Below are 72,089 nucleotides of genomic sequence, written 5' to 3' on the forward strand. Positions count from 1 at the left end.
ACTTACCTTTACTTAATACTTAACTAGGTACGATTTGCAAAGCCGAGATTTGTGGCTGAGCTTTGCTGAAAACGCGTGGGACCTACACATGTGAATTGCAGACAGGTGGAAAGAGAGCACGAGGGAGGCCAGCGTGGAGCCATAGTCTCCCGTCCTTATCCGCGACGAGGCAAAAGTGCAAAAAGAACATCCCTTGCCAGCCGTCGATCTTCCATCCGACGGTAGCATTGTAACGGCATAAGCTCCTGGCTGTCGTCGCTCGTCGATATCGGCCTCAAGTTTTCTTTAAAAGTTTTTCCAATTTCCAATTTCCCCCTGTTTTTTAAAATAAGTCTTTATTTAATACAATGTACAGGTGGAGAATCGCCCCTTTTTGAGATTTCTGGCTGGGCAGATGTCCAGAAAAATCATTAAAAATTTGTAAAAAACTTTGTGCGTGACACGTAGGCGCAAAGCCGAGAAAGCGTAGCCACAAGAAATATTTAGCGTTTTTATATTTTATTTTCGCGGGAAAAATACCTCTCCCTCTCTTCGCTTCCTTCGTCTCTGTATTTGTGCAATTTAGGGTTGCCAGCGGTCTCTCTCTCCCTCTCCCTCTCTCCCCGTGTGCGCTCGCGCGCGATTACTGTTGTGTGAACATCAAACGTAGGGTTTTCCATCTCTCTCTCGCTCTGTCTCTGAACTCTGTGTGTGTGTGTGTGTGTGTGTGTGTGTGTGTGAGCTTCTAGCTGGATCCCTTCGCAAGCCCCAAGTTCAGTCTCTTTTCTGTTCATTGTTTCAGATCGAGGCCAAGGTACCCTAACACAGGCCCAGAAACCCTAATCACAGGCTGAGAGAGCCTAATTACAGGCTGATAAATACTTGGTGCAAGACGAACAACCCTAAGTGCGGGTTGGGGACTGATTAAGGATCTGAAAACCCCTTGCAGAGGTGCCATTCCGGGTAATTGTCTCACCTAGGGTGAAACAGGCTGAGATTGTCTCCCTCCAAATCGCTGAGGTGATGAAGTGTATACAACATAACTGCTGAAGAATTTGACACGGCCAGTTCGAGGTCGCAACCGTTGATCAGAATTAGAGTTCAAAGGGGCTTCATGTCAGGCTTCCTCTAGTTGTTCCAATCTCTCTTCCGGTAGCAAGTATGGACAATACTCTGCGACGATGGCTCTACTGCACTGCTGCCTGAGAGGCTCTGCTGGCACTCCAAAGATTTGCACAGGAGGGGCTCCCACAACTTGGAACAGCTACCCCGTCCTTTTAGAGCTGGTGGAACATGAGTGCTGCTCCAGAAGTCATCAATCCTCAGGTAACTAACTAAAGAAGATCTACCTAGACACCTCACCATCTCCCCCCCCCTCCCCTTCCCCTCCTCCTCCAAAGATTCCTTCCCCTCGCCTTTGCTACAGCTTAGGGTGAGATTGTGGGATGTCAATACTCTGTTCTAGACGGTTCAGACTGTTGCGCCTCCTGTGAGCCAGGACTAGTTAGGACATAGAATGTTCTAAAGTGTAACCTGTTACATATGGTAGAGGATCACGATAGGCCCTATAGGCCTAAACAATGCTCTGTCTCCTGGCTTATTTGCCCATCTTGATGGTTTCAACTAACTTCGTTCCCCAGGCACTTTAACATCATCAAATGATCTATCAATGCTTTTCTATGCATGTCCTTTGAGTATACTTTGTTATTTGACCTCCAGTTATCCATGTAAATAGTTGTGGGCTTGAGAGAAGTAAACATTGTAACATATTGTCGTGTGGTTATGTATATTTTGTGTCGGCGACCTCCAGTATCAGGGTATGGTGTTAGTAATCATGTGTAACGTACATGAATCTCCCCAAGCGCCTCAAGGAATGTATAGAAATGTAGAAGAGTGTACAGTCCTCATGCTACGGTTGCAACCATACCATGTGCATTAGCATATAGTTCTGACTCTTGATGCTATGTATAATTAGGGACCATACCATGTGCACAAGCCCACTGATTGAAAAGGAAAGGGCTTTTAGGATCAGTTATAAGCACACCAAAAAAGGGATTTTTAGAGTGTGACTATAAGGTACTACAAGAGATGTGTTTGACATGATAGCATGGTGAAAGGGTTTTGGACTAGATGACCCTGATTTGCTGTTATTTTAAAATAGCCCATTCGTGAGGAGCATCAAATTAGAGATTATCAAGTGTGTTCAAGGTGAATATGTTTTCTATTGGAGATGGGATCACCCGCAAGGTTGCATATGTTGCTACTACTCTCGAGCATGTTCACTTCATAGTCGGTAATGGGTTGCATGTTGTCATCATGCTGGATATACACTCACATAAATGCACAGGGGAACAAGCTGGTACTTAAGTTTGGTGCTATGCTTTACAATCACATATATTTAGTAGTCTTGATGTATGACAAGCACTTATTTGAAAATTGACCTTTTCCCGTGTGTGCAGAATGGTGTTGAGATTAAACAGTGCTGGAAAGGTATGCCATTGGTCAGAACCAATTGTGCAAAGGGGCCTCTACCTGCCAGGTTGATGAGTGGGGATGTTTCATCATCCGGTGATGAGGTCAATACAAAAGTGAGTGACTGTTGTTCTGCATGGAAATGTTTGCCTTGTAAAAGTAGATTCTGATTGAGAGGTAATCCGATCTTGCTTTTGTTAATGCTGAATGTACAGGTGAGAAAGCCCTACACAATAACAAAGCAGAGAGAAAGATGGACGGAAAATGAGCATCAAAAGTTCCTAGAGGCTTTGAAACTCTATGGACGGGCTTGGCGCCGCATTGAAGGTATTTTTCACCTTCTTTGATTCCTTTTGTGAATTTAAAACGTTGATTAGAACTGCAGAAAGAGGTTCTTTGGCAACTTCATGTCTTTCTAGTGCATGGCTATAAATATATTTATCTAAGTTGTTTAGATGACCTGTGTCCTGTTTACTTGTAAAAAGCAATAATTGGAGCTCAGTGTAGTCATGGTCAAGTCTCTTCTTGTAATTTAGGTTTCATGTACACTTCTTATCTCAGAGGTCTACCTCAAATATTATTGTAGACAGAAAAACTCATGTGATTGATATATTCGCCTGCAGAGCATATTGGTACCAAGACTGCTGTCCAGATTCGAAGTCATGCTCAAAAGTTCTTCTCTAAGGTCCCCAATCCAGACTTTTATGATCAAATGAGCTCTTTCATACGCAACCTAGAAGCCCCATGTACTGCTTGCCTTTGTCTAGGTGAATTTATTATGCTGTTGAGCTAGGGAACTCAGGATTGTGTGCTTAGGACCCCATAGGGGATGGTAAGGGAGTTATACAAGAAGTATGGCTCCATTGATTTGTGATCCATTTTACTTGCTGCCATTATTTATTTAAGCTTGTTCTTGAAAGTTTAATATATAATATACAGTTTTGGAAGATGTTAACTTGTTTGTTACAGAAAAGTCCATTGCCTTCTTAGACAAGGGAGGTATCTTATGAAGTGGTCTTATGATAATATTGGTCATATGAGTGGATTTTCTTATTTCAACATCTCATTCAAGCTAAACAGGTGAAGATGACTAAATCTACTTTTAAAAGACTTAGTTTTTAGTGGCTTGTAGAATGTCAACCTTGGTATTGGGATGCCACAAGTTTCAAGAGTTCATATCCATTCTATAGAGACATGGCGAGGATGAAACATGGAGTATAAAGATTGGAGATTTTAAGTTGGAAAGTGTTCTGGGCACTTTGTCTAGTTTCTCAGATTTTGTCTACTTTGTTTCTCTTGCAAATTTGCCTAGCATTGGCAATTGAAGTGCAAGTGTGAGTGCAAGGGAATGGGGATATCCATCTCTTGTAAATATCCCCATGCCCTTCGCGCTCACACCTGCACTTCAATTGAATCATGGTGGAGATGAACTACAAGTCAAATATTACCATGAGCACTCTCTTCTAGGAGTCTTATCTTAGTTTGATGTTAACCAAGGTGTTGGAGGCAGTTAGGTACTTTCATCTCATGACGATAACTGTTTTGGATGCTGGATGATACAATTATTTTCTGTTTGAGCTTCTTAGTGGTAGGATTTCATTCAATTATTGTAAACATAGTTTTCTTATCTGCTTGTATGATGGAGTGTTCAGTGCACATTTTCTGCACGGATGATGTCAAGATCTTTTCTCTCTTCTTCATGTTCGTGGACTAATGTGGCTTGCAGGTTTATTTAAGAGAGGGCCTTGTGCTGGGGTCTGCTTCCTATGTTCTCTCCTTCGCAAGGTTATGTACTTAAGCTAAGCTACTGATGTGGAAAGGAGCTGAATGCCTGCCTCTGAAAGTATCCAGCTGAGGGTGGCCTAGGTCGGGGACCACCATGGATACCTTGAGGTGGGGGGCCTAGAGGCAATCAAAAGCCTAGGAAGAGCAAAACCCATTGGTGACATTGCTAAGGAAGATGAAGAAGAGGCTGAGGTCAAGATGGAAGTAAGTGAAAAAAAACAGGTGAAACCGATCCCGTCAAGTGGGAAAGACTCCGTTGGACACCCACACGCTTAAAAGCACAACTTTAAAACCACAAATTTGAAATGGACAACTCTAAAACAACTTGAATTTAAATGAACAGAAATGGAAAGATGGACACCAGCACTGGGGCCGGAACGGGCCGACCCCCCCCTCAATATATGATATATTTATTGGGAGTATTTAATGAATACAATGCTCCATGGGTTCCAAGAACCAGAAAATGTCCATGTACATATGAAAACAGTACCAAACAAATAGCTCGAATTTCGATGTAGAAGCTCGAAGCAGATCGACCACTAGTGTGGTCCAATCGCTACGGTCCTGTGCTTTCACTGGACTCCGCGGAGAGCGCTACACTGGTGTTCCGAGACCACGCACAGACAGGCGCTCTCGTACTAACGCCTGGCTCTCCCGATCTCAGCACCTTTGGACCGAGGTTCGCCCATATAGCTTGGACAACCCGGCACCGAACGGGTGTAGGCCGAGCGGGACGAATCTTTTACCAGATTCAAACATATAATACTTTACTCAAATCTGAAAATCACTTACTTGTAGATGGTTGATATGAAACCAATACTTGTAGTATGATGAAGTCTTCCAGGTGATGCGAAGTCCGTTTGATGAAGACTCAGTCGCCTCGTGGTGAACCACCAAGGCAAGTACCACCGCAAGAAATAACAGCCACCTGTTGTGAAAGAAGGAGAACCCACTTGGAGGAGAGGCCTGGCTGCAGTGGAGAGAAGATGGCCCACGTTTGCTGTATGCTGTACACAGGCGCTTGGCTGCAGTACAGTTGCTGCCTGTAGTACAGATGCGCAGCCACCTAGGAGGGAACAGAGATGTGACCTGAAGTGGGGCAGCCGCCTGTGAGGAAGGGCACCTGGCTGAAGTGTGTGCAGTCGGCTGGGAGAGTATAGGAGCCGCCAGCAGTCAGGTGTAGTCGCCTGTATGAGCAGCAGCCTGTAGGAGATGGCGTAGAGGAAGCAGCCGCCTCAAAGAAGCATGTGCAGCCTGTGTGTAGCACACCTGCAATCTGTGCTGACCGCCTGTAGAGAGTTTGGCGCAGGCAGCAGCAGCATAAGCACCCCCAGCAGCAAGCGTAGCAAAACTCCAGCCGTCAGGAAGCTTACGAGGGGTGATGAAGCAACGCCAGGAAGAAGCGATGGGATTTTTACGCTTGAAGGGGTAAACCTTTTTAATAAAATTTAATGTGAAGATACAACTCAAGATTTCCACGCTTGCATGAAAGGGGACTAGTGGGGGTTGGTGACCATGCCCACCCCCACACTCACTTAAAAGTGAGGCTCCCCACCTTGGCCCCTAAGTGGGTGCCCAAAGAGGGTGCCCACTTTTAAATGAGTGTGAACCCCTAACCTTATAAAACAAAGGGGTTAGAATTAAATAACATTAAACAACATGTACCATATACTTACCACCTGTTCACATGCACTGAAACTCGTCAGAATACAGAGCAGACTTCACGACTCACTGGCAGGCGTCCCCGCTCAGTAAGTAACACGTCAGGCAGGTAAACACACAAATACATGTCATGCGAAAACAGTTTCAAGCATGCAAATCATGTGTGCATGTGCAAATAGTAACATGGACATATCTCTCGTTCATGGAACATGTACAAAATATCTGTCGGCACAGAACTGGCACGACATAAAACATAAAAACCTGGTCTTCCTATGGAGTGACAGTCCCATAGGTAAGACACAGTTCCAGGCACGAGTTTCCCTATGGTGTGACAGTCCCATAGGCAAAACACGGCACGAATACTGGCTCTTCCATGGCGTGACAGTCCCATGGATCGAGCACAGTCCAGGTCATACACGGGTGGCACTGATCTGGCTCCCGTCCATACGACACTATCCTGCTAACACACGGGTGGCACCAGTCTGGCTCCCGTCCATGTCAGCAAAATACTGGCCTCTTCACACGAGACACCGGCCTGGCCTCAAGTGAACGAGACGCAAAAACTAGGAATGGACCAAATGGTCGGCCAATTGGTGACATCCCCCCGGGCTTCTAAAGAGTTGACCTCAATTGAAAAGCCTCAAGATATGCCTGCAACAATTGCGGATAATCTGCAAAATAATCCTCATTTACCCATTTGGCATCAATAGGCAAATAATTTTTAAACTTCACAAGGTATCTCCTGGAAAACTTTCCTGCAGGTAGCTTTCTCTCCTTGTGAAAAACAATCTGTTCTGGCTGGAGGATCTCCTCAAGCTCTTCAATCTCTGGCGGATCTTCTGTGACAGGCTCATCAGGATCTGGCCCCACATATTTCCGAAATAGACTCACATGAAAAGCATTGTGAATCTTCCAATGACTAGGTAGAGCAAGTCTGTAGGACACTTCATTGATTTTGTGAATCACCTTGAAGGGTCTATAATAGCGAGGAGAAAGCTTAGGATATGATCCTTCTCGTCCTGGCCTCTTCCGAAGCCTAGCCTTCTCAAATTTCAGCAATACCCAATCACCTTCTTTGACTTCCATGTCCCTTCTATGCTTGTCAGCAGCCATTTTATGCTTATCCTGAGATCTCGCAATGGCTGTCCGCACCTGACCAAAGGCAACATCCAAGTCACGAACATATTCATCAGCTGCAAAAATCTCATCCTTTGTACGAAGGATGGGTGGCAAGACCACTCTGCCATAAATAATCTCAAACGGAGCCTTTCCTGTGGAAGCATGGATTGTATTGTTGTAGGCAAACTCAACAAGTGGAAGATACTTCTCCCATGCACTCTTTTGATCTGCCACATAACACTTCAACAAATCCAACACGGCTGAATTTGCAGCTTCACTTTGGCTATCCGTTTGGGGATGATAAGCTGATGAAAACTCAAGCTTAGTACCCATATTATCAAACAAAGCCCTCCAAAATAGGCTTGTAGTCCTGGGATCTCTATCCCCAACAATGGATTTAGGCATACCATGATGCTTGAAAATATTAGCAAGAAAAAGCTTTACCATATGATCAGCTTTAATGGTTTTCTTGACGGGCAAGAAGTGAGCTTGCTTGCTAAACCTGTCCACAATAGTCCAAATAGCATCATTCCCATGCTGGGATCTAGGCAAATCCATAATAAAATCCATCGTGATACTTTCCCAAGGTTGCGAGGGAATAGGCAATGGCTGAAGCAAACCTGGAGGCTTTTGCCTATCAAATTTCACCTTTTGGCAAGTGATACATGCACGCACATAAGCCTCAATGTCTTTACGCATGCTTGGCCAAAAGAAATACCTCTGAATCATGCGAGTAGTAGACATAATACCTCTATGACCAGCATAAGGTGGAGCGTGACATTCGTCCATAACCTTTGGACGCAAATCCTTCACCACACATAGGCAATTATCCTTCATGAGATAACCCTCATTGATAACATAAGAGGCATGTGAATGACCAGCCATCAAATCAGTCCATATATGGCAAAAATCAGCATGCAAATGATACAAATCTCTCATAGCAGATAGATCTCCATGAGAGGCCACTGAGACTGCAGCAATATAAGGCCTCCTAGATAGTGCATCGGCCACCACATTTTTCTTTCCTGGAGTATGCACAATCTGAAAATGAAACATGGAAAGAAAATTTGCCATTCTCATTTGCTTCTCTGAAAGCTTGGTTTGAGATAGAAAGTATCTCAAGCTTTGATGATCTGTCTTGACTACAAATTCAGTCCCAAGAAGGTAGTGTTTCCAAATCTTTAAGGCGTGAATTACAGCCAAGAGCTCTTTCTCATAGATATCCATATGAAGCTCGGCATCATGCAAACGACGGCTCTCGTATGCAACTGCATGCCCTTCTTGATTTAGGACAGCTCCTATGCAATCACCACAAGCATCACATTCAACCACGAATGACTTGTGCAAGTCAGGAACAATCAATACTGGACCACATATGATCGCATGCTTGAGCTGCAAGAAAGCATCCTGTTCCTTTGAAGTCCATTTGAAAGCAGTTTTCTTCTTCGTGAGATCATGTAGAGGAGTGGCAATCATGGCGAAATGCCTTATGAAACGCCTGTAGTACGAACATAATCCGAGAAAACTACGTACTTGATGTACGTTTTGCAATTCGGGCCAATTCCGAATAGTCTCTATCTTTGCAGGATCCATTGTAACTCCATCCTTGGATACAATATGTCCCAGATAATGAATCTCTGAAAGGAAAAACTCACTTTTCTTGGCATTGACGAAAAGTTTATGCTTCCGCAACTCTTCGAACACTGTGACCAAATGAGTTCTGTGTTCCTGCTCATTCTTGGAGAGAACCAAGATATCATCAAAGAAGACTCCTGTAAACTTGCGATGGGGTCGGAATATCCTATCCATCATACGATTAAAAGTAGCAGGAGCATTGGTGAGACCAAAAGGCATTACCAAGAATTCATATAATCCGAAGGCTGTCCTGAATGCAGTCTTATGGACATCTTGTGGCACCACGCGTATCTGGTGATAACCACTCTTCAAATCAAGTCTGCTAAAGCAAGCCGAACCATCAAGCTTATCCAAGATATCATCAATACGTGGAATAGGAAATCTGTTCTTGATGGTAAGCTTGTTCAAAGCTCTATAGTCTACACACATACGGAATGATCTGTCCTTCTTTTGAACAAGAAGCACAGGAGAGCAGTAAGGTGAGGAACTGGGCTGAACCAAACCTTTCTCTAAAAGCTCGTTAACCTGCTTCATAATTTCTTCTTGTTGTGCAGCACTCACTCGGTATGCGGGTTTGTTAGGTGGAGAACTACCTGGCACAAGATCTATACGATGATCTTTGGGCCTTTGGGGAGGTAATGCACCTGGCAATGAGTCAGCAAAACAGTCTTTGAATGCATTAAGAAAATTCAGCCTATCATTAGACATAGCATCCATATTTTGATGATTTGGCACAAGACTATCACGCACAAAAACCAAGTACGCTGAAAGACTCTTTTTCATTGCTTTATTAATTTGGATGTGTGATACAACTGGGATGGAATCCCCTTCTTTGCCAGCATCAATAAAATGCATGCGGCCTTTATACATAAAAGAAATCATATTAGACTTATAGTCTTTGCGGGGCTCAAGCCTATGGTGCCACGGCTTGCCCAACAATACATCACATCCATTTAGAGGAGCAACTAGGAAATGCTCATTATCAAGATAGCCCTGTATATGGATGCGCAACTTCCCAATCAAAGGGGTAACCTGCACCTCTTTACCAATAAATGCAGCTTCGGCTTCAATCTGAGGTCCCATGTTTTCAACCTCAATTCCCAATGCTGCTGCCATTTGCATAGAGATGAAATTGTCAGTTGCACAGTCATCAAACATGAAGAGTGCGGGCTGATCCTTAACTTGTCCCCAAGCCTTGCAAACCATACGCTCTTTTGCATCATGACCTGTATTACCTTGCACATCAGGAACTGCATGAACATTTGCTTTGGTGTGCTTGTCCTCGTGCTTTGGTTTGCGATCTGGGCATTGCCGAAACATGTGGTCTTTGCTACCACAAGAAAAGCATTTTCCATCCTTAGCATATTGCTCTCTTTGTTCCGGGGTTAAGCCAAATTTGTTCTTCCTTGGGCCCTGTTCTTTAGATGGGTTATTTTCAGCTTTACCACCCTTGTAAGGCTCCCGGAAGTTCTTTTTAAATGGCTGTCCGCCCTTTTGCTGATTTGGGGCAGCCTTGTCCTTCGCCTTGGAACCTCCTTGATCCTGCTTGATCTTGAGCACCAATTGCTCTGTGGCAAGGGCAGAAGCTGTGAGTTGTTGCAACGTATGTTTTGGGTGCAATTCAATACCCGATCTATATGCAGGTTGCAATCCAGAACGAAACTTCCTCTTTCTTTCATCCTCTGTGATTAGCATGAAGGGAGTCACTTCCAGCAACACTTTCCAAAATTTGTTAACATACTGTTGCACACTCTCATTGTCTTTTTGTTCCAGCCTGTCCCACTTTTGAGTGAGAGTTTGCTCTGCATTGGGTGGCAAGAACTGAGCATAAAATCTATCTTTGAATTCCTTCCAAGTAGAGATGGGATCCTTGGTGATCTTTTCGGTGATCCACCAATGGGCAGCAGTGCCTTTCAGAAACATGCTAGCATGGCGCACCTTCGACTTTTCTGTAAAGTCCTCATCGCTAAAAGCAATGTCGAACTGTGCCACAAACGCTAACACCTTAGAGGCATCATGTTCACCATGAAAGACATCAAATTTGACAGATTTATCACCTGCTTTGAACTCCTTGAGCTTCCTGGCATGAGGCTCATGGTCCTCTCTTTTTCTTTTCCCCTTATCCAACGGGGTAGCCCTGTCTGCATGGGCTCCATGGGCCGTCAAAGAAGCTTCATGGGGCACGGTGGCATGTGCTCCACGAACTCGAAGCTCAGATGCATGTGACTTACCTGCATATGGCATTGTCTCTCCATGAGACAACTCAGAAGGCAAAATTTTTCTGGAAGCAGACCTGTCACCATGAGATACATATCTGGCATGCATGTGACTTTCGTGCCCTCCATGAGCACTGGCATACATAAATCTGTCAGGCTTAGTGCCTTGGGGAGAGGATGCATGTCGAGAGGTGACAGTCACCTCTTCCTTTTGCATATAAGATTTCAGCCTCTGGGATGCGGGATCTCCATGCTTCAAACGAGGTGGATTTCTGAAAATCAGCTCCCCGTCATCCCCCTCTTTGATATCACCTTTGCGAAGGAGATAGGCAAGTGCCAACTCCCTTGGTTTCTTGCCCACTTCACGAGCCATTGATTCAAAGGTTACATCAACCATAGCATCAGCCTTCCTGGCTTCAATAGCACTTTGTAGATGAGGATCTTCATGCAAAAACTTCAATTCTTGCTCTTGAGCCTGCAAAAGTTTTCTCATATGTTCCATTTCAGCTTTCATAGCATCAGGGTCTTGTTCAAGCATAACTGTCTTTCCTGGAGACAGTTGACCCTTGGATTCACTATCAAGAACCCTTTCAAGGGGCTTGTGCCTACCACGCAGGGCATCAGACCCACGAGAGGCACTAGAGGGACCCCTCGAATTTGGTACTTCCAAAGGGTTGCCTTGGCTGTCCATTGTGTTCAAAGTTTGCTAAAAGCGGGATGTCCAGTACACAGGTTCGTTTCCCCACTAGGAAGAGGGAAACAACCGTGCTCTGATACCAATGAAACCGATCCCGTCAAGTGGGAAAGACTCCATTGGACACCCACACGCTTAAAAGCACAACTTTAAAGCCACAAATTTGAAATGGACAACTCTAAAACAACTTGAATTTAAATGAACAGAAATGGAAAGATGGACACCAGCACTGGGGCCGGAACGGGCCGACCCCCCCCTCAATATATGATATATTTATTGGGAGTATTTAATGAATACAATGCTCCATGGGTTCCAAGAACCAGAAAATGTCCATGTACATATGAAAACAGTACCAAACAAATAGCTCGAATTTCGATGTAGAAGCTCGAAGCAGATCGACCACTAGTGTGGTCCAATCGCTACGGTCCTGTGCTTTCACTGGACTCCGCAGAGAGCGCTACACTGGTGTTCCGAGACCACGCACAGACAGGCGCTCTCGTACTAACGCCTGGCTCTCCCGATCTCAGCACCTTTGGACCGAGGTTCGCCCATATAGCTTGGACAACCCGGCACCAAACGGGTGTAGGCCGAGCGGGACGAATCTTTTACCAGATTTAAACATATAATACTTTACTCAAATCTGAAAATCACTTACTTGTAGATGGTTGATATGAAACCAATACTTGTAGTATGATGAAGTCTTCCAGGTGATGCGAAGTCCGTTTGATGAAGACTCAGTCGCCTCGTGGTGAACCACCAAGGCAAGTACCACCGCAAGAAATAACAGCCACCTGTTGTGAAAGAAGGAGAACCCACTTGGAGGAGAGGCCTGGCTGCAGTGGAGAGAAGATGGCCCACGTTTGCTGTATGCTGTACACAGGCGCTTGGCTGCAGTACAGTTGCTGCCTGTAGTACAGATGCGCAGCCACCTAGGAGGGAACAGAGATGCGACCTGAAGTGGGGCAGCCGCCTGTGAGGAAGGGCACCTGGCTGAAGTGTGTGCAGTCGGCTGGGAGAGTATAGGAGCCGCCAGCAGTCAGGTGTAGTCGCCTGTATGAGCAGCAGCCTGTAGGAGATGGCGTAGAGGAAGCAGCCGCCTCAAAGAAGCATGCGCAGCCTGTGTGTAGCACACCTGCAATCTGTGCTGACCGCCTGTAGAGAGTTTGGCGCAGGCAACAGCAGCATAAGCACCCCCAGCAGCAAGCGTAGCAAAACTCCAGCCGTCAGGAAGCTTACGAGGGGTGATGAAGCAACGCCAGGAAGAAGCGATGGGATTTTTACGCTTGAAGGGGTAAACCTTTTTAATAAAATTTAATGTGAAGGTACAACTCAAGATTTCCACGCTTGCATGAAAGGGGACTAGTGGGGGTTGGTGACCATGCCCACCCCCACACTCACTTAAAAGTGAGGCTCCCCACCTTGGCCCCTAAGTGGGTGCCCAAAGAGGGTGCCCACTTTTAAATGAGTGTGAACCCCTAACCTTATAAAACAAAGGGGTTAGAATTAAATAACATTAAACAACATGTACCATATACTTACCACCTGTTCACATGCACTGAAACTCGTCAGAATACAGAGCAGACTTCACGACTCACTGGCAGGCGTCCCCGCTCAGTAAGTAACACGTCAGGCAGGTAAACACACAAATACATGTCATGCGTAAACAGTTTCAAGCATGCAAATCATGTGTGCATGTGCAAATAGTAACATGGACATATCTCCCGTTCATGGAACATGTACAAAATATCTGTCGGCACAGAACTGGCACGACATAAAACATAAAAACCTGGTCTTCCTATGGAGTGACAGTCCCATAGGTAAGACACAGTTCCAGGCACGAGTTTCCCTATGGTGTGACAGTCCCATAGGCAAAACACGGCACGAATACTGGCTCTTCCATGGCGTGACAGTCCCATGGATCGAGCACAGTCCAGGTCATACACGGGTGGCACTGATCTGGCTCCCGTCCATACGACACTATCCTGCTAACACACGGGTGGCACCAGTCTGGCTCCCGTCCATGTCAGCAAAATACTGGCCTCTTCACACGAGACACCGGCCTGGCCTCAAGTGAACGAGACGCAAAAACTAGGAATGGACCAAATGGTCGGCCAATTGGTGACACAGGAGGGAGGGGGTTGCTCCAGGAAGTTTCCAAGGTGCTGGTGAAGCCAATGCTTGGTTAATGGGTGGCCGCCCTTATGGGCATCAGTCAGATAGCCAACAATGTGTGCAGTTGGGAAGCTCCGTGGAGCAGCTTGGCACAATGAGGGAAAAATGGGGGCCAGAGGCTGAGTTTTGGTGAGGAGGAGAGCCAAAAAAAAGCACTAAAAGGATGACGGGCTGAATAAGAAAGAAGTGAGGGATGGTGGGTGGAAGGGAGAAAGCGAAAAGGGAAAAGGGAGCGTGTGAACTGATGCTGTCCAGAAACGCATTTCCTTCATAGTGTCATGGGACACTGCTTACTGCATTGCCTGATCTACAATTTCTCTCTTCACGTCCCATTTAGTCCTTTTCTCAGCGTGCACTCTTACATATAATGGGATGTTTGACCTATGCAGTTCTTGGCTGTTCTTCACAAAGTCAGTGATAGCTCAAAGCAAGATTGAGGGGGGTTTGCAGTCATATGATGTTGGAACCTGTGCAGTTCCATGGTTGTTGGTTGTTGTTCTCAGATCTTGACAAAGTCAGTGATAGTACAAAGAAAGATTTAGGGGGTTTGCGGCCATTTTCTCACTATTGGGTCTGCCAGCGCTCTCTTGCAACTCTCAAGGTGGCCATTATATCCCATCCCGATAGACCATTGTGGGTGGGTACTGTGTTATTGGTTTCCATGATGAGCATCACTTGTAGCCTTAACTCTAGGTCCATGCGGTATACTTCTTGTCATATATGAGGCCACAAAGGGGCTTTCACCCTTGTGCACCCTTGTGTAGGAAGTTAGGGTGGTTTCCTTGGTGAACATGGAATCCATCCTTCACATGTCTCAGCAGGAGCGTGATATCTCTAAGCACCTCTACCTTTTGTAGATTAGACCCTTGGCAAGTGGGCCCCTAGGTAAGACCTTGGCGAGATGCCGGTAATTGGCCCGGCCGTGCTGGCGTTCCCGTTTTTAACCTCTCCCCACTGCTGTCTAACTCCAAAAGCATGCCAAACATAAACTAGTTGGCGCAGGGGCTCAGCCAGGTTGGGCTATTTGTCTTTGATGGCAATTTCGTCATGATGGGTTATGTACATGCAAGTGCAGGGGAAGCTACTGCTTTACTATGATTCAGATGATTGGGTGACATCTATCCTAAAGTTTATGCATGTTGAAAGAGCTCAATATGGTGGACGCTCAGACCTCACATTACTTTTTGCATATGTGCTAGGGATTTCAGATATAGAAAATAGCGGAATTAAACATGCACAGCACACACACGAGTCTTAAAACTACTGCTCTGTATTATGTACAAGAATGAAGTGTTACAACCGTACTTCAAGTACAAGAGATGGCTGAGAATGAAGACAGCAGTTTACAGCCCATGATCTGTAGAAAATCTCCTCGGGCTGAGTCTTAGACCTACTGTTCTGTATTATGTACAAGAATGAAGTGTTACAAACTTACTTCAAGTACAAGAGATGGCTGCGAATGAAGACAGCAGTTTACAGCCCATAATCTGCTGTAAATCTCCTTGGCCAGCCCACACACTGTAGAGAGACTAGCGTATTGATTTTGACGATTTTCCAAGGCATGTATATGTATGCATCAATAATGTTGGTTGGCCTTCATATTTGCTGTCGGCTTGCTCCAAAGGACAACCCACAACCATGTTGTCAAGACCTGACTGCCTGCGCAGACTCCCACGAGGCATAGGCTGTTGTCAAGATCTGATTGCTTGCCTGTGCACTTGCCTGGCTGCTAATTAATGCATGTATGCCATGTGGCTGCTATGGTGGCACTACTACAGGAGAGGTGCGTCTTAAGGCAGGGTCTATTAGACCATGGATGCACTGCACATGGTCACCTGGAAATGATACTTTCTGGTCAGATCATGGAGGCTTTGCAGAGACATATATGAGTAACATTGTTATTTAAACAGACACACCATAATCTAGAGAGGGCTACTTGTAGTGTTCGTTTATATACAGGGATCTGCGACATGCCATTAGGTACACAGTTTTGGGATCGGCGGTGTCTCAAATGCCTATAACTATACAGAGCTACTCGGAGCCATTAGATTTCATGATTATGAATCTGGATAGAGTAGATGTTATTATCGGAAAAGAGTGGTTTCATAACCATGATGCCCAGATAGAGTGGAAGGGTCTAAGTTATCTTTTGTCATGGAGGGCGCCTAGATTTGTCTTTAGGGTGATTTTGATGTTCCATCCGCTACTCTTGTAAGCTCAGTTGAACTTCGTAATATAGTAAAGGATTCTAATTATGAAGCGTTTTAATGTGCTAGATACCATGTCATCTGATGCTAATTGTGAGTTTAATTCAGTTAGTCTTGATGTATGGGAGACACAAGCTTTAGAGAACATCAGGGTAGTTTGCCGATGTTTTCTTAGCTGAGTTACCTTAGGTCTTCCACCCAGTCAGTCAGTTGATCATAAGATTGATCTAGTTCTAGGGTCCCAACCTATGAGCATTGTGCCTTATAAGATGAGCCAAATGGAAGAAGATGCGAAGATGAGATTGTTTGACAGTTTAGTCGAATTTCGTAATATAGCAAAGGATTCTAATTATGAAGCATTTCAATGTTCTAGATACCATGTCATCCGATGCTAATTGTGAGTTTAATTCAGTTAGTCTTGATGTATGGGAGAGATAGGCTTTAGAGAACATCAGGGTAGAGTTTGCCGATGTTTTCCCAACTGAGTTACCTTAGGTCTTCCACCAATCGGTTAGATGATCATAAGATTGATCTAGTTCTAGGGTCCCAACCTATGAGCATTGTGCCTTCCAAGATGAGCCAACCGGAAGAAGATGAGAAGATGAGATTGTCTGACAGTTGTCAGAATATGTTCGGATGGGACATATTAGGAGTAAAATCTCCTTGGGAGGCACTAGTACTTTTGAAGCACAAGAAGGACGGAAGTTAAAGAATGTGTGGCAACTAGAAAAAGTTGAATAAAGTTCCGATCAAGAATAGTTATCCCCTTTTCAGAGTGGATGAACTAGGTTGTAGGAAGCTACCTATTTTATGAAGATTGACTTTCATAGTGGTTATCACCTCATATGGATATCTGAAGAAGGCGTCTTTAAGACGAGATTCTGCACTCGGCATACGAAGTTTCTCATATTGCCTTTTGGGCTCACGAATGCTCGTGCAAATTTTCAGCCGATGATGAATGATCTCTTTAAAGGTTATTCGTGGTGGTGTTTCTAGATGATATCTTGATATATAGTCATACTTTGGAGGAGCATGTTGAACCTCTCCAGATCCTCATGAGGATTTTGAGATGAAAGAAGTTGTATGCCAAGTATACGAAGTGTGAGTTTTTCAAACAAGAACTCGTATATCTAGGACATCGGATTTCTTGAGATGGGATGAGTATAGATCTTGAGCGCATATGGAAGGTTTTAGATTAGCTAGTTTCTCACACTATAAGACAACTTTGGGCGTTTCACTGTCTTTCTCAAGAAGTCGGTGAGGGATTATTCATACTTAACCATACCTTTCACGGACCTCCTTCGGGGAAGAGGACGTAAGTCCAACAGCTTGATTTCTTGGAATGTGAAGCTTGATGAGCTCTCGAGCTTAAGGTGTAGGGAGCATATGCATTGGCCTTGATCCTAGTAGACCATTTGTGGTCGAGATAGATTGTCACGTGCATCCTGCACTTGGATGCCACGTAGACATATTTGTACAGAAGGTGCAGGACCTGGGATGGAAAGCTGGTCCCATGTGAGCCCAGTCCGGGACGAGTCAGTCAGGGATCCATCTCAGTCGTCCGAGGTTAGGTGTGCATTGTCGTGCAGCACAGGAGTCCAAGGTCAGGTGTATACTGTCCTGCATATGAAACGGTGCCAGTCCGCACTGTGAGTCTCCCTTTGGAATGATGTCAGTGATTCTGTGTATTTGGTATGGTACCGGATGCCAGATTATTGTGTAGTTAGTTAGGGTTTGCTTTTAGAACAAGGGGCCAGCCCATAGGGCTACCCCAAATCTTAGTTAGGGGAAGCATATAGGCTGTACAACCTGGTTATGGCCATAAGGGCAAGTATGGGGCAGACCATACAGGCTGCCCAGTACCCAAACAGCCTAAAGACTATGACCCAACCCCTAAGGAATCATGCGCGTAAAGCCCAACCAACAAGGGAAGAAAAGCGCAGCTTTTATTGAAATTTTCTAGCATTAAATGCTTATATTCAGTCGTGGGATAGAATTAGAACTGGCCGACTGCTTATCTTGGAGTAGTATTAATAGATGAGCCACAATCCATTTGTTTTCTCTCATATTTCACCAAGAGCCAAGGCAAACAAGGTCTAGACAAGCAAAGGGGTGAAGGACTGCAGGTCAAGGGCAGAGATTTCTCAGCCAAGAAAGGTCAAGATTTCTGTATTTTCTTTTCAGATTCACATCATTTTAATAAAGCAAATACACCATCTGTGGTGGGGACCCTACAGAGGGTATTTGGGACCCAATGCTCTGTCCTCTCTCTCTCTCTCTCTCTCTCTCTCTCTCTCTCTCTCTCTATTTTCTACACATCTTCATTCAGTTTTGTGCGTTAATTCTATCGTGAAAAGTGTGCTGATTTTGAGCATTGAAGTTACCGATTCTTCGAAGCTTCCGCGTGTTACAGTGGTATTAGAGCCTACTTCAAGTGCAAAGATTCAGCAAAGAAACCATAATTTTTTTCTCGTTCGTGTGGTTGGTTTTCAGACGCTGGTGGACTACCCCTTTCGGAGTGACTCCTGTCCCTCGAAGGACGGTTGGTTTTCAGCCTCCGGAAGCCTTCGGACTTCTCCCACACAGATAGTAGATGGTCATATTACGCTCCGGAAAGGAAGTGCGTTTTCTTGCTACGGCGAGCTTCGACGACAAGAGAGACCCAGAACCATGGGACCAGAGTGCATCAAGCAGCCCAGATAGGGCACCAGGCTTGAGTGTCACAGATTTGTTCCAGCAGATGATGCGAGCAATTGCAGACCAGACAACCAAGTTGGACGAGCAGAAGGCGCAGATCTTGGCTCTGGAAGAGCATACCCGTTCTCCAGTGTTGCCTCTCCTTCCGTATCCCAGATTCCAGATCCTCTACACAGGGACCCTCTCGTTGGGTCATGACCGTAGTCGAGCTCTTTGCTTGAGTTGCAGATGCGTGCATTGGAGATCCGACAACGTGAAGACGAAGCCATGCGACGCGTGGAACACGAGTGTTACCTAGGAGCTTTGGACGCTAGATTGACACCGGCGGTGCCCTCGAATCATTTTCCGGAGAATATGAATTTCAGTAAGTATAATGGTAAACTCGATCCCACATCAGAAGCCTGGCTGAACTGTACATGGCTGTAGAAACACCTCGATGAACTGATCTCGAGCCTATGCACTCTCCCCAAGGGCATGAGGAAGGGCTGCACACCTGAGGCTGAGAAAGGACTGCGGTGGACTGTTCTAAGCTATGTAAATATGCTGTAAATGCTTATGTATGATATGTTACCTTCACCAGATGACTGTAGCATGTATGGATAATGCACAGAGGGCAGAGGCACTGCTGTAGGGTTGAATACGCAAGGTAAACTGCTGGAGAACTGCAAACGCAGGACTGAACTGACCTGAATACCTGCTGGTGGAGATCTATGCTCAAACGCAGAGGGTACCTATTGAACTGGGGCCTGAAAGAGTGCTGTATGCCGCCTGTAGGCTGAAAGGACAGAATTGCTGCGTTAGGGTACAGATGGCTGCGCCTGATGTCTATAGGGGCTGTGGAACTGCTGGCTGCTGAATGGGACTGCAGGATGGCTGCGTCAAGCTGCAGGGAAGGCTGAAAGCACAAACGCAAGCTCCAGAAGGCCTGGGACCAGTCTAGGCTGAAGGCGGGAATGCTCCTAATGCTGAGGATGAAGGCGCCTAGCTCATTGAAGACTGAATGGTAGAACTAAGCCCTATGCAAGCCTATTTATACTAACCAGGGGCTGGTCAAGTTGGCTGGTCATTTATTTAATAAAGTTTATATTTATAAATGACATTAAATGCTAAATAAATACCATAAAATATGAGAAAAATACTAGATAAATCCTAGTAAATTCCCTAAGGCTTCTGAGATGTTCTAAATGATGCACAAGCATATGAATGCATATTATGCAGGATGCAGAGTGCTTTCTGGATGCAAACCCTAAGGCTTCTACTACTGACTCTACATGCATGAATGATTCTCTCCAAGTGGGTTAAGGGACTTGACTGATTGATTGACCCGCTAAGGCTGAGGAATGACCTACGTAGCTCGTGCCTGACTTATCCTGGACTGAGGATGTACAATGGGGTCACGGCGTACGACAAATATCATTCTACCGGGTTCTAATAATGTACAAATGTTGCACTGCTGATGATGAGCCAGTTTGTCACCATGCATTGAGTGCAGAGTGCATGTGACACATATAGGAGTGAGGAACCCAATACCAAGAGCTAGCTTTTGGACACTTTGGTGACATGTACAGGGATGTCGAGAGCTGCTTTTTGGAGTGTGGATTTGAGAGAGGAGGATGGTAAGAGGATAGAGAGATTGGAGGTGATAATGTTCCAATGTATGTTCAAGACCTGCTTTTTGGAGTGTAGATTTGGGAGAGGAGGAGGATGGCAAGAGGATAGAGAGATTGTAGGTGATGATGTTATAATGTATGTTCAGGATCAAGCCTTTGGTGCCACACAAGATTATAATGATTGAGTTTGGAGTAGCTCTTTATTCCTAAATGTCCTTTTCGAGATTATCACTTGCACACACAATCTATATAACAATAGACAGAGACCGCCTCCCAAAGTCGGTACTTGAGTCTTACAGATAGCTTGTGCGAGTCTAAGTTGATCCCATTAGATTATAATGATTGAATTTTTAACCGGCTTTGTACTAGTCTTAGTTGATCCCATTAGAGCTTCTTATCAAGCTTCACTTCTTAGAGAATATTTCGTGAGAGTTACAAAGGACCGTTTTGGTTGAAAAGCCTAGATATCTCTATGGACACATGTCATCATAATTGTGATCTAGTCATATGAGAATTGAGTTCACTGCGTCTAATTTTCTTATTGCCCAAGGAAAAATCTTTTTCATTTTTGAAGGAATTACAAGCTAAATAATCTCTGTGATGGCTGAGGATGCTTTTGTTTTCTTAGTCGCCTATTGTAGTGAACGACTTGTAGCGACATCCTCCATGAGTGATAATGGTCTTAAATCTGAGTGTCTCTGGGACTTTTTCATGCTGTATATTAAGCTTCATGTGCAATGCTAGCTTCATTTTCAAACAGAAAGACTTGATGTGTCCTTATGTCATGATATCTTTTAATATGTTGCAGCTAGAACGGGGGGCTTCAGCTGGAGATTCAGCTGGGAAAGTACAAGACATTGAAATCCCACCTCCACGCCCTAAAAGAAAGCCTAGTCATCCATATCCAAAAAAAGCTGGTAATAGCCCCTCCTCTTTGGAAGAAGAGAATAGAGATTCTCCACCATCGTCTTCAGCAAGCCTGGCTGTAGCTAATCATGAAAACTCCCAGGTATTGATGCTTGTATTCTAGCTTTCCCACATGTGAAGGCTTAAAAATTTGACAGTTTTTGGCAAGACAATGGAACACAAGTGTGCAAGTTCTCTATACTAATATATGTATTGCTCATTTTTTCATGAAGTCTGCATCGTTTACTCCGTATATTGGTAAAGGACGACCCGGATTAGGTGCAGCCTCCTGCGGAATTCCGCTTGGGTCGGGTCATTTCTTTGGACCACAAGGAAGCATGAAGCTGTTTGGTAAAACAGTTATGGCTCCAGCAACTCACAAACCAGCTTCACAAAATGATTCAATCAATGAATGTGTAGCTACTGGGAAACTCCCATCACCAAGCATGCAGACCAGTAAAGTTGATTTGAAGCAGAATGGGGGTTTTTCTCCATTTTTAAAGGCTGAAAAGAAACCTGGATCTTTTACAGGAGAGCCTTTATCCTCAGACAAAAATGGCTTTGGCTCAGAAATGAACACTCTTGAAGGTACAGATGGATTGACGGTAGAGGACTCTACAGATGGGCTAGCAGATTCTCAGTCCATTTATGAAGGGAGAAGTCTGTCACACAAATCTAGGAACACTGCAGGTCAGACAAAATATGAAAAACTGGATGCCTTTTCTCAGAAATTTCCGGCAGTTGGGAAGATGGATGTGCAGTTTCCTCATGCAGGTCACCAAAACAATCCAATGTACCTGTGGATGGATAACTTTTTCCGCTATTATAGCGGGCTACCGGTCCCTCCTCATGCAGCTTATGGCCCCACAGATGGGCTTTCAACCAATCCAATGACACTTTGGCATTTTATGCAGGCCTCAGCAATGAATTATCCAGTACAAGCTGCAGCTATGGCAGCAGCAGCTGCAACCAGATGGACAGGATTAGTGGCAGGAGCTAAGGCATCAGTCGGATCCTCACAAGCTAATACTAATGAGAGCCATGCTTTACCACCCTTTGGGGATGAGCTCAGCGATACAGCTTTCAAATCCACAGCTGCATCTTGGTGGGCTTTCAGAGGATTGGTGCCCCCCCAGCCGGGATATCATCCTCCTACAAGTTCTTTGTGTACAGGAGGGCTGGACAGTGCTGCTAATGTGAATGTAACAAAACAGAAGAATATTGAAACTCTTGAGGTGAATGGCAAACAAGAGGGACAGCGGACATCGGACTCAGAATCAGGTGATGATGTAGAAGCAATGGAAAACTTATCAGGGTCACTAAATGCAGATGAGAAGGAGCATATACGAAGAAACAAATCCACTAACAGTGGTTGCATGCTGGGGACATCATGCATAACTGAAACTCCTAAGGATAACAATGCACTTCCAAATTTGGAAAGCCAGGCCAAGGTAAATGCTCCCATAATGTCGGTGGGGTATCCTGCACATGAGAGTCACACAGAGAAGATTGCTAGTAATGAAGCGCAGCAGTGTGTGTGTAGCTCAGCTGATGAATTTGAAGGAGGGGGGAAAAAACCAAGGGAAGGATCTTCAAGCGGTTCAAATACACCAGTGTTTGGTTGCCATTTAAGTGAATCTGAAACTCCAAGCATGTTGGAAAGCAAGAAGAGAGAAAGTGACACTTTCTTTGAAAAGAATGACAATATTCATGATGACACATTTGAGAACTCTCATCAAGAATGGGTAGTTGGTGCAGATGGTTGTTCTAAGATTAGATTAAAGCACATAGAGAAAAGGAAAAAGTATCAGCAAAGAGATTTTAGACATGGAGGCAGTGAGGACTCCAAACGGTTCAAAAGTTGTGCTCCTGATGTGGATTCCCGGAAAGAGGTTTCTCAAGAGGTACTCTGCGTTGCATACTCTTTCCTTTTTTTGTCGGGTGTTTCTTTATATCATTCAAAAGTTGTGCTCCTTATGTGGATTCTCCGAAAGGGGCTTCTTAAGAGGCACTCTGCTTTGCATACATTTTTCCCTTTTTTTTTGTCTGGTGTTTCGTTATATCATTTAAGTCCTCTTCTCTATTGCTTGAATCACGTTGTGAGAGTGAGCTTTGGTATGCCTCTATGTGAGTCTGCCCTGTCTGCAGCTTTGATTGGTCTATCCTGTGCCTCTCCTCTGTGTTGGAAATCTCACAGGTAAAATGTGTGATTTGTGATGCAAAGTATACCATCTTTATAGCTTCTGTATGGAATAGATTGAGGCTGGTTGGAAGACCAGCATTCAAGTCTTGCTTCTATATAAGAAAGAAAGGAAGGGGTGAAACCGGCCTTTGGTAGAGACCAAAGTGCGGTAGACTAGTAGTCACCCAAACATAGTTGTAATCCAGCAAATAAGACAGACAAAAGGGAGCTAGAGTGCTCCTACACAAAAAGAACAACCACACCTGTTGGCCCCAAAGCTTGGCGCCCCTTTCGGTATTTCTATATTCACATTCAATGGAAGAGTTCAACTGAATACATCATGGCCATACATGGCTTATACAGATGCATGTCCAAACTGCCAGTCCTCTGGACCTCTTAGCATAGAGGTTTCACACAGCCCTGTGCCCTAAAACACCACACTGTTATTCACCTCTAATCAGCCAAGATAGTACATCCACGAGGCCTTGAATACGCATCTAATTGGCCCATGCACATAGCCAAAAACACAGCCATACATCAGTTCGTAATCTCTTCCAAAAACATGCTAAGTTTGCTCATGTTTCTGCTCTCTTAGGCTGCAAATCCCTCCTCTCACAAGGGACCAGGAGAGACTCCCGAACAACCCACAAGCCGGAAGGAGGAGGAGTTTTAACCTGTGTGCGTCTGACATCGCCCACAAGCCTGTAAAAAAAGATAAGAGAGAAAAGAATATTCAGCTGCCTCTGCACAATAGCAGCCCACCGCCTTCCTCTTGCTCCTCCTGCTGTCCACTGTCTTCCATGAGATATAGAGAGAGAGAAGCGTGGAAAGAGCCTGCAGTCCAGCCTGCCCATTGGCAATAGCACACCCAGCACTATGCGTCTTCTGTCCTGCCAGTCCGCCTCCTGCAATCCAGCCGGTCTCCTGCAGCTGTACCTGCTCACAGATGCTGCAGCCCGACTGTGTGCCCAAGGAGATAACCAGCCAGTCACCTGTGTGCCTGTCTCCTGACCTGCCCTTCACAAGAGCGTGAGAGAGAGAGAGAATTCAGCGTGCAGTCTTGTGCGCCCAGTCAAGCAGCCCTTCCAAACGAAAAAGCAACCACCCACGTATGCTGCAGCCGCCTTTTTTCCAAAGAAACCCCAATAATAGCATGGAGCCTCCCAAAAGGGCCACGATGCTCTAAAAGTGGTATTCTTTTTTTTAAAAAGGTTTTAAACCTTTGTTCCTTCTCGAGGTTTTAATAAAACCTTAGTCCCCTCTTGAGATATGCTCTGCATCTCCGGAGGTTTGATAGAAACTCAGTACGAAGGGCTTTGTGTGAATATATGCTCTGATGTGTGTGTGTGTGTGTGTGGAGTGCGTGTGTGAGAGCATATCTTGATACAAAGTTCTACACCCACTATTGGGCACTGATGACGTTAGTGGGGATATCGTAGTATCGAGTCCATACTATGCATAATGGAGTTGATAGTTATATAGTCTTGTGGGTTGACTACCATGAGTATATAACATGCACGTTCCTAACAGGTGAATTTGGGCATGTTCTTGGATTCATCTAGGTATATAATAAAAAGAACACCCCAAGTGTGAACATATAACCAATGTCCTGCACACTGACCACCATGCTCACACATACGCTACATAAATTCACAGGGTCGTGACATACCCCCCTCTTGAAAATTGGCAAGCATCCTCGATTGCATTCTGGTGATACAACATGACATCCAAAGCGGAATGACACTGATAACGAAGGCTGCCCAATACAGCAAAATATCAACCATGTGATCCACTGAAAGTGTAAAGTACAATATGCAAGATCAACGTTCCAATCCCTCTTGAGCCATGCATATGTAGCAACATTCACTTCAAACCAATGGTGTAGTAATAGTCCAAATTGTATACTACTGTGAACCATACATAACCACAACATCCAATGTGACTAGTACACATATCATAGAAGTCCCATAAGTAGATGTACTGTTAGCTGTCAGTACCTTTGGGTGAGACAAAAGTTGCATCAAGCGACCTCTAAATGACATCTGAGCTTGTCTGTATCAAGGGAGCGGAGGTGCTACCCCCCTCTAAAGCATCAAGCAATTCTCCAGACCTATGCTCTGCTGAACTTGAATGAGCCATAGCAAGATTCGGCTCCAACTCAAAGGCATCAAGATAAAGCTGCAATACTTGAGGTGAATCTGCTAAGTCACCCTCCTGCATCCACTTCGCATCCATCGGTGAATAGTTCTTGAACTTCACAAGATAGTGATGGGAAACTTTACCTCGTACCTTTCTTTCCTTGTGTGCCAGTATCTACTCGGGAATAGGAATCTCATCAAGTTCCTCCACTTTTGGTTGAGCCTCAGGCACATCCCCTCGGAAAGGTCTAAGTAGACTCACATGAAATGCATTGTGAATCTTCCAGTGATCTGGTAGCTTCAAACGATAGGCCACCTCACCGATCTTTTCCAATACCTGAAAAGGTCCATAGTAGCGCATGCTCAACTTAGGGAATAAGTGCTCTTTACCCTTCATCTTTTTGAGCCTAGCTTTCTTAAATCGCAAAAGAACCCAGACACCCAATGCAAACTCTAATGCACTCCTTTGACGGTTTACTGCCTTCTTTTGCTTTTGTTGAGTTCTTTGGAGTACCAACTTAACTCTCCTATAAGCTTCATCCATGTTCTCCACATACTGGTCAGCCTGAAAGATCTTATCCTTTGTGTGCAAAATGGCTGGTACATTCTTCCCTCCTTCCACAATCTCAAAAGGCGCCTTGCCCGTTGAGGTATGGACGGTGTTGTTATAGGCGAACTCCACCAAAGGAAGATACTTTTCTCATTGTTGCTTATGTTCCACATGTACGACTTGGAAGTGGAACATAGACAAAAAGTTGGCCCATCTCATATGCTTCTCAGAAAGCTTAATTTGCATGAGGAAATAACGCAAGGTCTGATGATCTGTCTGCATAGTAAAATCATCCCCAAGCAAATAGTGTTTCCATGTAGAAAGAGCATGAATTACAGCCAACATCTCTTTCTCATAGACCTGTAAATGCTTCTCGGCATTCTGTAATATACGACTCTCATAGGCTATCACATGTCCTTTTTGCATGAGAACTGTTCCAATGTTGTTTCCACATGAATCACACTGGACAACAAAAGCCTTTTCGGAGATCTGATAGTGCCAATATGGGATCCGAAGTAAGCTTTTCTCTAAGCTTCTTAAAGGTTGCAATTTCCCAATCAACCCATCGAAACGCAGTTCTCTTCTTAGTCAAAGCATGAAGGGGCAAAGCAATCTCAGCAAAATACCGTATGTACCGCCTGTAATAGGAACACAATCCCAAAAAATTGCGTACATCATGCACGGTCCTCAAGTTTGGCCAATTGAGAATTGCTTCTACTTTCGAAGGATCCATACGGACTCCATCTTTAGACACGATGTGCCCCAAGAAGTGTATTTCTTCCAAGAAGAACTCACTCTTCTTACCATTTATGACCAACCTATGCTTCTGAAGTTCTTTAAACACTGTGGCTAAATGCTCCCTGTACTCCTCCTCTGAGCGTGAATGCACAATCAGGTTATCAAAGAATGTGCCCACAAACGCTTGATGAGGCCGGAAAATCTTGTCCATCATCCTGTTAAAGGTGGCGGGAGCATTTGTCAAGCCAAAGGGCATGACCAAGAACTCATATAGCCCAAAGGTGGTCCGAAATGCTGTCTTATGCACATCCTCGTGTCTAATGCGTATCTGGTGATACCTGCTTTTCAAGTCTATCCGATTAAAGACTGTGGAGCCATGTAAGCGGTCTCCAAAGTGTCATCAATTCTTGCACACTGACCACCATGCTCACACATACGCTGCATAAACAAGGGGTTTCTTTTGAGTTTTGACCATGCTTTTTGGCACGCCTTCACCTGTTTTTGTACTGTCCTTTACAACATGGTAGTGTAGGCTGGACACGTTTAACAGCTTCTTTTTTTTTTTTTTGAAAAGAAACCTGCCTAGAAGACAGAATACAAAACACTGCAACAGCAGTAAAAGAAACACAACAAGGGTGCTTCCTCCATGGCTGGCCGCTCTTGGAGGAAGCCTACATTGCTAATACAAAAGTACGAAGCCACACAGGGGCCTACTCTGAGTGGTGACACTTGCCTCCCAACCTAGTGTCATCTCGAAGGCGGAGCCTCTCTACTAGACAGAGTGTAACAAAATGAATCGGCAGCGGAAACAACCACCACGCCCCCCCACACCCCCCCCCCCCCCTCTCTTTCCCCGGGCTGAAACCTCTGTCTGCTCCCCAGATACCGAACCAACTGGGGCAGCGGGTGCTTGAGGCTTTGTCATCTGCCTCTCCACTGAGTCCAAGCTCTGGAAAGATCGCGAGCAGGTGACTGGTTACGGAGTCAAGGCTGCAGCTTGCTGAACTCCTCTCAAGTGACCAGGGCCAGGATGAGGGGGAGATGGGAGAGGATGCTGGTTGGAGGGGGGCTCCTCGTGCAGAAACTGCTCTTTGCCTGGTGGGATTTTGGATCCAAGTTCAAGGGGCTGAGGCAGGGTGATGCACATGCATCAGTACGGTAGCATATCCTACACCCTGTAGGAATGCTAAATACGAGTCTTGAAACTACCACGGACAAAACATAGTAAAGGCTGGACAAAAGATGAGGCATTTTGTGTGCTTAAAAAATGCAGAAACGGTGTTGATACAATCTTATTACTGATCCTTTTTCATCATAGGATTGTTTTCTAATTTGAAGATAGTGACCCTACAAACACATCATTTTTTTGATGATAGAAGTGAATGCAGCATTCTATATCTTCTATTCCAACTGCTAAGTAATTTGTGAATATGTGCAGGGACGCAAGGCTTTCCAAGCTCTCTTCACGTGCAAAACGCTACCTCAAACATTCCCAGCTGCAAACATGGGAGAGGTCAGGGATGTTACCTTTGTGAATGAAGATCTATCAAGACCATCCAATGATTCGGCTTCAATGGAAGTTGAGGTGAAAATTGAAAGAATAGGTGGTGAGTGTAAGAATACCTGTGGATTCCGTCCCAAAATGGTAAATGAGGAAGCTCACATTTGTGGAAATATTTCGAGCAGCAATGATGCTAACTGTGAAATGGGCATTGGTTTCCGCCCACTTAATGTGCACCATGATAGAAAGGAGGTGGACAGCAAGACATTTAGTGTTAGTTCAAGGTCTGGATTTGTTCCTTATCAGAGGCCTCTTTGTGCAGAGCCAAAAATCAATGCTCACCCTTCACTGTAGGGCTTATGTAGGGAAAGAAAGCTGCTTTGCGTCCCTACTTGTAAAATGGGATACATCAGGGTTCACGTGAGGAGCTCAAGGCAAGCATGTGTGATGGTGAACAGGAAGAGCTTATGTTTGGCAATAGAGGGCTCAGGGAATAGAACACAGTTGGCTAGGCTGCCGTAGTTGCAATCTAGGTGTGGTGTGCTGGTTTAATTGACTGTGCACCATCACTTGTATCCAAATGTCCATTGTATGTACAAGATGTAAGTAATGGAAGGCAAACCTTCATTCCCAACTTTTCATAATTTTTTGTGCAGTTAAGACACTTTTTTGAAAGTTGAGCACTAAGTAGGAGGTGGTTCAATTGTGGTAACCTTGGTGGGGTCCCTTTTGACAAGAAAGGCCAAGTCCTTACATAACCAATTTTTCAAGATTTAATGATGATATGGTGTAGGCTTTCTTTCTCCCCTCTTTTTTTTTTTTTTTCATGAGGTTGTATTCCATTCCTAGTCACACATACGGGAATTTCTCCCGGCTACACACACACACACATCATACTACTCACCACACACACACCCGAGTACCACAAGGGCGTACCACCCTTCCAAATATTGGCCATTTTGTAGGTAGCGGCGGACGAACCCCACAAGTTAGTTGTCTGATCGATTGGAGTGAACACCCTGCACAACTTTTGGTAGAACTAGGTGTCACAAATTGAGTCGCGATTTTCGATGTCCATGGCAACCATTGTCCCTGATCCAAAGTGTGAGTTTGAAAGGCAAAGATTGCACACTGTTTTCGCCGCATGATCCGCCGAAGAGGAGGGTGGAAGCAAGCGCCATGATGATCAAATGATGACGGCGTAAGGTGTACAGATGATAGCCTACATGTCCACTTGCATGCGAAACACACCTTAGTATAATGTGTCCCACCTCCCGTAGAAAGTCCAAAATCTTATCCACTAGGCTACTGCCTTGGGGACATTTCTCATCTCTTTTTGGCCTCCACGTAGTGGTCGTTCAATTACATACTTGAACACTCTTGATATCAGTTGTTTCAAAAAAAACTTGTATGATCGTCGTCGTTTTGAAAAGGAGCATTTTTTTTTTTGTTCATGATGGGAGCTTTTCTCTTACATAGAACAGTGGATGGGGATTGAGTATACTACTCCGTGTGTGTGTGTGTGGACTTGTTGGTGTGTCCCCCTTGGAGTGCCAGAGGCAGAGCAACATATGTGATTGGAGTGCCCTTTCGGAACCCTGCTTGGGGCTTTTTACCCTTAAGAGAAAGGCATAAAAAATTTCCCTCTAGAAGGCGATCTCATTTCTTAAAATCGTTAACGTTGCCATTCCAATGTTTTGATAAAAAAAATCATCAAAATTTCACCCTTTAAAATAAGATAATTGAGCCTCCCTTCAAAACCAAGGCCTGGTCACTTAAAGATTGCATACGCAAAGCATATAACTTTAACTTCTTGTGATGAAAAAATACCTTTTCTTTGAATTTTTTTAAAACATAGTATAGTTGAATTTTTTTGGCAACTTTTGCAAGGTAGGTGTGATTTCATGTACCATGTTGTTTGATAGTTGATTGTAAACTGCCTTCTTCTTTGAAATAGTGCTTGCCATTCTTTTCTTTTGCACCAAAAAAACTACAAATTTCATGTGCTATAATACTGTCTATAACTAAAATTCTATGGTAATGTTGCACCTCCCACGATTCTTAATTTAATGCCATATGTGAAGCACACACATTTTGAAGGAGAAGCTTTAGCAATGTAGCATGGTTGCACCAAATGTCAATCACACGCATAGTAAACACACTTGATTGTTTCACATAAATCCAACATTGAGTTGTCTTTCTGGATGTGGCATCATATGATCCACACACAAAGGTCAAAGTTATTACAAAAGACCTCCATCAACACCTTGGTGTGCCTCCACAAGAACTGCATTCTTTTTTCTACTACCATGCATCTTTCAATACAATTGGCCACCATTGTAGCATTATATGGTAATGATGTGTGTGAACACACTTAGGACTGTCGGGACACTTTTTCCCTCACTAGGAGGTTTTTTCCCCGTGTGCGTATGTACACCCTCTTATCTACTCATTTTGGGGTGTGTACTTATCTTTTGTATCTGGCACACATTTGTTCATTCTAGTCTAGTGAGTTTGTGTGATCTCAAGCTTCTTTATCTTGTGTGTGTGCATTGTTGCAACCCTAACCCTAATTCTAACGATCGGTATCAGAGCTAGCTTCCTTGACACTTGATCTAGTAGTCTGCCATTTTCTCTAGTCTCATCGTTGCGTGTGTCTCTCGAGGTGACATTTTGGCGTTTTTGGGATGGGGCCATCTTGATCATTGCCTCATAGTGCTTGACGTTGCAATCGTAGTGCTTCAATCGGATTTTGATTCCGAGATCGTTTGTTCACTCTGTGAGCTTCTCAATCGAAGATAGAAAAACAAGGTCATGAGGAGGAAGATAGACTACTAGATCAAGTGTCAAGGAAGCTAGCTCTGATACCGATCGTTAGAATTAGGGTTAGGGTTGCAACAATGCACACACACAAGATAAAGAAGCTTGAGATCACACAAACTCACTAGATTAGAATGAACAAATGTGTGCCAGATACAAAAGATAAGTACACACCCCAAAATGAGTAGATAAGAGGGTGTACATACGCACACGGGGAAAAAACCTCCTAGTGAGGAAAAAAGTGTCCCGACAGTCCTAAGAGGGTGTACATACGCACGGGGAAAAAACCTCCTAGTGAGGGGAAAAGTGTCCCGACAGCACTTTCTGTGAAGTGAAGCATTATTCCTCATATTCGGTCATGTAAGACTTCAAAACAAGCATGGGTCATGTAAGACTTCAAAACAAGCATGGGATACAGAGAATGAAGGTGTCCACAGTTCTCAATGCATTGCCGGATTCTTGCAGGTACATCTGAAGTAGAATCTGATACAGATGTGGCTCCTCCACATACATCACTAGTACCTCCCACTGCTGCTCAAACGAGATGGGATGGAAGAGATGCACATGCACATGCATTGCTTGTACTTTCTGTGAAGCGAAGCATTATTCCTCATATTCGGTCATGTAAGACTTCAAAACAAGCATGGGATGCAGAGAACAAAGGTGCCCACAGTTCTCAATGCATTGCCAGATTCTTATCAGAGTTTTACATCTATCCTTAGACTCATGATGAAGGAAAATCCAAATGCCCTTACATTTGATGAGCTCGTTTCAGTACTTTGCAAGAAGAGCAGTTCTCATGTGGATCATGTTCTCATTTCTACTTTATGTAATGAGGAGGAACATGTTTCCTTTGAGGAAGCATAGGATAATGATCATTGGATGCATGCTATGCAGGATGAGTATAACTCTATACTCAAGAACGACACCTGGTATTTGACAGATGTACCTCATGGCAAGAAGGCCATTGGTTCTAAGTGGGTTTACAAGTTAAAATGCAAAGCAGATGGTAGCATTGATCGCTACAAGGCTAGACTTGTTGCAAATGGGTATGCCCAGAAAAAGGGCATTGATTATGATGAGACCTTTGCACCCCACATCTCGTATGACTACCATTAGGTGTCTCATTGCTTTGGCAACACATCATGAGTAGAATGTACATTAGTTGGACATTAAGACTGCATTCTTGAATGGTGATTTACATGAGGAGGTGTATGTATCGCAGCCTCCTGTTTTTTATGTGAAAGGGGAAGAGTCTAAAGTATGCAGGTTGAAAAAGGCTCTTTATGGCCTTAAGCAGGCTCCTAGAGCATGGTATGAGAAGATTCATGCATACTTGGTTGCAAATGGTTTTTGCAACAGTCCAACAGAAAGTACCCTCTATGTGAAGAGGAGTAAGGACACATTTTTGGTTATCGTTCTATACATTGATGACATGCTACTCACGCGACCCAATATAGATCAGATTTCATCCTCTTAAGGCTGGTCATCATTTGAGATGTCAGATTTGGGGCCCTTGCATTATTATTTGGGGATTCAGTTTATGCAGCGCAATGATGGAATTGTTATGCTACAGTCTAAATATATTCGGAAGCTATTGAAGAGGTTTAATCTTGAAGATTGTAAACCTGTGGCTACACCTATGGAGACAAGTACTTGACTTACTCTTCAAGATGCAGGAGACTCTTTTGATGCTATTTTGTATCAGCAGGCTATTGGATCCCTTTATATATGCAACACGAGGCCAGATATACAGTATGCAGTCTCACAGTTGAGAAGATTTATGCATAGCCCAGGTACGAAGCATTGGTAGGCTATCAAGCAGGTTTTTCGCTATTTGCAGGGCACTCAGTATTTTGGATTGTTTTATCCAAAGGGGGGTGAGTCACAGCTGCATGCTTTTAGTGATTCAGATTGGGCTGGATGTTATGACACATGAGTGTCCACTTCGGTTTTGCTTTCGCCTTGGTGATTCATGTATATCATGGCTCAGCAAGAAGCAACCTACAGTGGCCACTTCCAACTGTGAAGCTGAGTACACGGCAGCTTTTACAGCTACAGTTGAGTGTGTGTGGCTCAGACATCTTAGGCTGATTTGGGTGTTGGACAGTCATCTAGCACTACGATTTTCACTGACAACCAGAGCGCAATAGCAGTTGCGAGGAACCCAGTATTTCATTCTCGCACCACTAAGCACATTGAGGTACATCACCACTTTGTCACAGGGAAAGACTGTAGAGCAAAGATCAGCTTGGTCTATGTGCCTACACATGACATGGCAGATTTATTCACGAAGGCTCTTCCTCGTGAAAAGTTCGAAGCTTTTCGTAAAGCTTTGGGCTTACTACCTTTTTTCAGGATTGATCGGCCATACCCTGTACATGTTCACATCATCACTCCAAGGGAGATTTGTAGTGTGTGAACACACTTAGGACCACTGGGGCACTTTTTCCCTCACTAGGAGGTTTTTTCCCCCATGCGTATGTACACCCTCTTATCTACTCATTTTGGGTTGTGTACTTATCTTTTATATCTGGCACACATTTGTTTATTCTATTCTAGTGAGTTTGTGTGCTCTCAAGCTTCTCTATCTTGTGTGTGTGCATTGTTGAAATCCTAACCCTAATTCCAACAGAGTGCCAAATAATTTGTTAAGTTCATCCCATGCATCTTTAGCTTGTTGTATCCCTGCAATGTGGTGAATGATTTCATCATTTAAGCTAAGTGCAATGAGTCCTAATGCTTTCTCATTTCTGCTCTTCCACTCATCCTTCCCATGCTCCTTTGGACATTCATCTCTTCCCTCAACTAGCCCCCACAGAGTTTTCCTCATGAGCAAATACATGTATGGAGCTACTCCCCGTTAAATTTAGCTATTTCTTGTGCAATGCTCATGGTGATGTGAAGGGGGTCTTACCTCCTCTTGATCCAATTCAAGATTCAAGGGCAGTGTCTACCCTTTTACAACTCCAATCTGGTGTTAAATGATGATTACAACAAATTTACAAACATGAACACACCAAAAATTGTATAAAGCCAAGGGTTACTGATTTTTTGCACTGAATGGTTGGGATATCAAACCCTCTCCGAATTGCAATCTAAAGTGATAGAGATCTATATCAGATACCAATGGTAAATTTGAACCATCAATTGTACCAAAATGCAATGATTAGTCCTAATTAATCACTGATTAGTGAAATAATTTCCTATTTTGTGTGCAGAAAATAGAGTGTATGGGAAGGCCAGATCTGGTGCCTTAGACTTCAAATGAGCTCACATCCTTTTCAAGGGCATCAATAGCAGTTAGTCTAGTAGAGGATCAAGCTAAGAAACAAAAGATTTGACCAAACATTGAATGCTTAATCTCTGTTTTACCAAAGTCACTTGCAGATTTGATGCAAATCTTGATGCCACTTCTCCTTGAGGAATTTCTCAAATCTAAGATCACCAGCATGTTCAGAGCATCCAAAAACCCCTAGGGCTAAGAAGAATTAGATTGATTCACCTTGTGCGAGTGTAGATCTAGGTTTTTCTTCTAGAAAAAGATGCCTGCAAATCAGAGATTCCTGGCTGCTCCTGGCGGCAATTTTACAAATTGAAGCAACGAGCTGAAGCCTGGGGCTTGTGCCTAGGTATGGCTAAGATCTTTTAGCCTATTGTTGAGGCTAGAGGGAGATCAAGCCCCTCCACCAGCTAGGGGTGCAAAAAGTTAGTTGAAAAATACTAAAAAAGGGGGATTAATGCTTAATCATGATTAGTAGAGTGATTAACAAGGTGATTAGGCTTAAAAATTAGCTGAATCATAAGCTATGGCTCTGATACCAAGTTGAAATGCAAGAAAGAGTGGGCTATGGTGGATCAAATGCAAGAATTAACATAATTAGCAAGTGATTAGATGATGAAGTGATTAAGACAAGATTAGTGAGCAATTAATCTAATATGATAATGTAGGCATGGATACTCAAAAACCAGCAATTTCTCATTAGGCCAATGCCTTAATTTATAGGTTTTACATCCACAAGATGCCAAGCATCTAATCCCACTAATTTCTCCTTGATTTGTGCCACCTCCCCTACATCTGAGGACACCTTGATTTGTGCCACCTCCCCTACATCTGAGGACACCTTTTTCTAGAATTTTTCCATACCCCTATATTCACTCATGCTACCCTTGATTCTCTCATCAGTAGATCCCTCTCACATTTTCACTGCTACCCACTTAATTACAGACTCCCTTTTAAAGTCTCTTGCTAAGGGCTTGTTCCCGCACACACACACGTTCACTTGCATATTTCAACATGAAAGCATGCAGCTCACTCACCCCCCTTTGGATAAAATAATCCAAAATATTGAGTGCCCTATAAATAGCAAAAAACCCGCTTAACAACCAACACTTCGTACATGGGTTATGCATAAATCTACTCAACTGTGAGACCGCATACTATATATCTAGCCTCGTGTTGCATACATAAAGGAGGGATCCAACAGCCTGCTGATACAAAATAGCATCAAAAGAGTCTCCTTCATCTTGAAGACTAAGTCTAGTACATGTCTCCATAGGTGTAGCCACATGTTTACAATCTTCAAGATTAAACCTCTTCAATAGCTTCCGTATATATTTAGACTGCAGCATAACAATTCCATCATTGCACTGCATAAACTGAATCCCCAAATAATAATGCAAGGGCCCCAAATCTGACATCTCAAATGATGACTGCAAATCAGGGTCATAACTGCAATGTACAATCCATGCTCAATCATCTTGAGCAAAACTTACAGATTCCTTTTTCTCTGCACTTGGTGCAGATACATCAGCCAACAGCCATACCCGAATCTTTATTTTTCTCCTTCTCTAGCCTTTTTTTGCACTCATTTATGTAGTGTCCTGGTTTCCAGTCCAATAGTGACACTTGCCCTTATTTTTAGGCTTATCACCTTCTTTCTCTGTATCCTTGTCTGAGGATTCTGATTTTGGCTTATAGCCACCATGCGAAGAAGCTTTACCTTTGCCTTTCTAACTGGCAGCAAAAGCTTGGTCACCAACTCACATAACAGATTTGTTTTGCCTAGACTTGAGTTCTGCTAGGTAAAGGAGCTGCCAACTTGCTATCCCTCAATGTCTACACAAGCCATTTTGGCATACGTCTAGATTCTTCTATGGTTGCTCTCCTCATCCACTACATCCTCAATAATTGCCTCATCAAAAGGCTGATTTGCAGGCTGATTTTGCATCTGCTGCAAAGGCTGAATTTTAGCACTTGGTTGAGTATTCAATTGCTCTACATATGGCTGCCTTCCATTAAACAAAGGTTGGAGTGAATCAAACATGTTCTGTGAGCATACATTCTACTGTTTTTTGCATGAAAGCATGGGCTGAACTGAGTTTTCGACAAAAAACAACATCTCTACTTACCAAAATCCGCTTTGATGCTGGATGGTAGAGTCTATATCCCTTGCTTTCTGAATTGTATCCCATAAATATGCATTTAACTGCCTTATCATCAAGCTTACTGTGTTGTTGCTCAGGCACAAGAGCATGAGCAAGACAACTAAAACATGCAAATGAGCTACAGAAGGCTTCCTGCCATGCCAAGCTCCATAAGGAGTTTTAGACTGTAAGGTCTTGGTAGGGCATTTGTTCAACACATAGTTTGCGCACATAGTTGCCTCTAACCAAATACCATGAGGTAAATCTTGGGCTTTCACTATACATTGTGCCATCTCCATGAGAGACCTGTTCTTCTTCTCAACCACACCATTTTGCTGAGGTGTGTATGGCATTGTACATTAATGCCTTATGCCTTTTTCAGCCATATATGCATGAAATTCCTTGGACATATACTCCCCTCCTCGATCTAAATGAAGGGTGCCAACTTTACATTCACATGCATTTTCAGCCATGGATATGAAGTGCTTAAAGCACATAAAAACCTCTGACTTCTGCTTTAATGGATACACCTAGCTATATCTGGAGTAATCATCAATAAAAGTGACTTCTGCTTTAATGGATACACCTAACTATATCTGGAGAAATCATCAATAAAAGTGACGAAGTAGAGATATCCCCCAATATATGGTGTCCTCATAGGACCACATACATCACTATGTATAAGCTGTAATTTCTTAGCAGCTCTCACATATCCATCCTTTGGAAATGATGCCCGATGAATTTTACCAAGAATACACCCCTCACATACATGTCTAGTAGGGGTCTCAAGAGTTGGCAACTCAGACACCATATCATGCCGCCTTTGAAGGTGTAACAAACTGCCATAATTCAGATGGCCAAATCGTGCATGCCATATTTCTGCATCACTCATAGCACTAGTCATAGAGACTGAGCAAGCATCATGCTGCAACTTCTTAAATACATCCATCTTATATAGGCCATGAAACAAGGTACCTGAGGCAATGATAGAATAAGCATCATTTCTATCCTGAACTCTACATCTGTCTCATCCATAAATTTCACTGTCAAGCCTGACAAGGCTAAGGCTAAAAATGACAACAAGTTCTTCTTAATGCCTGGCACTTATAAAACTTTCAAAAGAGTAAATGCGCCCCCATTTGCAGTAGTGAGCACAACTCTACCAACTCCTTTGATAGGATATGAGGAACCATTTTCACATGTGACGGTTCTTGCACTTGGGACCAGATTCCAGAGATTAGAACAAACTTTTTTGTGAAGTAATGTGCTTACTAGCACCAGTGTCAAAGTACCAAGCATCCGATTCTGCCACTGACATACATACATCATGAACAGAAGGGTCATAATAACTGCAATGTACAGTCCATGCCCAATCATCTTGAGCAAAACTTACAGATTCCTTCTTCTCTGCACTTGGTGCAGATGCATCAGGCACATCCATGCCCGATTCTTTCTTTTTCTCCTTCTCTAGCCTTTTCTTGCACTCATGTATGTAGTGCCCTGGTTTCCTGTAATAGTGACACTTGCCCTTATTTTTAGGCTTATCACCTTCTTTCTCTGCATCTTTACCTGAGGATTCTGATTTTGGCTTATAGCCACCATGCGAAGAAGCTTTACCTTTGCCTTTTTGATTGGCAACAAAAGGTTGGTCACACCAACTCGCATATTAGATCTGTTTTGCCTAGACTGCTCTTCTTGCAAGAGTACTGAAACCAACTCATCAAATGTAAGGGCATTTGGATTTCCCTTCATCTCATGAGTCTAAGGGTAGAGGCAAAACTCTAATAAGAATCCGAAAATGCATTGAGAACTGTGGGCACCAATGTACTATTAGGATATATCTCATCCACAGTAGCAAGTTGCTCGTTAAAATCTTTGATCTTGGTCAAGAAGCTATCCGTTGAGTATCCCTCATTCATGTGCTCAGACTCTAACTGTTTGTGCAAATATGCAACACGTGCTTCATTGCGCACCTGTTATAATGCAACAAGTGCATCCCATGCCTGTTTTGAAGTCTTACATGACCGAATATGAGGAATAATGCTTCGCTTCACAGAAAGAGCAAGCAATGCATGTGCCTGTGTATCTCTTCCATCCCATCTCGTTTGAGTAGTAGTGGGAGGTACTGGTGGTGCATGTGGAGGAGCCACATCTGTAGTATCAGATTCTACTTCAGATGTACCTGCAACACCTGGTTGCACTAGTAGTTGTGAAACAGGACGAGTTTCACTACCACTGACTACATTCCAAAGGCCTTTAGCAACCAGTACATGCCTCATCATATAGGACCACAATGGGTAGTTAGTCCCATCTGTCCTCAACAGACAACATGTTGAATACATCACACTGCCAGCTATGACTTTCTACCAAATTCAAAATCTTTTAACACACTGTAAGTACTCAATATTCATTGAATCCAACCCTGGATGGCTGCCAACAACTGACTGAATCACCTGCAAAGTGTATGAAAAATAACACAGAGTAGAGAATAGAGTGTTACTACCAAAAGTATGATGGCTGATGTTGTCGAGAGACACTATAGACTCTGTTGCACACCAAATCTTTGCCGCTACACAGCCCAAACACCCAAAATCGAGCAAAACCAATCCAAAATGACACCTCTCCAGAACGTCTACAGAAACCTTGCGGTGCCCAAAACGTGTCTGAATCACACCGCATACCCCGAAAACGCTGTATGCTTTGTATACAGCACACTACAGTATACACCTTCTTCTCCTAAGAGGATATCTCAATCGGAGACAGAAAAATAGAGTCGTGAGGGGGGAGGCAGACTACTAGATCAAGTGTCAAGGAAATTAGGGTTAGAATTTTAACAATGCACACACACAAGATAGAGAAGCTTGAGAGCACACAAACTCACTAGAATAGAATAAACAAATGTGTGCCAGATACAAAAGATAAGTACACACCCCAAAATGAGTAGATAAGAGAGTGCACATACGCACGGGGAAAAAAACCTCCTAGTGAGGGAAAAAGTGCCCCGACGGTCCTTAGTGTGTTCACACATCACTACCATATAATGCTACACACTCAAGGAAAGAATTCAAAGATAAATATACTAATGCAATTCTACAAACTTGACATGAAGGAAAGTGAACCTCTAACCACACACTTGAACAAATACAAAAGTATTAAGCAACAACTGGCAGCCATTGGGAAGAAGGTAGAAGATGACGATGCACTAGCAGTGCTTCTCAAGAGTGTGGACAAGGGAGAATATGAGAACATTGTGGCAACCTTAAATAATGTACCATATTTGAAGCTGCATGAGATAGGAGGAGCTCTACTAGAGTAAGAGAACAAGGTCAAAGAGAAGAAAGGATTGGAACCAACAACTGGAGAGGAGAAAGCATTCTACACCCGAGGAGGCCTTGCACGAGGGTGAGGATGAGGACGAGGTAGGGGAGGAGGAAGGACCTTCACTTGCCACAACTGTGGGAAGCCAAGACATATGGCTAGAGATTGCTACAGGAGAAAACCAAATGAAGAAGGATCGACATCGGCTGCCCCAATAGAGTAAAACCACCTCTGAGCCACCGATGATGTAGGCCATGTGGTAGATGTATGTGTGAGCAATTTAGTCAAGGTCACGGGCACTTATAGTAGCCTTGGACACATAGAGAGAGAGAGAGAGTGTCAAGGACTATGAGTTAGGGACTTAAGGCACTAGTTGGGCTACCAAGTAAGAGGGAAACTTGGTATAGGGTCTAGGTGTGCTAGAGTTATTCACTTGAGGGGAGGTGTTGAAATATGCAAGTGAATGGGTGTGTGCGGGAACAAGCCCTTAGCAACAAGAGACTGTAAAAGGGAGTCTGTAATTAAGTGGGTAGCAGTGAAAAGGTTAGAGGAGTCTATTGATAAAAGAGAATCAAGGGTAGCATGAGTGAATATAGGGGTGTGGAAAGATTCTAGAAAAAGGTTCCCCTAGATGTAGGGGAGGTGGCACAAATCAAGGAGAAATCAGTGGGATTAGATGCTTGGCATCTTGTGGAAGTAAAACCTATAAATTAAGGCATTGGCCTAATGAGAAATTGCTGGTTTTTGAGTATCCATGCCTACATTATCCTATTAGATTAATTGCTCATTAATCTTATCTTAATCATCATCTAGTCACTTGCTAATTATGCTGATTCTTGCATTTAATCCACCATAGCCCACTCTTGCTTGCATTTCAACTTTTCAGTGATTCAGATTGGGCTGGATGTTATGACACATGAGTGTCCACTCTTGCTTGCATTTCAACTTTTCAGTGATTCAGATTGGGCTGGATGTTATGACACATGAGTGTCCACTAGTGGGTTTTTATTTCGCCTTGGTGATTCATGTATATCATGGCTCAGCAAAGAAGAAGCCTACAGTGGCCACTTCCAGGTGTGAAGCTGAGTACAAGACAGCTTTATAGCTACAGCTGAGTGTGTGTGGCTCATACATCTTATGGTTGATTTGGGTGTTGGACAATCGTCTACTAGCACTACGATTTTCATTGACAGCCAGAGCGCATTAGCAGTTGCAAGGAACCTAGTGTTTCATGCTCGCACTAAGCACATTGAGGTGCATTACCACTATGTCAGGGAAAGACTCTCTGAAGCAGAGCTTAGCTTGGTCTATGTGCCTACACATGACAACATGGCAGATTTATTCACGAAGACTCTTCCTTATATGAAAAGTTCGAAGCTTTTCGTAAAGCTTTGGGCTTACTGCCTTTTCAGGATTGATCAGCCATACCTTGTACATGTTCACATCATCATTGCAGGGGGGGTTTGTAGCATTATATGGTAGTGATGTGTGTGAACACACTTCGGATCGTTGGGGCACTTTTTCCCTCACTAGGAGGTTTGTTCCCCTGTGTGTATGTACACCCTCTTATCTACTCGTTTTGGGGTGTGTACTTATCTTTTGTATCTAGCACACATTTGTTCATTCTAATCTAGTGAGTTTGTGTGCTCTCAAGCTTCTCTATCTTGTGTGTGTGCATGGTTGCAGCCCTAACCCTAATTCCAACAACCATAAGACTTGATTAAAAGATCTTATGACCTACTATGCCACTTGAGAAATGATCTCCATCGACACCTTGGTGCGCCTCCCCTTCTTCTCATGATCTAATACGATTAAACCTCCTTAAAATCTAATCAGTTCTCAGTTTTATAATCCAACCTACTATTACCAAGGTTCTACTTTCGGAGTGCCAGTCTCTTTGGCTAATCTCTTGACATTCCTTTCGGAACTCAATTAATTAGGAATATTAGCATTTCATCGTACCATGTCACGTGAAGAATATCCAATGTGATCCAAAAACTAGTTTGGAACACCATCTGGTTGTTCTCCAAAGTCAATCCGAGATTAAAAAATCTACAACTGCATGCTCATTACCAGGTCTATGTTTTATTGTGAAGTCAAATTCTTGTAACAAAAACATCCACCAAGCCAACTTTCTTGTTAGGTGTGCACCAAGGATTGGCAACAACATGGAAGACAAAGCGATTCCCTAGAAGGTAATGCCAAAAATGTATTTATTGAATAGATCATACCCAAAGCCTCCCTCTCTATGGTAGAGTAATTCTTCTCTGCAATAGACAATAAAAACGTGAAAAAGCCTCTCCAATTCGACGGTGGTTGCACGATTGGGGGGGGGGGTTTTCTCTAACAAAAACTTGGGATATCGTTTTCATAGTTATCATTTCATATAATCTGGGCATGCTTTTTGGTACGCAAATACAGAGGACATGCCACATGTGCCAAGTAAGAAATATTATGTGCGAATCTTGTGCCACTTGATTTGTCCCATGAATCTACCTAATTTCTTTATATTGCATAGGGCTTGCAGTCTTACAATAACAATCACCTTTTGAAGATCCATTATTGCTGACCTTCTTTTGAGACGATATGATCCAAGGGGATCCACCACTATTGTCCTTTCTTGTGAGACAACAGGACCCAATGCTTTACTGTAAAGGGACATTTCTTTGGATTTAGATTGAGCCTAGTTTCTTGGGATTTTTTGTAGACATAGTGTTAAATGTTAAAGATGATTTGAGCGCTTCCGAAATACACTCAAATCATTTACAAATATCCTCATAAAGGTTGTGAGATAATCATAGAAAATCTCTTGAACCATCCTCTAAAAAGTGGTTGGGGAATTCTTTAATCCAATGTCATGACATTAGAGGCAAACACCCTCCGTTTTGTGAGACAAAAGTCATTTTCTCCATCTTTTGGAGCTACCTTGACATGATTGTAACCACTAGAATTTGTGCATGAATGAATACATCTCATGTCCATTGAATTCAGAAGAGAATCTATAAAGGGTAATGTGAAGGGATCCATCATGGTGGATGAATTTACTTTCTTTAATCCACACAAACTGACAACTTCCCATTTTTCCTAGTTGGGGACACCCAACTGGCTTTTTAAGCGAGATAAATAATTTTTTTAGCAATATCTCTTCTTTAACTTATTTGGCATGATTCGCATTCATTTTATACATTTGCCTACCAAAGTGGAAGAAATGACATCGTCCTAGAGGTTTATTTTATGTTAATAAAAATTGGGATTACCAAAACTACCTTATCTGTGTTTGGCGAGCAGCAGCAAACACTAGCGATGCCTCAATCGGCAACAGTTCGAAGTAGGAAAATCGGCCAGAAGCAGTCGGTGGATTTTCTTGCGCAAGGCTATTTAAAAAAAAGGGGAAAAAAATACACAAAATTGGCCTTAATAAGGGCATGTTCACAGCACTATATTGTGAATTTTGAAATGTGTGTTTTCGGTTTGATCATGGGCCTTCACACGATAGTCATCAGCATCAAAATTTTTATACCTTTTGTACTTTTCCGTTGGGAAAAAGAGTTCTATATCATCTCATGCATTTTTCAACAAAAGCATTGTAAGATTCCTTCCTCTAGCTTTTGAGGTGTATAGGTGTAAGAACCTCCCCTTCTGATCTTATAATTATTCCCCTCTCTGAAATAAAAAAAAAGATCCTGTTTTACCCTGTTTTGGCCTAGAGAGAGAAAATGTCTAGAGGGAGATAATTCAAAATTGAGATATTTTTGGATATAAAAATCCTCCTAGTGTCTAAAATGATTTCCCCTGAAATAGAAATTCAAAAAGAACTTTTCAATGTGTAATTGGAATTAATTAAAAATAGGTATAAAGGACCTTAGCCTAAGGGTCCATATTTTCAAAAATTTTTGGATTATGGTCCAATTAAGGTTCCTATGGACCAATAAGATTAATCCAAATGTAGGAAGGAGATAAATTGAAGAATAAAAGAAACCCCCTCCCCCAAAAAAACGAGTAAATGCTCACATAAGATGAAGAGTGGACTAAGGACCAAAGAAAATAATTAAAAAACTGAATTTTGACACCTCAATGTGGGGATCTCCCCTCATGAAGTAGGCACCTTTTTCTCATCATTACCCCCAATTTTTAATCAATAAAATGAGATATTTTTATCTCTCCTCTCTCCTATTTCAAAACTAGATCCAAAAAGTAAGGTGAACTGACTCAAAAATGGTCAAAAATTGACCAAACTGATCTAAAAAATTCTAGAATCAGTTTGCTTGGTTAGAGGCTCACTTTTTCCTATAAATAGAAGCCTCCCCCTTTGCAAAAGCTTAATGGTGTTTATGCACTGCTACTCTGCTCCTGTCCTGAGCCATCTACATTGAATTTTTTTAAATAACTCAATTGTTTTTGGCCTAATCCTCTCCAAAGTGAATTGGTGGCCACTATTGCTTCAAACAATAGTAGAACCCTCAATCCCTCAAGCCAAAGGAGAGCTTACAATCTCTATGTAAGTTAATTTTCTTACTTTGTTTAATGAAAAATCTATGGTTTTCTTGATTTTTATGTTTTGTAAATGTTTGAATTAAATTCAAATGCTATGTTTTGCAAATGTTTGAATTAAATTCAAATGCTATGCCTTGATAAAAAGGCCACCCCCTTCTATTCTTTACATTCCAACCTTTCTTAATCCTAGAAAGATTAATTAAACTCTTCTTATTGTTTACTCTCTTGAATTTAGAAAATTGTGTAGATTAGAATTCTATAAATCTAATTTGGATTAATTTGAGTTAAATGAAAAAGATAAAAATGAGAAATGGTCAGCCATACAAAGGAGGTTATGAAAAAGAAAGTTTCTTTTTATGTTATTCCAAAAGAGAAATTCCCACCATTTTTGCATCTAAAAGAAATATTCTGATTACTCCATGTACATATTCACCTATGAATATGCATGGATATCACTGATATTAATTACTAAATTTGATGTTTATGCATAGAAAGATGCATAAAGGAAATTTTTTTAATTACAAAAGTGTTATTTTGATTAAATTTGATTTTTATGCATAGAAAGATGCATAAAGGAATTTTTTTTAAATTACAAAAAAATTATTCTCATTAAAATTGATTTCTATGCATAGAAAGATGCATAAAGAAAATTTTTTAATTACAAAAGTGTTATTCTCATTAAAATTGATTTCTATGCATAGAAAGATGCATAAAAGATTTTTTTTAAATTACAAAAGTGTTATTCTCATTAAATTTGATTTTTATGCATAGAAAGATGCATAAAGGAATTTTGTTTTATTACAAAAGTGTTATTCTCAATAAAATTGATTTCTATGCATAGAAAGATGCATAAAGGAATTTTTTTATTACAAAAGTGTTATTCTCATTAAAAATGATTTCTATACCTTTATGCATAGAAAGATGCATAAATGAAAATTTTTATTACAAAAGTGTTATTCTCATTAAAAATGATTTCTATGCATAGAAAGATGCATAAAGGAATTTTTTTATTACAAAAGTGTTATTCTCATTAAAATTGATTTCTATGCATAGAAAGATGCATAAAGGAATTTTTTAATTACAAAAGTGTTTTTCTCATTAAAATTGATTTCTATGCATAGAAAGATGCATAAAGGATTTTTTTTAAAATTACAAAAGAGTTATTCTCATTAAAATTAATTTTTATGCATAGAAAGATGCATAAAGGATTTTTTTTATTCCAAAAGTGTTATTCTGATTAAATTTGATTTTATGCATAGAAAGATGCATAAAGAAAATTTTTATTATAAAAGCGTTATTTTTATAAAAAATTTATTTTTATGCATAAAGAAATTCTTTTTATTTTAAAAGTGTTATTCCTATTAAATTTGATTTTATGCATAAATAGATGCATAAAAGGATTTTTTAATATAAAAAAGAGTTATTCCCACTGAAGTTGATTGATGCATAAAGAATTTTTATATCAAAATTATAATTCTCTTAAATTCTATGTTTAAATTCTATGAGTATTTGATAAATGAATAATTAAATACTCTAAGAGAGAAATTTCTATCATTTTATATTCCCACAGATTGTAAAAAGAGAATTCAGAAAATCTATCGAGATCAAAATATTCAGATAAATGATTAATCTATTCCTCATTGGAATTCGTAACTAATTCAAAAATCAGCTAAGTGAATATTCAAAGAAAGAAATTCAGTAAAATAGTAACTGAATTATCAAACCTTTTCGAGAAAGATAGATCAGGAAAAATCTTATCCGACTCGAACCTTGAATCAGACTATGACCAAGACCAAACTCTTTCGTCAGTTTTGAGGAAAGAAGGTGTGACCAGTTTAGAAAAATACACTCAAAACTCCCGCCAAATTTGAAACTAAGTTTGAGACCCTTCGAATTGATCTGTGGATCAAGGTTATAGAATTCGAGGAATTCTAGTATGAAATTCAGACTTCCGATCAAGAAGTTTTGGGGATACTGATGCAAGAAATACTCCTTGTATATTCAAAAGAAAATCAAACTGAAAACTTGCATAGAAATAGATGTGATGATATGGGATGTGAATGGATGCGAATGTGTATGTGAAGAATGGACATTGGATATGGATGTGTATGTGAAGATGGATGTGAATGTGTATGTGAAAATGGATCTGAATGTGTATGTGAAGAATGGATGTGGATGTGTATATGAAGAATGGATGTGGATGAGTATGTGAAAGAATGGATGTGGATGTATGTGAAAGAATGGATGTGGATGTGTATGTGAAAGAATGTGATGTGACATGAATATATGTGGATGTGAAGTGATAGATATGAATGTATGGATAGATGTGAGTAGTCGTACTACATGTGAAGGATTGGATGGATGTGGATGACTGAGATGAGATTTGTACGAATGAGATATAATGTGGATAGAATGCATGTGATGGGACGCTTATGAGAATGAATGTGGTGGATATGAATGAATGAATGTGATGGATATGAATGAATGTGATGTGATGGATGTAAATGGATGTGATGTAAATGAATGTGATGGACGTGAATAGATGTGATGTGATGTGAATCGGGATGTGAATGAATGAGATGTGAATCGGGATGTGAGTGAATGAGATGTGAATCGGGATGTGAGTGAATGAGATGTGATGTAAATTGGGATAGATGTGATGTGTGATATGAATAAATATGATGTGACGAGATGTGGATATGGGTAGATGTGAGTGGATGAGATCTAATGAGGATAAATGAGGAAAGATGTGATGAGATGGAAAATGATGTGATGAGAATGATGTGTGATATGAATAAATATGATGTGACGAGATGTGGATATGGGTAGATGTGAGTGGATGAGATCTGATGAGGATAAATGAGGAAAGATATAATGAGATGGAAAATGATGTGATGAGAATGGGAATATATATGAAATAAATGAGATGTGATGTAAATTGGGATAGATGTGATGTGTGATATGAATAAATATGATGTGACGAGATGTGGATATGGGTAGATGTGAGTGGATGAGATCTGATGAGGATAAATGAGGAAAGATGTGATGAGATGGAAAATGATGTGATGAGAATGGGAATACATATGAAATAAATGAGGATTGATGTTGGGAACAATGTGGAAAGTCGAGAGTTTGTTATAGAAAATGTATTTATGACCTATTTTTAAATGACTGTTTTATGTCAAGAATGCTCGGAAAGCATTTTGACTGTCTTGTGAACGAACGAGGTCGTGGGACCTAACTGATAAAGCTTCAACAGCTGACGGAGAGTCAACGGAGTACGTCTCACGTAGCAAGGTCGGCCGAGGTCTTGACCAGCCTTGGTTCAATTTAAATGGTGAGCTTCCGGTACGGTGGATGAGGGACCAAGGAAGCGGCCTATGAGTGAAGCGCTAGGTGACCTGTGAAGGATCCTAAAGGGTGTTGACCATACAGTGCTCAGGCTCTGGGTCGCCGAAGATACCCACACGTACGTTGGAAGATATTGGAACAAGGAGTAAGAGTTGTTTTCTGAATTCGGGCATGGATCTGGTTGATTGACCTTGCTGGTCCTCAATGGATGAGTCCATGGCTCTTTTATATGGATCTGTTGGTTGATCTTGCTGATCTTCAATAGAGATTCTATTTTGATTTTTATAAGTGAATATATTGCCGGGTACTATGAGCTAGGAACTATCGAAAAGGCCCCTGAGTGGACAGGTGGTGAGCGTTCTGGTTTGCCAATGATGCCATAAGTACACCGATGAAGGAAAAATTAAAAATTAGGATTCAATCGGATATTTTGGAGGATTATGATCAGTGATACTATAGTTTCATTAAAATATCGTTTTAAAGAGAGCTGAATCTGTGAAAAAGGCAATTTCATATTGGGTGTGTAAGTGGTGTGATTGACTAGTTTTAAGGTTACATGAATATCCGGTTAGGGGGCCTGGGAACTCTTTTCCCTGGTACCCAGGACAAGAACGAACCAAATGGATCCCATCATTACAGTAGTGGTTGGGTGGTTGGCTAACCCACGGGATTGGTGGATGGGGTTAGGCTGGACTGATGGATTTCTAAAACGAGACTCAATTCTATTATGGTACGATAGATGAAGTAAATCCCAGATAAAAACAGAGGGACCCTGCCCCGCACAAGAAGTGCTACTTCCGTTGCTAGCACCCCTAAATTTGTTGCGCGGAGGGGATAGGGATCTTTCAGTTGGTATCAGAGCAATTTTGGCTAAAGTGGATCAATCGAGAAACCAGAAATGTTAAAAATTTATGAAGTAGTAATTAAAGGTTGTAATTGTGTGATGAAATTCATACAAATTGATATTCAGAATGAAGATTCATAAATAGGTAATTGGGTCTTCAAAAGGAAGTACTGCAATTGTATGGAATCCCTGACTTGCTTGAGGCCTAGACATGATGGTATTTACCTTGAAATTCCAAGGACCGTGACTACCCGTATATACCGAGGGTATAACTGCAGCTCTTTACTGGCAGTATATACGAGTAAATCTAAGACCTTGAAATTATAAGCAAAAATGCTATCCAGATGATGAATTCGAATGTGGTTGATATGATTTTAAAATTCTGGTTGAGAACTGATGAGTTGATTCTGAGTTGAATTGGATTCTGATTAAGAAAAATGATGATTCTTGAATTTTGGTTGAAAAGCGATAAGCTGAGCAAAACCACAATGAGGATTAATGGGACGTCCCTGTGATGATATTCATAACTGGAATGACGATAATGACTTCAATAAATCACTATGAGATTAGTGGATTGTGCTGACAGATTGCTACTGTTAACACTTGACCCAGTGGATCAAGTTAAGGGATGACAAATTAAAAACCTGTATAATTGAAATTCCCATGGAGGAATGTTCAGAAGGAAATTTCGGTCTAATAGACCATTATTGTGTTAAGGATATGAATGATATAATCTGAAAGAATTGTTATCTGATGATGAGTTCTATATAAGGGATCTTTATCTTAGGATTCTGTTGGGTTCACCAGACTATAAGGGAACCCTAGAATATGTTCGATCTTAAGGAAAAGAGTTGTCCTCTAATTTGCGAGATGAGGACATCTCGCATTTTTTAAATGGTGTAGGATGTAAGATTCCTCCCTCTAGCTTTTGAGGTGTGGAGGTGTAAGAACCTCCCCTTTTGATCTTATAATTATTCCCCTCTTTGAAATAAAAGAAAGATCCTGTTTTACCCTATTTTGGCCTGGAGAGAGAAAATATCTAGAGGGAGGTAATTCAAAATTGAGATATTTTTGGATATAAAAATCCTCCTAGTGTCTAAAATGATTTCCTCTCAAAACAGAAATTCAAAAAGAACTTTCCAATGTGCAATTGGAATGAATTAAAAATAGGTATAAAGGACCTTAGCCTAAGGGTCCACATTTTCAGAAATTTTTGGATTATGGTCCAATTAAGGTTCCTATGGACCAATAAGATTAATCCAAATGTAGGGAGGAGATAAATTTAAGAATAAAAGAAAAACCCCCATTTAAAATTGATTTCTATGCATAGAAAGACGCATAAAGGAAATTTTTTTATTACAAAAGTGTTATTCTCATTAAAATTGATTTCTATGCATAGAAAGATGCATAAAGGAATTTTCTTTTATTACAAAAGAGTTATTCTCATTAAAATTAATTTTTATGCATAGAAAGATGCATAAAGGAATTTTTTTATTACAAAAGTGTTATTCTTATTAAATTTGATTTTTATGGATAAAAAGATGTTTTAGGAATTTTTTATTATAAAAGCGTTATTTTTATAAAAAATTAATTTTTATGCATAAATAGATGCATAAAGAAATTCTTTTTATTTTAAAAGTGTTATTCCTATTAAATTTGATTTTATGCATAAATAGATGTATAAAAGGATTTTTTAATAAAAGAGTTATTCCCACTGAAGTTGATTTTTATGCATAAATAGATGCATAAAGAATTTTTATATCAAAATTAGAATTCTCTTAAATTCTATGTTTAAATTCTTTGAGTATTTGATAAATGAATAATTAAATACTCTAAGAGAGAAATTTCTATCGTTTTATATTCCCACGGATTGTAAAAAGAGAATTTAGGAAATCTATCGAGATCAAAATATTCAGATAAATGATTAATCTATTCCTCATTGAAATTCGTAACTAATTTAGAAATCAGTTAAGTGAATATTCAAAGAAAGAAATTCAGTAAAATAGTAACTGAATTATCAAACCTTTTCGAGAAAGATAGATCAGGAAAAATCTTATCCGACTCGAACCTTGAATCAGACTATGACCAAGACCAAACTCTCTCATCAGTTTTGAGGAAAGAAGGTGTGACCAGTTTAAGAAAAATACACTCAAAACTCCCGCCAAATCTGAAACTAAATTTGAGACCCTTTGAATTGATGTGTGGATCAAGGTTATAGAATTCGAGAAATTCTGGAATAAAATTCAGAATTCCGATCAAGAAGTTTTGGGGATACTAATTCAAGAAATACTCTTTGTATTCAAAAGAAAATAAAACTGAAAACTTGCATAGAAATAGATGTGATGATATGGGATGTGAATGGATGTGAATGTGTATGTGAAGAATGGATATGGATGTGTATGTGAAGAATGGACGTGAATGTGTGTGAAAATGGATGTGAATATGTATGTGATGAATGGATATGGATGTGTATGTGAAGAATGGATGTGAATGTGTAGTATGTGAAGAATGGATGTGGATGAGTATGTGAAAGAATGGATGTGGATGTATGTGAAAGAATGTATGTGGATGTGTATGTGAAAGAATGTGATGTGACATGAATATATGTGGATGTGAAGTGATAGATATGAATGTATGAATAGATGTGAGTAGTCGTACATGTGAACGATTGGATGGATGTGGATGAATGAGATGAGATGTGTATGAATGAGATATAATGTGGATAGAATGCATGTGATGGATGGTTATGAGAATGAATGTGGTGGATATGAATGAATGAATGTGATGGATATGAATGAATGTGATGTGATGGATGTAAATGGATGTGATGTAAATGAATGTGATGGACGTGAATAGATGTGATGTGATCTGAATTGGGATGTGAATGAATGAGATGTGATGTCATGTGAATCGGGATGTGAGTGAATGAGATGTGATGTAAATTGGGATAGATGTGATGTGTGATATGAATAAATATGATGTGACGAGATGTGGATATGGATAGATGCAAGTGGATGAGATCCGATGAGGATAAATGAGGAAAGATGTGATACGATGGAAAATGATGTGATGAGAATGGAAATACATATGAAATAAATGAGGATTGATGTGGAACAATGTGGAAAGTCGAGAGTTCGTTATAGAAAATGTATTTATGACCTGTTTTTAAATGACTGTTTTATGTCAAGAATGCTAGGGAAGCATTTTGACCGTCTTGTGAATGAGGTCGTGGGGGGGTGGAGACCTAACGGATAAAGTTACAACAGCTGATGGAGAGTCAACGGAGGACGTCTCGCATAGCAAGGTCGGCCGAGGTCTTGACCAGCCTCGGTTCGATTTAAATGGTGAGCTTCCGGTACGGTGGATGAGGGACCAAGGAAGCAGCCTATGAGTGAAGCGCTAGGTGACCTACGAAGGATCCTAGAGGGTGTTGACCATACGGTGCTCGGGCTCTGGGTCGCCAAAGATACCCACACGTACATTGTGGAAGATATTGGAACAAGGAGTAAGAGTTGTTTTTTGAATTCGGGCATGGATCTGGTTGATTGACCTTACTGGTCCTCAACGGATGAGTCCATGGCTCTTTTATATGGATCTGTTGGTTGATCTTGTTGATCTTCAACAGAGATTCCATTTTGATTTTTATAAGTGAATATATTGTCGGGTACTATGAGCTAGGAACTATCAAAAAGGCCCTTGAGTGGACAGGTGGTGAGCGTTCTGGTTGCCAATGTTGCCATAAGTATACCGATGAAGGAAAAATTAAAAATTAGGATTCAACCAGATATTTTGGAGGATTATGATCAGTGATACTATAGTTTCATTAAAATATTGTTTTAAAGACAGTTAAATCTGTGAAAAAGGCAATTTCATATTGGGTGTGTAAGTGGTGTGACTAGTTTTAAGTTTGCATGAATATCCGGTTAGGGGGCCAGGGAACTCTTTTCCCTGGTACCCGGGGACAAAACCTAACCAAATTCTTAAATGGATCCCATCACTAGAGTGGTTGGGCGGTTGGCTAACCCACGGGACTAGATGGGGTTAGGCTGGAGTGATGGATCCCTAAATTTGAGACTCAATTCTGTTATGGTATGATAGATAAAGTAAATCCCGGATAAAAATTGTTCTATGGAAAAGAATCAACAGCTGTGCCTTTCAATGAGGAAAAAAGAGTTGGTCTCTATGATCTAAGTGCAAGTATTTTCCTTGATATGAATATGATACTTACGGGTTCGGTCAGATCAGTTCAGTTAGTTAAGGCTCTTCACTACGTTAGTGTAAAAATATCTTGGAGGAATTGCCCGTGCTTTCCAGGCGAGGGAAGTTTTTTTCGGGTTCGGTTTTGGAGAAAAAACCGAGGGATTAGTCTCTTGTCCGGATATCCGTTGGGCGAGGCCCTGAGTAAGGGACCCTGCCCCGCGCAAGAAGTGCTACTTTCGCTCTGCTAGCACCCTTTAATTCGTTGCACGGAGGGGACAGGTATCTTTCAATCATCGTAAGTGGCAAAATGAGCTCTTATGTAACAAAAGTCATGTATGTCAAGATAGACACTGGCCATGTAGATTATGAGCATGAGCTAAGACCTCCCATGACAGAACATAATATGTGTGTCATGCCTTATGAGTGAAAACCATGATGTATGTGCCAAGTATCTACATCACAATTCTATTTCAAGAAGAATGTATGTAAGATATGTAAAATGAAGATACAAAAGAATCAAGTTCAAGAAGAAAGAAGAAGGACACGACATCTGTTGAGATATCGAGCTCTAGTGAGGCGGTGGACACTGATGACCCGCCTGGGGGATAGGCCCCGCACTTATACCACTGGCATGGTTGGTGAGATCTTGGGTGATATGCGGCCAGTGAGATGACAGGCTGTGTGACAGCCACTCTAGAGACTGGCATAGTTATAGCGCCAGCTCATTTAGTCGGGTTCACACTATAGAGAACCCGTGTATGTATTTGGTTGAGTACCTTTCATATTGTGTGTACTCTTATTCTTGTATATGGTGTGTTGAGTGTTGAGTAGAGAAGAAGAAGATTTTCAGCCTCTCACCTTGTGTGTTCTCTATTAGGGTTTTGTGAGTGTGTGTGTGTGCTTGCAAGAGCTCAAGCTCTCTTCCCCCCTGCATCTTTTCATGGTATCAGAGCCTGGTTCGTGCTAAGGGCTGAGCTGCAAGCAAGAGAACCACAGGAAGCGGTACGAGGGTAAGAGCTTCAACTACTCTTTCCTATTGTGTTGGTGACTACACCCTTGTCGAGAGCTCTATGGGAGGCACCGGCAAACGGTCTCTGATTGAGGAGCTTTCTTCGTGGGAGTAAAGCTACAGGGCAACTATACAGTCCTTCGGACTAAAATTTTCGGGCCGAAAACGCGTTTCGGGCACGTCTGGACCTCCGTTTTTCAGAAAGCAGGCGATTTCGAGCACTGCGGGTAAGTCATCGATTCTCTGCAGAACTCTGTTTTAAGAACTGCAGGAAGACAGATTGATTGTGCAGACACTGTGGGTGCTGCAAAGAGGTCTACAGTTGCCATTGGGTGTATGTATGTGCATTGAAGTCACTGGTTGTGACATTTGAGAGTACTACAGTACCGCTGTGCAGAAAATACAGCAGTTGTGCATAAAAAAACCAGAGTGCAGTTTCTGGTAAAATTGTGTGTTTGGCAAGATGTCAAATGATGGGATAACTCAGATTGTGGCTGAGAAGCTTGATAAGAATAACTTCCATGCTTGGAGGTTCAGGTTGACGAATTTCCTGATGGGAAAAGGCTATTGGGACTACATAGAAGGTGAGCATGAAGAGGCACCGGAGATACCGGATATAAATCCGACTGCTGCAGATGTGAAAGAGTTTAAAGATTGGAACCAAGGAGCCAGGAAGGTTATGTATTGGCTATCCATTAGTATACAGGACACCATGATTGGGCACATTCAGGATGCCAAGTCCCCCAAGGAGGCGTGGGACACCTTGGTAAAGCTCTATGAAACAAATACCAAGGCACGTAAGATACAGTTGAAGAATGAACTTCATACTGTGGAGAAAAAGAGCATGTCTGTGAATGACTATGCGTTGAAGATAAAGGGTATTGTGGAATCCCTTGCATCTATTGGTGTGTCAGTAGATGATGATGACAAGGTGGAAGTCTGTCTACGTGGTCTCGGGCCACAATACAAGGCATTTAAGACGTCTATTCAGACTCGGGAAAACATTCCCAACTTTACAGATTTGGTGTCTATGCTGATTATCGAAGAGAAGAACTTGGGTGAAGACCAACAATCTTCACAAAGTAAAAACAGTTCAGAGCAACAGGCCTTCTACACGAGTTCAGGAAGAGGACGAGGTAGAGGAGGCCGTGGACGCGGTCAAGGAGGTGGCCGAACAAGTAATCAGAATTATGGCTAGCAGCAGCAGCAACAACAACAGTCCCAGAATCAACAACAACAACAACACGCAGGTGGAAGAGGCAAATTCAGAGGCAGGGGGAGTCAAAGAGGCCGTGGAAATTGGCAAAGGCAATATAATGATGCACGTGAATGCTACTATTGTGGTAAGCCAGGACATGTGCAGTCAGAATGTTATAAGAAGCAGGCTGACATGCAAAATGGGAAAGTGCAGCAAAACAACTATGCATCCTCAAGCAGAAATAATGAGGATAATGAAAGGTTGTTTGTTATGCAGCATGTTGTGAATGCCATGTCTGAAAATGTTGATGCAGCACAAAAAGATAATGTATGGTATGTGGATTCAGGCGCTTCGAACCACATGACGAGTCATGGGGAGTGGTTCAAGGAGATGAAAAACCCGGAAAGACCAGGTTTTGTGGAAACAGGGGATGACACTGCTCATCCAATTGCCCACATTGGAGATGTGCCATTGTCTATGCAGGATGGCAAAGTGAAGTACCTTGCAGATGTACTTCATGTACCGAACATAACAAAGAATCTGGTTTCAGTTGGCCAGATGATTGAGCAAGGTTTGCAGGTTCGATTTAACCCTGATGGATGTTATGTTGAAGATTTTAAAGACAAGTGCAGGTTGGTTGCAAAAGGCAACAGAGTGGGCAGAATGTTTACGTTGAATGTAGACATGTCTGAAATGAGTGCTGCGATGTTTGCAAATGGTTCAGGAGTTGTTGCAGACACAGACATATGGCATAAAAGAATTGGACATGTAAATGTGCAAAGATTGAAGTCTATGCAGACAAAAGGAATTGTGACAGGGCTGCCAAAATTTAAAGTGGAAGGTATGCAGAAAATATGTGAAGCATGCCAATTTGGGAAGCAAACAAAGCATGTGTTTCCACGTAATAGATATGTGAGCAGAAATGCACTAGATGTTGTGCATTCAGATGTATGGGGTCCTACGAAGACCGTGTCTATGGGAGGCTGCAGGTACTATGTCACTTTCATTGATGACCACACAAGAAAAGTGTGGGTATATTTCATGAAGGAGAAGAGTGAGGTGTTCACTCACTTTCAGAATTTCAGAGTTTTGGTTGAAAAGCAAACAGGGAAATATGTAAAGTGCCTAAGGTCAGATGGAGGGGGAGAGTACTTCTCCAATGAGTTCTCTGAATTCTTGAAGAAGAATGGTATTCGGAGACAGTTCACATGCAGATATACTCCGTAGCAAAATGGAGTTGCTGAGCGGAAAAACAGGCACATTGCTGAGATCGCGCGAGCATTGATGGAAGAGAAGAATATGCCGCATTGTTATTGGGCTGAAGCTGTTTCTACAGCAGTATACATCATGAACAGGACTCCAACTGCAGCCATACATGATGTAACTCCAGAGGAGAGGTTTACTGGCAGAAAACTAGATTTGTCTCATCTGAAAGTTTTTGGATGCATTGCATATGTGCATGTGCCAGATGAGCTGAGAACCAAGCTGGATCCGAAAGCTGAAAAATGTGTGTTTATTGGATATTCCCTTGAGCAAAAGGGATACAGGTGTTATAACCCTGCTACACGTGAGTTGAGGGTAAGCAGGGATGTTGTTTTTGATGAGATGAGCAGCTGGTATGCTGCTGAAAAAGAAGCTGTTGGGGATGATGTGAGTGGAAGTGTGGTTGCACAGAATGCAGGTCAGCAATCACAGTCTTTGAGTGGACCAGGAGAGTCCTCATCTAGTGGGTCTATTGATAGACCATGGAGTGGCAGGCTGCGTCATAATACCAGCCCTGCAAATGTGATTAGTACATCATGTAAAGGAAAAGAGAAAGTGGTTGAGCCCCTTGGTATGCCTGACATTTCTGCAGGGCATTCTCATGTTGATGGAGAGTCTAGTGGCTCAGATATGAGCCTTGATGAGGAGCTTGGGATCCCGGCTATGAGAACACCTGGTGTAAAGAAGGCTATGGAGGCCATGAATGAAAAGCTGCGAAGATCAGGGAGAGTGAAGAACCCTGTGCAGAGATTTACATATGATGGTTATGTGGCACATCACTATGCATATATGGCAAAAGTTGTGCAGGTTGTAGAGCCCACATGCATTGATGAGGCTGTTGGAAATGTGTGTTGGGAGAAAGCTATGGATGAGGAGATGGATGCACTATATGGAAATGAAACTTGGGATTTAGTGCAATTGCCAGAAGGCAAGAAAGCCATTGGATGCAAGTGGGTGTACAAAGTTAAACATAACAGTGATGGAAGCATAAACAGGTACAAGGCTAGATTGGTAGCCAAAGGATATGCGCAGACATATGGGATTGATTATGAGGAAACTTTCAGCCCAGTTGCCAAGATGGCAACGGTGAGAGTTGTGATAGCAGTGGCTGCGTCAAAGCAATGGTCTTTACATCAGATGGATGTAAAGAATGCATTCTTGCATGGGGATTTGCAAGAAGAGGTGTATATGTTGCAGCCACCTGGTTATGAGGATGTGAGTCACCCCGAGCATGTTTGCAGGTTGAAGAAAGCCTTGTATGGCTTAAAGCAAGCACCAAGAGCATGGTCTGACAAGATTTCTGAATATCTTGTCACTATTGGCTTTCATGTAGCCAATGCAGATTTCTCATTGTATGTGAGACATGGTGATAGAGGGGTTGTGCTTGTTGTCATCTATGTAGATGACTTGATCATTACGGGGGACCATGATGCAGAGATCTTTGATGTAAAGATCTTGCTTAGACAGAAGTTCGAGATGAAGGATCTGGGGGAGCTCAGATATTTCTTGGGCATTGAGGTGATTAGGTCACCACATGGTATTGGATTACTGCAGAGACAGTATGGCTTGGACATGTTGTCCAAGTATGGTATGACAGGCTGTAAGCCTATTTCTGTGCCATTGGATCAGAATGGCAAGTTGAGTGCAGATTCAGGAGAGATCTTGGAGGATCCTACTATGTACAGGAGCATAGTAGGAAGTTTGATCTACATGACGATCACCAGACCAGATTTGAGCTATGCTGTTGGGTTGGTGAGTCAGTTTATGCAGGTTCCACGGAAACCGCATTTGGATGCTGTGAGACGCATACTGAGGTATGTGAAGTCTACTTTGCATTGTGGACTATTCTATGAGACTGGGACAGAGATATGTGTACATGGGTACACAGATGCTGATTGGGCTGGTAGTATCTCAGACAGAAGATCTACCAGTGGATTCATGTTTTCTTTGGGGAGTGCTGCTGTGACTTGGAGCAGCAAGAAGCAGCCTACGGTTGCTCTATCGAGTACGGAGGCCGAGTACAGAGGAGCTGCTATGGCAGCATGTGAGGTAGCTTGGTTGAGAAAGCTACTTGCAGATTTGGGTCTATCAGTGGATAGACAAGTTGTCATTTTCTGTGACAACATTAGTAGTATACAGTTGGCCAGGAACCCAGTCTTTCATGCTCGTACGAAGGACATAGAGGTCCACTACCACTTCGTCAGAGAGAAGGTCTTGGCAGGAGACCTTGACCTTGTTTATGTCAGCACAGAGGATCAGGTAGCTGACATCTTCACCAAAGCATTGGGTACAGAGAAGCTCCGCAGATTCAGGGCTTCGCTTGGTGTACATGAGATGGAGTTGAGCTCGAGGGGGAGTGTTGAGATATCGAGCTCTAGTGAGGCGGTGGACACTGATGACCCGCCTGGGGGATAGGCCCCGCACTTACACCACTGGCATGGTTGGTGAGATCTTGGGTGATATGCGGCCAATGAGATGACAGGCTGTGTGACAGCCACTCTAGAGACTGGCATAGTTATAGCGCCAGCTCATTTAGTCGGGTTCACACTATAGAGAACCCGTGTATGTATTTGGTTGAGTACCTTTCATATTGTGTGTACTCTTATTCTTGTATATGGTGTGTTGAGTGTTGAGTAGAGAAGAAGAAGATTTTCAGCCTCTCACCACCTTGTGTGTTCTCTATTAGGGTTTTGTGAGTGTGTGTGTGTGCTTGCAAGAGCTCAAGCTCTCTTCCCCCCTGCATCTTTTCAACATCAACATGAATTACGAGGTTAGCAACAAGGGATCTTCATCAAGTGAAGTCGAGGTTAGCAACAAGGGATCTTCATCAAGTGAAGTCAAGGAGATCTCAAGCAAGTAACACCTACCAACCACTACCCTAACCAAAATTATATGTTGTAAAAGCCACCAAATGAGTATGCAAATTGATATGCAAATGTAAAACACTCGATCACCTGAGAGTAGCCAAAGTAGTACCCTGGGGTAGTGAAAATCAACCCGACTATCTCTAAAATAACCTCTGAGTTAGAGAGTATCTAGAGAGTATCCAAGCCAAAGAGCATATGAGTTACCCAACCAAGTTAGAAATGAGGGGGGGAGTGAAAATATGTTGTAAACATGACATCCAACCACCTTGAGTAGCCCAAAGATTTGGCACCAAGGGGGCGTGTCAAGAAATGTGGTGCCAAAGAGCACAAGGAAAAGATAGGGGAGTGAGTTGAGTAAGCCAAACAAGAACAAAGTCCAGCAAGAAGCCACATGAGCAAAGGGAATTATCCCACATTGATGTATAAACAAGAACAAAGTCCAGCAAAAAGCCACATGACCAAAGGGAATTATCCCAAATTGATGTACAAGCCCAAGGGTGTACCTCCTCATATAAAAGGGGGCCATTTCAAGCAATGCAAGATACAAGCACTTGCACAAATCTCAAGTCTCTATATATGAGTAAAAGTTTCAATCTTGTAACCTAATTGTACTTACAAAAGCAAAGACTTTCTTCAAAATTTTATAAGATTTGCATTACGACAACTTTTTCTCCATGTCAATTTCCATCCTACATAAAGATACACTTTATTGAGCATGATGAATGTTATAATATATTGAAGTTAATAATAGTGGCTATGTTTTTGTGTGGTTCTAGGGGTTTGCAGTATGTCCTGAATGCTCATTATGAGTATTTGTTTTTATCAAGGCATTCTTGAAGCTTGGGGTGATGTACGAAATGCATGAGTGAAGAAGGCAGAAGGGCTTCCAGGGTTTATTTCACAAGATCACAGTCTAGAGGTGGACAGCAAGAAAATGATTCAGAGGACAATGATTCAAGTCAGTTAGGAGGACAGTCCGCAAGAACACCCGGAGGACTGGGCAAGGGGTGTTGCTCAATTGGTGGGTGTCGCTGCGGTACGACCATTGATTTTAAGAAAGCGGTTACAGTTTGATCCTCTTCTAGTAAAAGGAAAACCTAAACCTAAGGTAGTTCCAACAACACTCGGAATGGCACATCGAGGGCAATCGCTGATCTCAAAGTCAAGTTCGAAAAGTTCAAGGGGCCGGAAAAGAAGGACCCCGATTGTCATGTTGCTGAATTTGAAGCAGCTTGGCAGGCTAGCGGATTGGCTGGAGTATATGGTGATGCTGACAAGATGCATCCGTTCGAGGCTACTTTTGGAGGAAAAGCTATTGAATGGTTTAGCCATTTTGCCCCAAATCACTTTGCAACATACAATGATTTGAAGGGAGCATTTTTGGCTAGGTTCAAAAAGGAAAAGACACCGAATGATGTGTTGCACAAGATAAAGAGAATTGAACATAAGAAGATGTTGGTGCAGGATTATGTTGAGAAATTTACCTAATTAGTTAATAGATTGGAGGTGGCAGAAAGACCAACCCCAGAAATGTTAGCTGGAAGAGTTTGAGGAAAACCATAAGGTCTGCAGTAGCCAGTGTGGATGTGGCTGCAGGAATGGATGATCTTGTAGAAACAGCTGCTAGAGTGGAGAAGAGATATGGTACATTGAAGGATGACTCCGACAGTGATTTGGACAGTGATTCAGATTCCGAGTCGGATTCTGATTCGGATGATTTTGAAGATTCAGATTCAGATTCAGAAAGCTCTGATGATGAAAAGAGAAAATCAAAGAAAAAGAAATCTAAAAAGAAGAATAAAAAGACAAAGAGGAAGAAAGACAAGAAGAAGAAAAAAGAGGAGGAAAAGAGCAAGACAAAGAGGAAGAAGCAAGACAAAGGAACTCATATTTGGATAAGTTAGTATTCAAAAAGATAAAAGAAATGGGGATTTTATCATCTGATAAACCTCACTGTCATATTTGTGAGAGGGATGGTCATCTAACATCAAACTGTTGGTATAATCCACGATATAGAGGCCCAGTTCTAGATCGGATTCAGAAGCAAAGACAGGAGACTTAGGCAGCAGTGGTGCAAGTTGCCCCAGAAGTCTAACCGAGAGGAAATCAAAATTGGTATCCTCCAACTCAGGATTACAGAAATCAATGGAGACCTCCAAAACAGACAATGGAATAGAGGAAGAGGAAGAGTTCCTTGGCGGAATGAATGGAGGAATAATTGGAATGAGTATGATAATCAAAATCAGGCTCCACACCAACAGCCTAGACAGGAAGAGAATCCTGCTCCATAGGTTAACCTTGTGTTAACAGAAATTCAGCCTGTGGTGAGTCTGCCATTGGATATCCCAGAGAGTGAAGGAAGGAAGTGTTTACAAGAGAAATCAGTGTCAGTAATGCAAATGGCATGTGACTGTTCCAATTGTGCAGAGAAAGAAGATAATGTTGATGTGATGGCAGTAACCAGATCTCAGAAGCTGAAGTCTCCATTTGATTGGGAGGAACAAAAGGATGTCCGAGAGCAGTCATCGGAACAGTTGAAGAAGATGCAGAAGAAGAAACAAGTAGCTTGGGAAGATGAAAAGAAGAAGGATGAGGTTGGTTCAGTTTCACTCTTTGAAGAATTAATGCATACTCCTTTAAATATCACTTTGGATCAATTGCTCAACATAGTGCCAATATTTAAAGACAAAGTGATAACTGCAAGGAAGAGGCTAGAAGCATTAGAAGTAGAAGTATGCAACATGTCACCTGGAGATGTGGATTGGAGAGTTCTTACCATAAATCTTAAGTTTCAGGGGAAGGACTTTACTAAGGTTTTATTAGATGGAGGCTCTGGAGTGAACATCTTACCTGAAGGGGAGTTTCTAAAATTGAAGCAGATGGAGTTGCAACCAGCTCCTTTCCAAGTGCGGATGGCGGATTAGAGGAGGGTCTAGCCTATCGGGATGTTACGACACCAAGAGGTACTGATTTCTGGTTTGTCATTCAGAGTAAATTTTGTGGTCTTAAAATTGGAAGACACACGAGGAGCTTACCCAATGTTATTGGGGAGACCTTGGTTCCGCACAACAAAACTTAAGCAAGACTGGGAGAAGGATGAAATTGCTCTTAAGAAAGGCTCCAAAACAGTGAAGGTTAGCATGACTGATAAAGCAATTTTAGCAAAGGAAATTAAGCCTCTATATGCTCAAGCAATCAACTTGGCATCGGAAGTCATAGATGATGAGGAAGAGGATTATCTTAAAGCAAATCCGACAGTAGTGCCTGTTTTTGAGAAGTGGATGTCATTGACATTATGGATAGGTACTGGTTCACAGGGAAATCTAATCTTCAGTGTGCTCAAGTGGAGTTGGAAGGCCCAAAAGGGTCCGACCTGAAGGAAATCTCCAGGGAGGAAACAACTTCTCAGATTTTGGATGTTCAAAGCAAGGACTCCGAAAAGGATGCTGGAGAAGCTATTAAGCAAGCAGAGGCATTGTTGTATGAACATACTCTGGGAAGGAGTTCTAGAGTAAAAGAAGATGAATTGCAAGATTTAGATATGGGTACAGTGGACAATCCAAGGATTGTCAAGGTTAGTGTGCACCTGGATTCCGATTTTAAGGAGCAGTTGAAGAAGTTGCTGCAGGAATTTATTGATGTGTTTGCTTGGGACTACACTGATATGAAAGGGATGGATCCATAGATTCATCAGCATCAGATTAATCTTAAAGAGGATGCTGTACCAGTGGTGCAACAGCGTTACCGCATGAATCCAAATTATGCCCGACAAGTGAAGGAGGAATTGGATAAGCTCCTAAAGCAAGGCTTATTAAGCCAGTGGATCAGGTAGCATGGCTTTCCCCTATTGTAGTAGTTCCAAAAATATTAGGAAAGCTGAGGGTTTGTGTGGATTATAGGAAGCTGAATGCAGCTACTATAACTGATCCATTTCCCCTGCCATTTGTAGACACATTGCTTGATGATGTTGCTGGCCATGAAATGTATAGTTTTCTGGACGGATTCTCAGGGTATAATCAGATTAGCATGGCAGAAGAAGACATGGAGAAAACTGCATTCATAACAGAGTGGGGAGCATTTGTGTATACACTGATGAGTTTTGGTTTGAAGAATGGCTCCCCGTCTTTTTCAAAAGCAGCATTCAGAACATTTGAGCCATATCTTATAGATTTCATGAGGATTTTCATGGATGATTTCTTAGTGTTTGGGGGGAACAGTCAATGCATTTGGAGCATTTGAGGAAATGTTTGCAAAGATGCAGGCTATTTAGAATGTCCCTGAATCCATTCAAATGCGCAATAGCAATCCGCAGAGGAAAGCTGTTAGGACATATTATGTGACATTGTGGGTATTAGTCGGCAAAGGCTACCAAGCTCTTTCTGGATTATGGTTCCAAAATCTTAGATGTAAGAGCTTTTGGTTTGCCAAGATCCCTTTCAGTTTCTACTGCTAGGACTGCTATGACAGAAAATTTTGAGTATTTTTGGAGAGTACATACATATTGAAGGGATAATGCCTTATGAGAAGCAGAAGAAAAAGAGTACATTTGTCTATAATGCATTCAACAATATATGGGTGGATCTTAGAAAAGTAAAAATTTCAATGGTGCATATGTATAAAATTACTGTAGAAGAATGTGGTGGTGTGCTAAAGTTCGTGTTGAAGCTCGACGAGGCATAGATCCAAAAAGGACAAAAGATGGAAAGAGTTAGCATATCTTTCATGAACATGGTAATTGAGTACAGCAATGGTAGAGAAGAGGAACCAAAACATAAAATCCAATCAGAGATGGAGCTTTGGTGGGTTGGTGCAGCTCAGATACCAATTGAAAATCATCAAATCCTCAAATGGTTGTTCTCCCACACAGGTATCCCTAATATCATTCAATCCCAAAGTACTGGAGATATGTTTGTAGTTGATGGAGTTGGCAAATTCAAAGTGGAATGGCATTTGGGTGCTGACTTAAAGACTATCAAATGTATGCTTGGAATATGCAACGGGCTAATGCAAAGTATCCTTGCATTTATTGTATGGAAGGTATGGGATCAAAAGAGTGGAGAAGTTTGCAACCAGCACAAGGAGAGTCCCAATGAGAGACTCTATAGATCTGAGTAAGTTCAAGAATAAAGAAGACATTTGGGATCCCATTCTTCCTATCTCTCTTAAGAATGTTCACATATGCACTTTGCATGTAGAGATAAGAATAATTGACAAGCTTCTGAGATTGCATCTTGATTATGCATATTCTATTAAACCAACATCGTTGGCAGATTAATGCATTGATAAATGTGAAGCATTGTTATAAAATATGGGCTTTCATGGGGGCCAGGTTCATTTAAGGAAAGATCCAATAGTTTTAGGAAAAACATGAGATGTCTCCATGATGGGAGGTGCAAAATATGGGCTTTCATGGGGGCCAGGTTCATTTAAGGAAAGATCCAACAATTTTAGGGAAAACATGAGATGTCTTGGCAGATGTCTCCATGATGGGAGGTGCAAAAGCCAGAAGATTTTTAGAAAACCATAGTAAAAAACAAGTGAATGTTATGTGGGATTGTTGGAAAGAATTGTGTGAGATCACCACAAATGTTGCCAGTACTACGCGGCTACCAAATCTTAGAATGGAGGTTTGGAAGCATCTTGACACCTTTTTAAATGTTCTTAGACAACAGAAGACATCAGGTACATATGCGCAAGAGTACAAAAGTTCTATTACAAATATTGTTCAAATAATCAAAGAAGCATGGGGAGAAAAAGATATCACATACTATTTGGTAAGACTCCTTTGTATTCATGATACACTCAGTGGAATTGACATATGCTATTTTTTTTTGTTATGCAGCACATCCTCCATGTACATGGGCCATATTTTGTTGAGGAGCATGGATCCCTAGCAACATACAATAAGTTCCAAGGGATGGAAAAGTCACATTACTAGGCACACACATCATTCTTTAGGAGCACAAGACATGGTGAAGGAGCTACAAGAAGCAATGCTCTTACAGAGTTATTCAACTAGTTTTTTAGAAGACAACTACAAAGAATGCAGAGTTATTCAACTGGTTTTTTAGAAGACAACTACAAAGAATGCATAAAAATGACATTTCAGACACATAACATTGTCAAAAAAGAGAACTGTTGTATTCATAACTTTGTACAAAAGTTATCTATTGTAATCTGGAGTATGTACAAAAAGTATATTCCAAAGTTTTCACATCATCATCCTTTGTCAGTGCTCCCCCCCTGGAGCGTAGAAATTTCCTTCTATTGTAGCCACCTAGTGTGTTTACATTGGTTTTATTTGGAGCCAGAGCATACGTAGAGTATGTCAAAAAATATCTTGCTCTAGAGGTGGAAAACCTAGGACCATAACAAAAAATTCTAGTAGCGGCGGGTGTCTTCTCAAGAAATATGATTTTGTTAGCATTGGCTTGTATAGTTGAGAAGCCATACGGTCTGCAAAGAGCTTTAATACAAAGTATAAGCCAGTCTACATCCTCAGAGAATTGGCTATGCAACACATGGAAAATATTCTCATCCATCTTGGACAAATAGTGTCCAAGTGTAGTATCTTTCTTGCTAGAGCTTGCTTGAGCGTTTACCTCTCCCTAAGAAGTTGTCTTGATCTGCTAGCTTCAACTGTAAACAAGAGGAATAATGTGAAATTATTGTAAGTTAAAACAATATAATGTATGGATTCAAATTCATATTCATTTACCTTTTGATTTTCATCTTGTTCAAGTATATCTCATGTCCAGAGTGAGATTGAGGTTTCTTTGATGTCTTTAAGTTGGACATAATCACTCTATTCCTCCCTACCAACATCAGCAATACCAAGTGAAGCTTGAAGCTGATTAAATTCATCTTCGGAGATCAATGGTCGTGACTCCTATGCTTTCTTAATACATAATGATAAAGCATGAGTTGAGTCAATGAACTTGTCATCTGAAGTAGACACATCTAAAGCAGCAAATTCATTATCATTATGCTCATTCTCAATATCAATCAATAGCTTCATAACCCTCTGCAATGATGGCAAGACAATAGTCCTCCCTCAAGTCAAATAACTTTTGAATATCAGTAAGGAGTAAATACTCCTTATCCTTGATAGGAAAACTTGGCAGTGAAGGAACAATATATTTATGCAATGGATCTCCACCTTCCTTGGGTGACTGAACAATTGTATACGCCTTTAATTATGTGATTTCATTATCCTTGGCAAGCCTCTCCTCCTCCTCAAGTCCAAGTTCCTCCTCTATAGCATTTGCCTCTAAATCTCTGAGAAAGCAAAAGTTTGAAGAGCCTTCAATCTCCTCAAGTTCCTCCTCTTCACCTCTACGAGGATATTTGACAATGGAGAAAACTATGAATGCAATAGCTTTGACCATTCTACAGCGTTTTGGATGAGAGGAGCATTCTGCATTTTCTACTAAAAACCTTTGAAGATTGTACATACTACACCTCTTTGTAAATGTTTGTCTCTGGACAGAGGAGGTTCCCACAGGGACATGGACATACTCCTTGTTATCAAATCAAGATAGAAGGCCCTGTAAGTTCCTCAAATTCATCAAAGTCTTCTTTGATAAATTGCATGGCATGATTAATAGTCACTGAAACGTCAATTTTTGGATTGAAAATATCCTTATCATCTAGAAAGAAAGAGGCCTCAATTCCACTTTCAATAAGAAAATCCAACATTCTCTTTGTAGGAGACACCTCTACTATCTTAGAAAGATAGTAGGAGACATTCTCTCTGTAGGAGACACCTCTACTATCTTAGAAAGATCAAGAGCCTTGGGTGATGACTTAAACTTTTTTGATGCTATAGGACCTGCCTTTGGTGACTTTGTAAGCCTTCCATGTGCTTTGGATACACTAGACTTTGATTGGGTATCTAGTGCACAAAGAGAAAGATTTGAGGACCCAATAGGCTTTGTTGGAGAGGGTTGGCTTGTTTCCTTCAGTTTCTTAGATGATTTTGTAACTGATGTAGGAGATTTATAAAGCCCTCTCTTTTTGGAAACTTTGGACCTGGATGGAGATACTTGTGAAGACTGGCAAGACTGGCAAAAAATTGAATAGGTGTTTTTGGTGAGGTAGACCTTTGAACCACCTATTCGAGATGGTGACCTTGGTGAGGCATGAGTTGGTGATGGGGAAGATGCCATTCTGGAACAGTGCAATAAAGGAGACCTTCAATTTCTATAAAGCAAGACTTCGTGCCGTTATGGATACTCTGGAAAAATGAAATGAGGGACAACATTTATATACAACATTTACATACCTTGTATAATAACAAATCACGGAAGGCTACGTGGAATGTATCGTTGATGAAAGATCCAATAAGAACATGCCACATGTCACTAGCCGTTGGAGACAACGAATGGCAATGTGCCGTGTGTCCCCAACGGTCAGTCAGTCAGATATATATATAGAGATGTGGGACCACATTATTCATTTTCGACCTCGAGAGAGCTCTGTCCTTTGGTGCGACCACATTATTCCCAAGTGAAGGCTTGATGTGCCCACATTATTCCCAAGTGAAGGCTCGACGTGCCCAAATTGAAGGTAATCAATTGTGATCTTCTTGCTTCTGTAACGGTGCGAAAGGATCTAAAGTAGCATGCGGTTTTGCATCTATCGCGTTGCGGACAAGGTTGTAGGGGTGAGACGACAGTTAGCCATCCATAGCGACTCTTCGGTGAATTGATGCTTGAAATCTGGGGCCCTTGAGTTTGTCATAGAAATAAGATTACAAATCTAGAGAAGATCCCATTAGACCTGATAAGACTTCAATGGAAAGCCTTGTTCTTGAGTCCTCCGCTCAAGAGAAACAACAATAACATCTTCAATTGTACCCACTATTGGTGTCTCAAGTGTTGTTGGTGACGTCCGCTATCCCTTATTCCACAACGCGACGCCCCCTACTTTTTTTAATTCTAAAAAAAAAAGTTTGTCCTCTATGTCTCGTGGTGGGAAGGAGGGAGACTAACTATTCATCGATCATCCATTGAAAATTAGTGGAGGACAGGTGCTTCATTGAACTTCTACCAGGTTGGAGATCACAAGAGCCTGATGTTGTAAGTGGCCCCCTTGGTGCTAGTGCTACTAGAGAGAGAGAGTAGTGTCTTTAGCCGTCCGTAAATAACAGCGTGAATCGCCTGCATCTTCAAGGGAATTTACCACTTACTCGCGCCATACGGATTGTTCTGCATGTCTTTTATTGGAAGTACATTATTCATTGATCATCCATTGAAAATTTGTGGAGGACATTCACAGAAGCCATTAGTGTTTCATTGATTTTCTACCAAGTTGGAGATCACAAGAGCCTGATGTTCTAAGTGGTCCCCCTAGCCGATCCAAGTTTGGTGCTAGTGCTACTAGAGAGAGAGAGTAGTGTTTTTAGTAGTCTGTAATGGCATGAATCGCCTGCATCTTCAAGGGACTTTACCACCTACTCGTGCCATTTTACAGATTATTGTGCATGTCTTTTATTGGAAGTACCTTATGCAACCTCCTTATTGGTCATTGGTTTTGAGATGCTCTTTTGCTTAGCACTGTAGCAATCCTTTATTGTCATACATTATGCAACCACTTTTTGGTTTGAAGAGATGTGTGCTTAGCACTTTGGCAAGTACTTTATTAACACTAGTTTGGTACCAAAACAGGACACTTAAGTGTCCTTTTTTGGGGGTTGCGAAAAAAAATCAAACTCCTAATGTAGGCATTAAAAACCAAAATGCTTCATTGGGCATGTAGAACATAACCCTATGCTTATGTAAAAAATGCTAAACATATAAAATGCCTTTTTATTTGGAAGTACATAAGCAACAAAGTAGCATATGTCTTGAAAATGAACATTTTTCAGGATTTTTCCAAATATGAAAGCATCATTCTCTCAAAAAAAAAACCCAATGATATCAATAGCATTTTTCCCAAGATATTTTGATAGCATACATCAGTTCAAGGAGGTAGAAGTTCACCAAAAAAATCATTTTCCTTTCCTAGAAGTTTTTCCAAAAAAGTTGCATAAAATCAGTAAAAGTAACGCGTATTATCAAAACTCAATCACGCCACTAAAAAATAATGTAGCCCTATCAATGAGAATGTTGATTATTGGTTTTCATGCTTGAGATGAGATAAATAAGCCATAATTTGATGTGTATGACACTAACTTAGCCTCCACTTAAGTAGGTTCTTATCGCCTAGTTCTAAAAAATTTGTAAAAAATAAAAATATAAAATTTGATCATCTTTTATCAAAAACTAATCATAACTATGCTTGCACAAGTAGTCTACACCTATAGTTACAACAAATAATGCACTTACACAGCTTTCCCCTTTGATGAAAATCAAAATTAGGCTCATAATTAGACATTTTATGTATTAAAAACAGGTTGCGCAAAAGGCCATGTATGAGAAGAGGCCCAAAAAGTGGCTCTAAAGTTTTGGAAAATTCAAAACAAAGTAGTATTTACCCTATATAACATGGGTGCACCTCAAGTTTTACATTATTAGCTTGCATATGGAAGGAGAAAAATTCATGCTCCACCTGTATAAAAAACGCAATTCAATATTAGCGAGTCAAAAATTTATCCAATAGTTGTCGTTTGATGATTCCAGGATTTAGTTTACATCATGGGCTTTCCATCAAGCCAAGTTTCATGATCAAACTATGTCCCTTCTAAAAGTTATGTCCAAATTACTACTATTTTTTGAAAACAGCAAAAATCATGCATTTTATCAGCATGTGTCTAAGAAAATTAAAATATTGCCTTGCAAAAGCTAAGAAAAGTGCAATTTAAAAAATCTCAAGGATTTTTTGGGTCTTGAGGAACATCTGTGGATGTTAAGCATTTCAAAACTCTTAATAGATTGCCCACAAAAATTCAAGAACTTTTCAGGACACTTTAGTGTCTCAGGACACTTAAGTGTCCAATTACAGAACTAGTGTTAAGTCATACCTTATGTAACCACTTTTGAGACCTCCATATGCTATGTGTGCTTAGCATATAAGTATATGGACAAATTTTTCTTGCTTTTGTTTGGGACATCCTTTTGTGTGCCTTTTTGAAACCACTGGCCATGTATATCCTTTCTTTATTTCTTTTTGTTTGAGGGTCTTCTATTAATCTAGAAAGGATTTTGACTAATGTTTGCAGGGTTTCTCAAATATTTCTCAGTTTGCAATCTATGGCAAGGATAAAGAAAACTGCAAGGAAAGTATATATTGAAGATCCAAAGATAGCATAGGTTGCTACTGCACCCAGTCCTAAGAAGAAAATAAGGTCAAGATGGTATTATATGAAGAGGTGTTTTTCAGAGATCAGGAAGGCCCAAGATGACACTTATCATCTTATCCCAAGGGTTGCCTTCATCTGTGTAGTAAAGCAAATATGTGACAGGATTGGTGTCTTGACCAAAAGTAATACCCCATACAAAAGTGGCAAGGTTCTGCATTGTGGTGTTTGCAGCTGAAGACTTTCTTATAGATTTCATGAATTATTCCTATATTGCTGCTGCACATGCACACAAGGTCACTTTAATGAACAAGGACTTCTCAGTGGTGAGCAGGCTTAGGTATAGATTTGATAAAGTTCTCAAGCCACTTCGCACCACAGATATTAGGGCCTTTGATATCCTAACAATTCCTCCCAAGAGGTCTCGCAAAGTTGAGGTGCCTACTATTGAAGATGTTACACATGAGTATGAAACAAGAAAAGCACTTGACCAAAAAGAGATGCTTCTCGAGAGGGAGAATAATTTTTATAAAGAGAAAGTTAAGTGACTTGGTGCTATGAATTATGATAGAATGGGAAAGGTATTTGGTCAAATGATTGTCAATGACTCCTCCAACCCTCAGAATGATTATTACTTGAGCATTTCACCTGAGGACAAAGTGATGTTAGAGAAGATAGACATTGAAATATCTGACTCTGTACTATTCTGTTGCATGAGGTAAGCATCATTCTTTAGCCACAATTTTATCCTTTTCTCTCCTTTTTGCATACTTAATACTGTCTTTGATTACAGGGCATACATTTCTACAATGCCCACAGAGGTTTCAAGCAGCATATTTGAGGTTTCAAGCAGCATATTTGTGGTTGATCCTCTAATATATCAAGTGATATCTTTTCAAATACAGGATCAAATATTAAAGTGTTTTTTAGTGCATATAACAGCCTAAGAAACTATTATATATTCATCCCATATAATGAAAGGTAGTATTTTTTAATAGTTTTAAATTCATAACTCATGTGAGTAGATATTTTCTTACTATTGTTTTATTTGTAGTCACCATTGGAGTCTTATACTCATTGATGTTTTGGATAGAGAGGTTACTTTCATGAACTCCTTAGCTAGTATCCATGGTCAATGCAAAATGTAAGTATCTCTTTTCATCAACTACCATAGTATCTCTTTTCATTAACTGTCACAATTTTGTTACAAATATTGCACCTGTTTGATATGCTCTTTATTGCAGTGCAAAATTGTATTAGCATATTTAGAGAAGAATTATGAAGACCTTGCACATTTAGAGAAGCCATTCAAGTATCTTCAGCAAGAGGTATTGAGAATTTAGTTTGGATGTTTCTTCATTTGAAGATGGCTTTCTTCTAATTACACTATTATTTTAGGTTCTAATTAAGTATGACAGTACTAGTTGTGGATGGAGGGTTTAATGCTTGTAAGACAATAGATTTTAAGTTGTTAAAACAACAAGTCAATGTAAGAACCCCAGAGAATCCTTTGCATTGCTCTTAATGTATTTGTACATTATTTTTCTTAGAACCCCAGAGAATCCTTTGCATTGCTCTTAATGTATTTGTACATTATTTTTCTTAGAAGTCCACTTTTTTTGGCAGTGCAAGAAATACCATGAATCTTATATTTGGTGGATAAGAGAGAGATACCATGAATCTTATATTTGGTGGATAAGAGAGATGTATTGAGATTATATTGGACAAAGCAATTACGCTTGTAGATCCGGACTCTCCTCCTCTAGGAGATCAGGCTCAGAGGAAAGGGAAGGAGA

General features: G+C 41.4%; 1 protein-coding gene across 2 annotated transcripts; it reads left to right on the plus strand.

The window, feature by feature from the left end:
- The first annotated feature begins 526 nt into the window (after positions 1-526).
- On the plus strand, positions 527-28,897 carry LOC147637912 (uncharacterized). 2 transcript variants are annotated; one of them, XM_086799755.1, is made up of 7 exons: positions 527-1,305; positions 2,439-2,567; positions 2,667-2,778; positions 3,075-3,136; positions 21,057-21,257; positions 21,388-23,058; positions 28,201-28,897. In XM_086799755.1, the coding sequence occupies exons 1-7, from the start codon at positions 1,273-1,275 to the stop codon at positions 28,615-28,617; spliced, it is 2,625 nt and encodes an 874-aa protein (XP_086655881.1). In that variant the 5' UTR covers positions 527-1,272; the 3' UTR covers positions 28,618-28,897. The 2 variants fall into 2 exon arrangements, with proteins under 2 accessions (XP_086655881.1, XP_086655882.1); XM_086799756.1 differs by lacking the exon at positions 3,075-3,136 and having other exon boundaries at positions 529-1,305.
- Positions 28,898-72,089: the final 43,192 nt, after the last annotated feature.

Source organism: Cibotium barometz, chromosome 6 (genome assembly GCF_041138505.1).
Source record: "Cibotium barometz isolate CiBa-2024 chromosome 6, ASM4113850v1, whole genome shotgun sequence".
Classification (NCBI taxonomy): Eukaryota; Viridiplantae; Streptophyta; class Polypodiopsida; order Cyatheales; family Cibotiaceae; genus Cibotium; species Cibotium barometz.

What these genes read in the sequence shown, in the direction of transcription:
- LOC147637912 (XM_086799755.1), top strand. Translation starts at nt 1,273, where the DNA reads ATGAGTGCTGCTCCAGAAGTCATCAATCCTCAG. An exon ending in CTCAAAAGTTCTTCTCTAAG is followed by an intron (nt 3,137 to 21,056) that starts GTCCCCAATCCA and finishes AATATGTTGCAG; the next exon opens with CTAGAACGGGGGGCTTCAGC. An exon ending in CTAATCATGAAAACTCCCAG is followed by an intron (nt 21,258 to 21,387) that starts GTATTGATGCTT and finishes TTTTTCATGAAG; the next exon opens with TCTGCATCGTTTACTCCGTA.